General features: G+C 43.5%; 2 protein-coding genes and 1 long non-coding RNA gene across 5 annotated transcripts in view; 2 read left to right on the top strand and 1 right to left on the bottom strand.

Moving 5' to 3' along the window:
• The window catches only part of LOC307019603, a 3,956-nt gene extending 2,324 nt beyond the window's left edge, over positions 1-1,632 (top strand). Inside the window, exon 4 of the long non-coding RNA XR_013802708.1 lies at positions 61-1,632. This is a non-coding gene — a long non-coding RNA (uncharacterized lncRNA). The remainder of the gene's footprint in view (positions 1-60) is intronic.
• An 18,110-nt stretch (positions 1,633-19,742) lies between these two features.
• On the bottom strand, positions 19,743-67,851 carry LOC307018569 (uncharacterized protein). 2 transcript variants are annotated; one of them, XM_079648873.1, is made up of 6 exons: positions 66,309-67,851; positions 33,776-33,825; positions 32,974-33,100; positions 27,796-32,499; positions 27,548-27,656; positions 19,743-20,142 (listed from the first exon to the last, which is right to left on the bottom strand). In XM_079648873.1, exons 1-2 carry the CDS (start codon positions 66,871-66,873, stop codon positions 33,797-33,799), a joined length of 594 nt encoding a protein of 197 aa, XP_079504999.1. In that variant the 5' UTR covers positions 66,874-67,851; the 3' UTR covers positions 19,743-20,142; positions 27,548-27,656; positions 27,796-32,499; positions 32,974-33,100; positions 33,776-33,796. The 2 variants fall into 2 exon arrangements, with proteins under 2 accessions (XP_079504999.1, XP_079505000.1); XM_079648874.1 differs by lacking the exons at positions 32,974-33,100; positions 33,776-33,825; positions 66,309-67,851 and adding an exon at positions 64,873-65,275.
• LOC307020125 (zinc finger protein 862-like) lies at positions 56,773-61,209 on the top strand. 2 transcript variants are annotated; one of them, XM_079651282.1, is made up of 6 exons: positions 56,773-58,280; positions 58,425-58,651; positions 58,774-59,138; positions 59,277-59,673; positions 59,779-60,087; positions 60,201-61,209. In XM_079651282.1, the coding sequence occupies exons 1-6, from the start codon at positions 58,117-58,119 to the stop codon at positions 60,539-60,541; spliced, it is 1,803 nt and encodes a 600-aa protein (XP_079507408.1). In that variant the 5' UTR covers positions 56,773-58,116; the 3' UTR covers positions 60,542-61,209. The 2 variants fall into 2 exon arrangements, with proteins under 2 accessions (XP_079507408.1, XP_079507407.1); XM_079651281.1 differs by having other exon boundaries at positions 56,773-58,651.
• Positions 67,852-72,089: the final 4,238 nt, after the last annotated feature.

Genomic DNA, 72,089 nt, shown 5'->3' with positions numbered 1-72,089 from the left:
GCAGTTATATATTATCCTTATTTGGTAAATAATAATTGCTTATCTGCTTTCTACATGCAGGACACTGATCCGGAAGAAAAGCAGAATGCCGGTGTTAAGATGGGAGTCCTCATTCTTCTCGTAGATGATGGTGGACCTACCCAGTCTCAAATGGTCAACAGTATTGCTGTTGTTTTGGAAGAGACCATTGTACTCTCGGATCTACCAGACATCACAACTGCATTTGTATACCTTTTTGGTCTACTCTATGCCCTGAACATTGAGTTTCCAAAAGAACATAAGTCAGGGTTCATACACTTTTTCACCAATGATCTTCAATGACATTTCCATGACTTCTCCATGACCTCTACCTGATTTTCCATGACCAAAGAAATGACTCTTTCTTTCATGTGGCTAGCAAGCGCTGCCTTGCCCATATTTGAAATAGCGAATATTTTAAAACACATTTTGCATTTAGCACGTCTTGGTTCAATTTAGAAGCCATACATTGTTGAAACTGCACTTCCTTGGCATCTTGGCAGCATTATACCCAGGGGTGTAGTGCCGGGGCCCACCTATGACTCGCGCATGCATGTTGTGGCACGACCACCAAAACAGAAGCATATGGACATAGTTTACGGTATAAAAAGTGTGCAAATGTGTTAAGTAAATTATCCATTTGAACATGTTTAAGTGGGGGGTGGACCTAACATCTTCTAGGGGTGTCCGGGGCCATGTTCCTAAATCTATGGATACAGCTCCCAACACCCATGTGAAACAGAACTGTACACAGATTTATTTTCCTTTATGCATATTTTACTAATCACTCCCCTTTGAAATTATATTATTGTGTTACTGTCCTATAGTATGAAATATACTTATCTCATGCCTGTTTTTATTCTCTTATTTTATTTTATTTTTTTAAACATTATTTTCCTTTTTCTTAAACAACACATACAGTTTCAGTTTCAGTGACAAAAAATTGCAGGTTGTACATTTTTTTTACTTCCCCACCCCCCTACACAATAAGATAAGATTAATTGTACAAAGATATTTTTTGAAATAATAAACAACAGATGGTTGAAAACATAGCACACGTAAAAAAATGAAAAAATAAATAAATATATGACAAGGTCGAGATACATGTTAATCATGGTTGACTATAGAAAATCTGTGTTCTAATTCAGTTTTTTTAATTTTTTTATTAATAAAAATCAGTTAGGGAAGAGTAGGCAGTTTCAAACTTTCCATGTATGTTAAAAATGGTTGCCAGGTCCTATAGCATTTACAAGTGGAGCCACCCAAAGTACACTTTATTTTCTCCATGTGTAGAAACATCATACGTTTTGTCACCCAGTGGACATGAGTGGGAGACGCCTCCTGCTTTCACCTCATAAGTATAAGTCACCTCGCAATTAGGGAAGCAAAAGCAACAGCGTTTGAATAATGTCTGGAAAGGACAATGTCGTCCGGGACGACTCCAAAAATTGCAGTAAGAGGAGAAGGGGTACATTTTACTTTAAAGATCTTAGAAAACGTATCAAATATGGATGTCCAATAATTATGAAGATTTGGACATGTCCAGAAAGTATGGATGAGGGACCCTGCTACTGACTTACATCGGTTGTATAAGGGATCTACCCCTGGATAAATCTTTGCTATTTTTTTTTTTTGTATTATATGTACAGCACTTTGGCTCGACCAAAAATCGTTTATAAATGTGCTATATAAATAAAACTTCATTTGATTTGATTAGTTTTTCCTTTGATAAATGAAGGCGGTGTAATACCTTGAATTGGAGAAGGCCATGTCTGGCACAAATTGAGGAAGAGTGAACTCTTTGAAGGATGGAATGCCAATTATCATCTGTTATTTCAAATGCGAGATCATCTTCCCACTGAGATCTGATTTTCGAAAGAGAGGGAGAATGCATAGAGGAAAGTACATTATACAATACCCTAATTACTCCTCTATTCTGCACATTTATTTCAAGAATTCTATCTAAGGTTGTTTCCGTTGGTTTATTTGGAAACTGCGGGTATTTGCTAAGTGTGAAATTTCGAATTTGGAAATATCTGAAAAGATGGCTGGGTGGAATACAAAATGTTTCTTTCAACTGACTAAATGAGGCAAATACCTTGTTTATATACAGACCTTCAAAAACGACGTGTTCCCCCATTATTCCAGATCTTAAAAGCAGAATCCATCACAGAGGGTGGGAACATTTGGTTCGAGTAAATCGGTGATCGTATAGAAATCATATGTGACCTGCTCTATCGAAATCAGTCGCATTGACCCGAAGACACATTTTGAGTTGTATTCACTGCTGGAAAGAAGATATTCCTAGCTTTCTAATGATATCAGGATTGTTGTTGTCCTCCAAATATTAAGTGAAATATGTCACATTATATAATGACTGTCACTGAGTCATCATTTTGAGAAAAAGGCCTTCAAAGTTTTCTCTTCTCTGGAATCCATCGATCTGATTGATTATTAGTGGAGCAAATTATCAAAATACTACGCAGGGAACATATTTTCTTTTGGATTACTGGTCTGGGAGAAGCTCGCGAGTGTGTGTGTGTATACGTGTGTGTGTGTTTGTGTAATTTTGCGTTTGTGTGTATTGCGTTTGTTTCCCGGGGAAAACCCTCACGAGAAACACCGGCTGTTGTTATGAGTTTGGAAATAAAAGTTTCATATTCTGAAAGCCAAGACTTTGTTTGTTTAAAATCAAACAAAACACCCGAACCCCGAAAAAATTGTTTTTTACGCAAATCCACGTTTATTTTGAAATGAGCCGTTGCGATTTCCGACTGATTTCGATAGAGCGGGTCACATATGTAATCCAAACCGTTTCCTACACTGTACCCAGATTTTAAGAGAATGACATACTAATGGATTACTCTTGTAGGTATACAATTCCAATGGAAGAGCTGATCCAAGCAAAGCCGGCAATTAAGTTTTACCGCAGTAGGCCGATTCAATGAGAATCCAAGCTGGTGTCTCTGTAGAAGGAGCACTTAGCCAATAGAGCATACTCCGTACATTCGCCGCCCAATAATAGAATTGGAAATTGGGTAGGGCTAGCCCTCCTGATTGTTTTGTTCTCTGAAGGAAATCTTTACGAATCCTAGGGGTTTTATTATTCCAAATAAATGCAGAAATATATTTGTCCAGAGTATTAAAATACTTTTTTGGTAAACAAGTTGGAATACATTGAAACAAATATAAGAATTTAGGTAGGGTGTTCCTTTTCACGACATTAATCTGTTTAGCCCTGAGCCTGTTTTTCAGGTCTCAGGCTAGAAAATGACATTCCCAGAACAAATTACCATATCTTCCCTTCTAAAAGGGTTAAATTAATAATCTTTTTTCTCAAAGTAATTATAAACCTGTGAGTTGGATGTAGAAAAGTCAGAATCAATATAGATGTTTTTTACTTTAAAGAAAATTCAGATTGAACATAGTAAAAAACTGTAAATTATAGTGTCCGTCCAAAGATTATTTTTTATTTATAGTGAAAACTACCCTTGGATGATGGTAAGGTAGACTAAAAGCTTTATGAATCCAAATTACAACATATAATAAGTACCCTGTATCAATATTGATGCAAAACAAGTGACATGTTAGCGTGTTTAGCTACCTAGCGCCACATGTTTTGATGTCTGTTCTTATTATCTCCACAAGTTTGTATCATTGAGTGATAATGTCTGCACCCATCGATTCTGTGTCACCTCACGATGTGAAGGGATGTGTTGGATGTGCAGCAAAGATAAATATTAAGGTTTCGTGAGTGAATTTTGGTGCAGTAATCTCTTAACATTTTTCGCTCGTTGCTAATTCAGAGGCTCAGCGTTAGCATTGTGGTCTGTTTTTTTAAAACAAAATTAAAATGATCAGTTAGATGAGTTTCTTCCCGTTACATGGATATAAAACATTCATAGTTTATTAAATGAACATATCCTCAGACACTGTTTCCTGCAAGATGTTGCGGGAGGACCCCGGTACCGGGGTCTATCGGGCTTAACAGGTTAATGCGTCCAATTAGCGATAATGGGAGATTCCCCCACCTCTGAAAATCTTTCTTAGTACGTTCAAGAAGGGGGGTAACATTTTCCTCAAATAACTTTCTATACAGATTAGTAACCTTGATGCCCTTGACGTCATGTGATCAGTTTTTACCTTAAATTGAAATGTTTCAAATGAAATTCCTCTGGCTTTAGAGTTTATGGCAAGTAGTTCACTTTTGTTTACATTTAATTTATAACCTGAGATACTACCAACATCTTGAATAATTGCAAGTGCATGGGGAAGAGAGCTTATAGGGTCAGAAATGGAGAGTAAAAGATCATCGACATATAATGACACTTTATGCTCCTTGCTTGTCCGTTGGATTCCTTTAACTCTGTTGTCAGTTCGTAGTTTAATTGCTAATGGTTCAATAAATATTGTGAATATAAGTGGAGATAAGGGGCATCCTTGTCTGGTCTCACGATTGAGAGGGAAATACTGGGAGTACGTGGCATTTGTCCTAACCCGAGCCATGGGTGAGTTATATCCATGAAATAAAATTCTGGCCCAGTCCAAATGTATCGAGGGTGTAATATTGTGCAATAAGTGCGCTCTCATTCACAGGTTTAATGTTGCTCACATGGAAAGTAGGATGTACTTTCATGGACCTGGGGAATCGTAGGCGCACAGACACCGGATTGATGATTTTAGACACCGGAAAAGGTCCCACAAAACTTGGAGCCAACTTCTTGGAAGCCACCTGAAGTGGTAAGTCCTTGGTAGAAAGCCACAACTTTTGACCTGGACTGTAGAGTGGAGCGGCCCTGCGGTGGACGTCTGCTACAGCCTTTATCCGAACCGAACTTCGGAGAAGAGATTGGCGAGCTCCAGCCCAAACTTGGCGACATCAAGGCATGAGCCGATGGCACCGTAACTTCCCCTTCGTTGGTTGAGAACAGCGGACATTGGCACAATGGAAAGGAGAGAGACCTGTGGCCGCTGTGGGAAGAGTATTGTGAGCAAACTCAACCCATGTGAGGTGGTCGCTGGTTCTGGAAAACAAGACAGCGTAGTGTAGTCTCTAGTTCCTGATTCAGGCGCTCCGACTGTCCATTCGATTGAGGGTGGTAACCTGAAGACAAGCTGACAGTAGCGCCTATGAGTCTGCAAAGCTCCTTCCAGAAAGCTGAAATGAATTGTGGACCTCTGTCGGAAACAATGTCATTTGGGAATCCGTGGATCCTGAATATATGGGTCATCATGACCTCTGCGGTACCCTTGGCAGAGGGAATCTTAGTTAGAGGAATGAAATTAACCATTTTGGTGAACCGGTCCACCACTGTCAGGACCGTAGTTTTGCCTCTGGAAGAGGGGAGACCTGTCACAAAGTCCATAGATATGTGTGAACAGGGACGTTGAGGAATCGGCAGCGGTTGGAGCAAACCCATCTTGACCTGGGACGAGGTTTTATTGCAAGCACACACCGGACCAGCCGCTACGTACTCCTGCACATCCTTCTTCATGGCTGGCCACCAAAAACGCTGCTTAATCCTGCACATAGTCCTTTTAACTCCAGGGTGGCACGAGAGCACAGACGTGTGGGCCCAGTGGATGACCTTAGAGTGGAGAGACACAGGAACAAAGAGCAGGTTGTTTGGGCACTCGCTAGGTGCCGGGTTCAATATATTAGCCTGCTTAACATCCGGCTCTATTTGCCAGGAAAAGGCTCCGACCATACGGTTTAAAGGAAGGATGGTCTTGGGCTCTACAGCAAGGAGTTCTGGTTCGAAAAGGCGAGACAAGGCATCAGGCTTTTGATTCTGGGAACCGGGGCGAAAAGAGAGGGTAAAATTTAACCTACTGAAAAATAGAGTCCATCTGGCCTGGCGGGAGTTGAGGCGTTTAGTCTTTCTAATGTACTCCAGGTTCTTATGGTCTGTCCAGACTAAGAAAGGCTGTTCTGTCCCCTCCAGCCAGTGTCTCCATTCCTCAAGAGCAGCTTTCACAGCTAACAGTTCTTTATTCCCCACATCATAATTCTTCTCTGCCTTCGTCAACTTACGCGACAGGAAGGCACTTGGGTGCATCTTGTTGTTTTCACTGGATATTAGAGACAACACCCCTCCAATACCATCATTGGAAGCATCGACCTCGACCACAAATTGGTGCTGGGGATCCGGAATGGTGAGTATGGGAGCTGTGGTGAACCTTTCCCTGAGGCGCTGGAAGGCGATGTCAGCCTGGGGAGTCCACTTGAAAGGAACCTTAGGAGAAGTCAGAACATGCAGAGGGGCAGCAACAGAACTGAAGTTTCTAATAAACTTCCTGTAGAAGTTTGCAAACCCAAGCAACTGCTGAACCTTTTTCCTGGAGTCTGGTGTTGGCCAATCGGAAACTGCACTGACTTTGGCAGGATCCATTTGCATCTGGTTAGGAGATATTATGCATCCTAAGAAAGACACAGTTTCTGCATGGAACTCACATTTTTCTGCCTTGACATATAATTGATTTTCAAGCAGTTTCTGCAGAACCTGACGGACATGATTAACATGGGACTTAGTGTCTGGTGAGAAAATCAAAATGTCATCGAGATATACAAACACAGAAACATTCAAAAACTCCCGCAAAACCTCATTCACAAAACCCTGAAACACAGCCGGTGCATTACACAGTCCAAAAGGCATTACAAGATATTCATAGTGGCCACTCTGAGTGTTGAATCCTCTCTTCCACTCATCCCCCTTCCTTATTCGAACCAAGTGATATGCATTTCTTAAATCCAACTTGATGAATACCTTGGCAGTCTGAAGTAGTTTGAAAGCAGAGGACATGAGTGGCAGAGGATAGCGGTTCTTTACCGTAATGTCATTAAGAGGACTGTAGTCTATGCAGGGTCTCAGAGAACCATCTTTCTTTCCTACAAAGAAAAACCCCGCTCCAGCTGGGGAAGATGAAGGATGGATAATCCCTGATTTGAGAGAAGAGGAAATGTACTCATCCATTGCCGCTCTCTCGGGCCTTGAGATTGAATACAGTCTTCCTTTGGGAATGGTAGTAGGAGATCAATGGGGCAATCAAAAGATCGGTGAGGGGGTAGTGACATGGTTTTCGATTTGTTAAAGGCTTCCTTTAAATCGTGGTAACAAGGAGGTATTTTCTGTAGATCAGGATAGTCAGGGTGATCTATAATGATCCTATCAGGGTCTGTTGGTGCATTAACAGAGCCTGAATGTTTACACCTGTTAATACAATCCTCTCCCCACTCCTTAATTTTCCCTGAGCGCCAGTCAATGTGTGGGTTGTGAAATTCTAACCACGGAAAACCCAAAATAATCGGGTGCTGAGCAGATTCGAAAATGTGAAACTGCATAACTTCTGTATGATCTTTATTGACAGTGGTCCGAATAGGCTCAGTGCAGTGGGTAACAGTGAACAAAAGACGACCGTCTAAAGCACTGGCGTTAATAGGGCGAGATAGCGGAACAGTATTTATTTTTAGCTGTTTGACTATGCCCCAGTCCATAAGACTTTCGTCAGCCCCTGAGTCTATGAGCACTCCCTGGTCAATGGCCTGATTGTTAATAAAAATGTTTACCTGAGTAACAGGTCGAGGAGGAAAGTCTGTGGGAAGCTTGCTCACCAGCGCCCTCCTCTTGGCTGGTGAGCTCGTTCTTTTCCCGGACATGAGGAGAGTTGGTGATCCGACTGGCCACAGTAGAAACAGCAACCCTCCCGAAGGTGGCGCTGCCTCTCCTCCAAAGAAAGCCTGGTCCTACCCAATTGCATGGGTTCGACTGAGTCAGGCGGAGGCGCGGTCCTCTGACGGTCCGAAGCCACGGGCAGGAAAACTTCCCCCGGCGGAGCGGCTCTCCGGGGAAAGCCCTGGAAACTGGGATGTCCGTCACGGGTGCGCCGGCGTTCTCTCTCCCTTCCCGAAGTCGGTTGTCGATCCGGATGGATACAGCGATGAGAGACTCCAGGTCTCGTGGCACATCCAGAGGAGCCAGCTGGTCCTTTATTGGATCCGAAAGTCCAGTCAGGAAAGCGTCACAAAGAGCCGGAACATTCCACCCGCTGTCTGCTGCTGCTGTGCGAAACTCGATGGCATAATCAATCACCTGACGGTTGTGCTGGCACATCTGAAGAAGCCTTCTGCTGGCCTCTGTAGCAGGTGACGAGTGGTCAAAAATGCGACTCATAGTGTCTGTGAAGTTGGTTGATGAATAGCAAAGCATAGAGTCTCTGGACCATACTGCAGTAGCCCAGGCGGCTGCTCTTCCCGTTAAATGGGACACAATAAACGCCACTTTACCGTGGTCTGATGAGAAAGCCCCTGGGGTGTGCTGGAAATGCAGATCGCACTGAACCAGGAAAGCTCTGCAGTTCATGGAATCCCCGGAGAACCTCTCCGGAAGAGCCAGCCGTAGTGAGGAAGGAACAGCCTGACTTGGTAAATTCTCAGCTGTGTATGACGTCACCGGAGGAGCAGTCTGTAGGTGAGTAACCCAATGATTCGTCTGTGTAGTCAGTTGTTGCATCTGTGTTGAGATGTTTCCGTGAAAATCTGCCTGACGTCCTTCCAGCTCTTTTCGTTCATGGGCAGCTATGCCCAGCTGTTCCTTGTGGTGAAAAATTCTCACGCCTTGTGCTGACAGAGCGGTGTGAAGCGTTCTTGGGTCGGCTGGGTCCATAATGGTCAGTTCATTCTGTTATGAACTCAGACACTTAGGAGATAGGACCCAATTGCACGACCCGGGAGACAGAGGTAAAGTATTTGTAAGATACTTTATTTTTCCAAGAACAGCAAAAAATGGAGAACAAAATGAAAACGCTGACGCAGTGAGGACCAAAACTTTCACAAGAGAGCATAGACCTGACTGTGGCAAAACACAAGAGCAAGGATCTGAACATGGAAATAGATACAAACGAACTGACAAAGAACACGGGGAAACAGGGGAATTTAAACACAAGACAATCAGACACAGGTGGGAACAATCAGGGCCGATGATGAGCACAGGAGACACAGAAGGGGTGACAGGTGAACACAATCAGGGCCGGGGTTGGTGTTGATGAGTCTGGAATGATAGGTAAACGGTAAGTGACAACACAAAACAGGAAGTGGAAAACAATACAACCAAAAAACAACATAAATCTCAACATTTCTGTCGGTGCACAACAAATATAAGTAATCCCATTCCACCCGGTCAAATGCCTTTTCAGCATCGAGCGATAAGGCTATCTCAGGTAGTGGGGACCATGGGGTATACATAATATTAAAAAGCCTACGTAAATTGAAAAAGCCCTGTCTAACCTTCACAAATCCTGTTTGGTCTGAAGAGATGATCGAGGGCAGATACTGTTCAAGTCTGAGAGCAAGTGTTTTTGACAATATTTAAGAGCAATATTGGGCGGTAGGAGGAACATTCTAGTGGGTCTTTATTTGATTTCAAAAGAAGTGAGATTGTTGCTTGCTCAAGTGTAGGGGGGAGACATTTTGAGTTAAAGCATTCTATATACATTTCTCCTAAAAGGGGAGAGTTTTGGGGGCATCTTGTCCATATAATGTTCCAAAATAAAACGTTAAATACTTTGTTGACTCTCCAAATACTAAATTAACTAACACTCAATAAAAATGTAAAGCCAATTATAGCTTAATTTGTTAAAAGTCGGACCTCATGTTTCACACGTCTAGTCCAGGGCGTGACCTCTCTCGTCTCTCACTCTTATTTCTTTTTAACTATAAAGATCATATACAGGTGTGCCTTGGAAATACTTGTTTACATAAATAGTGACCTAAACATTTGAGACCCATTGAGATAACTAAAGTTAACTATCTAAACACTCGAGAGTCCTTTACCTCAATGAGCTGTAGTTATCTCTCTCAGTCTGACAGCAGAGAACTCTTCTCCACCTTGTAGTTGAAACATCCCTTAGCACAGGTAACCAGATGCTAACAACAACAATAATCTACGATACCGGTGAGCTCTCTCTCTCTCGCACAAAATGCGCTCGTGACACACATACACATGCACGCACGCACACACTTGTACTGTATCATATTATTTCAGGAGGCGTTATTGTATGATCATATGACAGATGAACAGATCGCCACTGGGCTTTCAACTAAAGACACAGCCACGCAAAAACTGTGGCATGTCTACTGCAATTTTTGAAGTGCCGGAGCGGCGTTCCGGTGCTCTCTCGCAGCACTACGCCCCTAATTATATCAAATAGTAGGCTTACTAGCTCCTACAGACTAAAGCCACTGTCGACTGTAAACATCTCTCACCAGCGAAATACCGCAACAGTTAAATGCCATTTTGCGTTTCATTACTACAGTATGTATTATCATTATAGTATTACTATGTTGGCAATTAGATAAAATATAAATTATATTTGATGCAACTTTAGTTATATTGACCTTACTATATGACTTTTCCAAAATGTTGGGAAAAATATTGTTTTCCATAACTTTTCCAGGGCCTGGAATTTGCATTTTGAATTTCCATGACTTTTCCAGGTTTTCAATGACCGTAAGAACCCTGACAAGTACACTTTTGAGACTGTTCAGCACATCTTCATGGGACTTTCCACCGGTTGCTCACAGCGGGTCTGGAGTTTGAAAACAAAGCTCTTAATCTAAGTGAGCATTGGCAAATTGTCCTAACAGATTTACAAGATATCCCCATTTAATTTGCCTGCCTTCACCGCTGTTTGTGACTTGAACATTGAGTTCCCAAAACAACAAGTACTCTTGTGAAGCTGATACAAAATGTTACAGAAACTTGAAAACCAAGTTCTCTCTCTAAGTCACAAGCTAATATTTTCTTTATTTTTATTTCTTAAGCTGGCTGGGTTACTTTGCGCATTTCAAGGACTAAGTACTTTCTCCTATTCACTTTCTAGGCTGTGACCTTTGTTAATACACGATATATTGAAAACAAGGGACATTTGAAAGGTGAATTCCCCCTAAAACATGTTGTTTGACTTAGAACAATGACAGTTTACTTTGGAAACTGCTGAAAAGTGAGTCTCAAGTTTAGAAAATGCTTTATCTTTACAGTTAAAATGTTATCTAGTGACATGAACATCTTGCAACATTTTGAAAGACATGTTCTCACTCTTAGGGCACACGCATATTTTTCACATTTTTCTTAAGCTGGCTTGCCTACTCGTTGTAAGATTTCAAGGACTAGTTACTGCCTCAATTGTTGTCTTGCAGCTTTTTTAAAGATGGAGCTGTTTTTTTTGTATAAAGAGCCATATGAGCTTTTACTAAGTAGTGGAAGAGTTGGAAATGGTGTTTTCCCTCACAGAGTTGTGTTGGGAGAAATCACTGGCTGTTTACATGCCTTTTGTCTTGCAAGATCTTTGGAAGCCTCTGTGATATGGACAAACTTTAAAAAATATATACGTTTTACAGATTGTTCCTTTTACAATATCGTTGTTGATGTTGTGGTTTGGTAACTGTTAGTGAAGATGGTTTTATAACTTGGATAACTTTGCCATTTGTTATTCCATAGCTGCTATTGTTTTGACAGCAGGCTTATTCAAAGGGTGGTTTGCACATTTATGGATTTCATCCACATTTGTTATGAACCCTAGCCTCATGGAAGAGTTTTAGTAATGGTGTATTTTCAATGTCTAGTTAATGTTACACGTTAGTATATTCAGTATCATTCAAGTAGTAATCATTTCAATCAGAACATAAAACTTTTGGCAGGAATTTCCAGATAATGTACTTGTACATCTATTTAGAAGTTTAGAAGTCTCACAAAGATGACCTCGAAAATTACTTTATCTGAAATATATTTATTAAATGTATTATATATATATTATTATATTATATTTATACAAATTATATTATTAAATATATTAATTTTCTGTCGTTTCTACACAATGCAAGCAAATTGAACACTTTCGAACTGGAAATAATTTCAACTTGAATGATACACAAAATAGTTTACAGTTTTAAGAATGTCTAATATTTGAATAAGAATTTCAACACACTTAGTATTTGTTTTTTACAGTATTTTTATAACAGATAATTTGTTGGCAATTCTAAGTTTGTAATACAAATCTGAAGTTTCTATACATTTGATACATTTTCTGAAACAAAAATATTAACTTTGCACAACTTTCACTTAATGGAATTATTAGTATGTAGAACTCAAAATAAGAAGTTTCTATACATATGAAAGGTACATTTTCTAGACCAAAAATAATAACTTGGCACAACTTTAACTTATTGGAATTCTTTGTATGTGGAACTCAAAGTTAGACGTTTTTAAACATATGAAAGATACATTTTCCAAACCAAAGATAATAAGTTAGTACAACCTTTACTTATTTAAAATGTTTAGTATGCAGAACTCCAAAGTTGTACAAAATTTGAATGAGTTATCTCGACAAAATATAATTAGTTGACTCAATTGAAAACAGAAACTTACACATTTTAGTTGGCCTCAAAACTTAAAAATCTTGTGCAGCCAGTTGCATTGAAATGTTGAGTTGTCCTAACTTTTTTTTTTTTTACAGTGTGTTAGCTCTGAGTGTTAGCGATTCTTGCTAATGTAAACAAATACCATATTACGTCCAAAACATGTCGGGCATTGTTTCTGATAGCAACTTTCTGATAGTGCCTTGGGTCCACATTTGATCCAGATTTGCGTCCGATATGACGTAAATGACATCATATCGGACGCAAATCTGGATCAGCTCCGTTGAATCTCCTTTTTAGAGATTTGGGTACGGAGGAAAGGAGAGACGGTTTTGTTTTCTGACACTTTGTGAGATCCCTGACACACTGGGGACACATTTATGTATAAAAGACATAAACAAGTGCATTTTGCAAAGTTAAGTTATATCAAAATAGTTTTCTGATGTCTATTCAAAATCCAAACCTAGAAGAACTCCAGAACATGTGGCAAAGTGTAACGCACACAAACTTGCTTGCTTGTTCTGAGCAGTGATTGATGTGGACTAATCACCAATCACCAATAGCCTATGATAATTGTGAAGAACATTTTATTCGGGTGAGGGCAAGGATGTCAAATGGGGACCTGACCCTCCTCAGACACCATGCTTGTGCAATATACAGTTTTGTTCCTTGTTTGATCTCAGATCATGAAATGCACCAAATGGCTTCAAGATAGAACAGTTAGCAGATTGTTTCAGGTCAGTCTTACAGCTGAGACACACTATGCAACACAATCTAATGTTGATGAAGGGGTTCGTGTCTTTTGCAGTGTTCTTTTTGTTAGTACCACACTTATCTAAGATGAAGGTACAAGAAAGCGCATAATTGGCCATTCAACACAATCACATGTTCTGTTTGACTAACCTTATATGACATGACCAGAAATATACATGTTAGGAAACAGGAAGGAAACACAATCATTGCACATAAAACATATCTGCCATGGTTAGAAGCTACCAAAGGCTTTCACCCACGTTACACCCACACCCAGCCATAAACGTCCTGAGGAAATCTGCATTTTGTGTCACACATTGAAACAAAATGATGTCACAGAGCAAGGGCAAACAATATGTTGTCATTTCAATGTGCAAGGAAAGGCTTTTGAAAGAAGCATACATAATGTATTCATAAACATTGCAAGCAGGAAATGCTATTTGCCAGTTATTCCTACCTCTGAATGAGATAATTTGTCAGGATATAAATAAATATGGGTTAGAAAACGGGGCACACGTTGAGCCTAAAGCTAAGTAACTGTGTGAGGCTTTGCAAAATAATTGATGAGGAGAGGGATTCAAAATGTAAACAGCAAGATGGTAATTCTAGTGAGGAAATAAGTCGCTTACACTCAAAGCAGGTGAAGGTCTGTAATTCAGGGCCATCATTCTTTTCAATGTTCCACTTCTGCATCACCACCTTCCCAGAGATACTTCATAGCTAAACTGACCATTTGATACGTGGCGTATCCAAATATCATTATTTCATAACTTATCACATGACCAGATAAACCACTCAACAGAACAAAGGCTCTGTTAGTTTATGATCACATTATGTCTTGTGAATAAAAGAAGTGAGTAGTCAATCAATCAGGTCTTCCTGTTGGCTTCTTGGTGACGTGGCATTTTAGATTGTGATTAACACAGAATCAATCAAAGGATTTAGACGTTGTGTGTTTAAAGTTTCCGGCACTTATATATTATTTGTATTCCTTACACCATCAGTTGTGTTGTGCAGAGGTAGGGTTAGTGCACAGTGGAAAGCCCTATTTGATTACTGTTGTAATGCATATTATGGCAAGAACCACTCAACTCAGCAAAGAGAAACGACCGTCTATCATCACTTTAAGAAATGAAGGCCAGTCGATCCAGAAAATGTCAAGAACTTTGAATTTATCCTCAAGTGCGGTCGCAAAAACCATCGAACACTATGATGAAACTGGCTCTCATGAGATCAGTGTAAACTGTACTTTGGTCTGATTAGTCCAAATCTGAGATTTTTGGTTCCAACCGCCATGTCTTTGTGAGAAGCAGAGAAGGTGAGCGGATGGTTTCTGCATGAGTGGTTCCCACCGTGAAGCAAGGAGGAGGAAGTGTGATGGCGGGGGGGCTTTTCTAGTGTCACTGTTGGAGATTTATTTAGCATTCAAGGCACACTCAAACAGCATGGCTACCACAGCATTCTGCGGTAGTCAGCTTAATATAAATCATATTCTGGATTTTTTAACACTTTTTTGTTTACAAGATAATTCCATATGTGTTCTTTTATAGTTTTGATGTCTTCAGTATGAATCTACAATGTAGAAAACATTTAAATAAATAAAAAACTTTGAATGAGAAGGTGTCCAAACTTGTAGATGTGTTTTGTCTTTTAATGTTTCTCTACAATACATGAACTCTCCAATTTCCATTTAAATATATGATGTTTAAGTTTTGTCCATTTCAGATGTTTTCATTATTGTCTTACGATTATATCGATAAATTGATGTTGATGATGATGACACGGAAGTTGCAATATCACGGTTTGGCCACTTAAAAATCTGCTTCAACACGTGGCGCTCTTCTTAATGGCTTGATTAGATTAGACTTGGAGATGGACAAACCAACCAACCACAGCTCTTCAAGAACTTATTAAGTTATTTGTCTCATTTGATTGGCAGACTATTCATGTCAAAGTCAATACTAGAGCCTAGAGTCTGTTTGTTCCGTAAGAAAGGCGACCCCTGCCTTGAGAGACAGCTCATTTTAGTCAGAAACACCTGTTAGGACCCCTGCCAGGGAAACAGCAGGGGTCTGCAGCTGGAGGGACTGTGAAACATTGTGGAAATATGAAACAACTACACTAATTAAATAAGAAATGTTGGGGGGGAGGGGAGGGATAGATTGTGACAACCAGAATTTACAACACCGGTATACACCAAGGTTAACCCCCAACATGTGAAGATTCCTTTTTGGTTTGCGCCTCGATTCATTTCAGTCAGTCTTTAACTTCTGTTAATGCTGTTTGTTTCATCCGCCACAAACTGTCATACACAGATCCGCCTCTCTCATCACTTCTGCTGAATCACTGACGCCAAAACTGTAAGAAACCAGGAAATACCAAAACCAAAACACAGTGTTTTAACTTTAAAAAGCTAATTGCAGCATGCAAAAGGCCACTTACAGTCAGTGCTGCAGCCATGCGGTTAACGTATGAATTACATTTAAAATATTTATTCAGTTAGACAATGCTTCCGGGCCATAAATAGTATACTATAAGACAGAAGCAGTGGGCCGTATTAAATATGATCGCAGACCGGGCTGGACTTGGACATGCGTGATGTAGACTGTAATGATAATAACATACAAAAACATAAAAAAGCCTTTTAAATGGTTTTGAAGCCTTCGTCCAAAATGTATGTTCTCTGTGACAACAATGGTTACTACATTCTCCATCTTTGCCACAGCACAGGGAGACATGACGGAGAGCTGATAAAGCTTTCAGCCGCAATAGAAGTCCAAAAAGAATCACAAAGACAAATAATAAATGTGACTTGTGTGTGATGAGTGAAGGGACGGAGAAAGACAGGCAGACGGACGTACAGTGTCTCAGATCAGATATATCCAGACATCTATCAACACACACCTGAGAAAAGCTGCAGGTCAACAGCAGCCTACACGCTCTGCAAACCATGTGATGCAGTCAGGACTCCAACTGCTGTATCCCTCTCTCGGAGATACGGGAAAGTAAAAATATACTAGCTTTCTTCACAGCTGCACCTCGGAGATAAGTCGCACACACAATCGTGACGGGAAGAAAAGAAGGCATTCATCTAAATTTGAAACGTGGAATTTTACAGGTGAAGAGAGGGAGGCTGAAAGCCCAGAGGCTCGACATGGCTTTCCGAGTCAATTTAAGGTGGCACTTAAAAAGAAAAATACATGAGTTGTCCTCATTTACCAGAGTGAGGGGTGGGAGGGTGTCATTACTTTGAACTGTGATTAACTGGAAACGTGTCTAAAACTGGAGGCATCATTTTCTTTCATACTTTCATTCTGTGTCTAAGTGTGGATTTAATCTGCAATCCTCTCAAATATATCATACTCAGAACACAATTGTCATGTTATAAACTTGATTTAAATTATTTATATTCTCTAATACGTTCCCTTCACAGAATTTACAAAATGTCACCAAAATTAAGTTCAGACTATGAGCGTTTAAGATTGAAATGTACTAACCAAATAGTGTAGATTGGACTTTTCTTTACGGATGTATCTATGAGTGCATTCAGTAATAGAATTGTTGAAATGAACACTAAGAAGTGGCAATAATAGACTTTGTAATAATTCCTGAATACATTTATAAAGGGAATGGATTGTGTTTCTAACTTAATTTGAAAAGGGTAGAATAACCTTCAATTGAGTGGTTCAGTAATGAATGTATTTTGTAAATCAACCCAAAAGTTAGCAACGCAAAGAGCCCCCTAAATAAAAAGCAATAGGATTTCCTCATTGGATGTTGATATACTGCAAAAAAATGTACGCTGCCAGAATGAATTTGCGTTTATCTGCGTCTGTATATTGACTTCCCATGTAATCTCGGCGCGCCCAAAAATCGCATCGCGTACGGTGTGAATGCACCATAACTCATTACTTTATGTTATGTTAGGGAAGTGAATTATTACCTTGAATTATTCCCTTTTGGGTAAATTGTTAGCAAACAGTTTCCAATTTACACTTCCAGCAGACATTAGCACTCAAGTTGGATTTTTGTTTTGATTAAATATAAATGTAATTAATTGTTGGCCAGCATGTGCCTCATTTGCCACCTTCTGCACTATGTTTATTTTCTACCAATTTACTTAGCTGTCAAAACAGAGTCTAAAACATATGGACTATTCAGTGTCTTTTATATTCCAGCAAATTGAAGATATTGATGTCTACAGCAATACCAGTGGTTAAGTGAGAACATTTTGTGTGACTAAGATAATTAAAGACAGTTTAGTCTGTGTTCATCAGACAAATAAATATATATCAAAGTGTCAAACTTGTTTTTGTCCCTGAATATTCGTACACATGCCATAGAGAGGGCAACCAGTCCGGACATCTATATGTTTTCTCTCCCTCTTTAGGATGGAGCATTTGCACTAATGAATCTACATTTGCTCCATCAGTAAGAAAGACACAGATTAGCCCCGATTTATTTGTATTATCAGATCAGATCTGATGGAAGAGATAGGCTTGGAAATTGAATCTCAAGCTGTTTTTTTTTCCTCCCTTCCAAGCCGACCCAGTGTAATAAATAGCTCTATAATAAATTAAACCCTGCCTATTGTTGGAAGCCACTCAATATGTATGTGGTGTGACAGGCTCTGATCATATATCTGCTGAGATGATGGCAGAATATATCACAGCTTTTGCAGGAGTAAAATGCCCAAGGCTGAAGAGGCGTCACCATTTAGTTCTCTCTTCTAAGACTTGGACTTTTTCCTTTTTGATTCTCAATTTCAGAAATGACATATTTTTAGGTGTATAGCCCCTCTTTTCTGCTGCAGCATGCTAATTGCACTTTGGAGCACTTTGAAATTGAAGACTGTCAGATAAATGTTTTCTATACCTTCACACATCAGTCTGAATGGTCCGTATGTCACTCAGTGCCGCTTAATGGCTGCTCTCTGCTACAGAATTGGCAGTGCCTGACTAATTATTATCTTATTTATGGTCTAATAGACATTATACCTATTACTACTAGTTCAGCAGTCAAGAAAAAACTGTAATAACATACTGTATATGTTTTTGGATGATTTAACAAACCAATCCAGCGTTTTTGAGCATTGAAATTGACAAAATACATTTAATTAAAGTCAACGGTTCAGTTTTTCATTCAGAATACTGCAGCTTCTAGTGTGGATTCTGTTTTAGCTGTAAACCATTTAATATCAACCAAGTGATATGTGACCTGGTGTGACGTAGGTCAGCCCACGTCACCATCAGAAATGTCTCTATTATCTTCTCGCAGGTGGTGAATGCTGGTTGATACAAGGCTTGGGAATAACTTCTTCGTTGGTAGCCCTGTAACCAGGGGTGAAAGTGGTTTGAATTTATTGCAGGTACTATAATGTTTCATATTGTCTGCCACTGCTCGGATGAACTGAGCAGAGTCAATGATGGGAGACCTGCCAACTCTTAAATCCTCTCCCTTGAATTCCATCACTTCCTCTGCCTGACTGGCATCAACTGCATGTTGTCCTGGGTAGCGATTGAAACTTTCTATGTGTTTCACATACGTCGTCATGATGTCATGGGCCTTTGGGAGTGTGGTCTTCCTGTTCTGAAGAATTTCTGACAAGTTCTTAAGTTCAATCAGAATATCTGCCATCAGTGCAAGACTTTTCAGGAAGTTGATGGAGCACAACTTAGAAAGCAGACCTTTGAATTTGGCCCTCTCTCTGCTGTCCCTTGTATCATCCTCCGATGCCTCACGGAAATGTTGTGCCAAGGCTGGATAAGACTGCTAAACTGCAGAGACTGCCCTCCATGAAGAAGCTACCCAGCGAACACTGAACACTTTTCCAATCCTCCTGAGGGCGATGTCCAGGTTGTGAGCAAATTCACTCAGCTGCCGCATCTTTTTTGGTGACTGGTTATATAATGAATATAGGCTGTCCATGAATGCTTGGAAGTCATTTGTTCCCCCTGTCACATCCAGTGCCTGGTCAACAACAAGCTCCAGTCTGTGATTAAGGCAGTGCCATGGTATGATGCCTGGGAAGTCATCCTGGAGCAACTTCCCAACACCTGACTTCACTCCCAGCATGACACTGGCCCCATTACTGCAAAATCCAATGACGATTTCTCTCAGCAACTCAACAGTGAAGCCATTTTTAAGCAAGCAACCCATAATCTGTTCCTTGATATGAGCAGCAGACATACTATCCAGCTCAACCAGGTCCAACGGAAAGGCAATGGGCTCCATGTCTCCATCAACACTAGCCTTCAGGAAGACAATTAGTGTTGATTTGTGCCCAACACTGGTTGACTCGTCAGCCAATACTGTGATTTTGCTCTTGGTCTCTATTATGTTTTTTAGAAGTTCCTTTTTCATCTGTGATGACACATGCTCAATTATGTCAACACAGACAGTTTTGCTATGCAAAACACGTCCCAAATCAGCAGAATTTGCATGCTGCAGGTCAATCGGAATCTCAAAGTCTGTGAAAGGCTTGTTGTTCTTGGCCACATAATAGGCTGTCATGAATACCTTGGCAGTAGACTCAAACACAGACTCCTGACTACTCGCGTTCATGTTCAGAAGAATATCTTTATTTGCTGTCTGAATAATCTTGACTGCTTCATTATGTGCTGCAGAGTTCTTGTGTTCACAGATTTTTTTGCGCAGTGATGAAAGCTGCACATCCCTTGATTGACCAGCTGGGATTATCTTTCCATCAGCCCACTGAATAGTAATATTAACACCACGGGATGCCATGACACCCAGATCCTTCACATCATGGCATGGGGTACAGCCTAGCCTTCCATTGTGAGCATACATCCATTCATCTTTCTGTTTGAACTGTTCATATTGTTCTTCTTTCAGTATAGAAGGGTATGCAGTAGGGCTAGCATCACCTATGGTGGCTTCTGAGGGACCTGCTGCCACTTCTTCTGGCTGAGTCTCCTCTTCCTCCCTCTGGGCCTCAACTGTTATAAATTAGAATAAAAACGTATAACTAAATTCAGCAGACAGTCAAAAATGTACAAGTCTCTGTCTTTCTTTGAATTTTCAGAATATTGGTTACATAAATTAAAATACTAATAAAATAAAATGTATGCCACAATGTGCAGATTAAAATAGAAGATATCAAAGCAAAATATTTAATGTTAAAATAGTATGCTGTGTACATGTTGTGTTCTGAGTAAGATAGCCATTGACTATATAGAGCAAGGGTGCCCAACCTTTTTTGAACCAAGACGGCGGCGATCGTTGACGGGGGGGGGGGGTTATTAACTATAGTTATTTGACCACAATATTTGAACACAATTACAGTTTATTTTATTTTCAACTATATTCTTCTTCTTCTTCATATTACTACTACTATTATTATTATTATTATTATTGTTATTGTATATGTAATATTTTTCACTCCCTTCTCTTTTTCAAGTGAGGGTGCATAACATTCAACTGGGACCCTTATGCACCCCCGTAGAACCGAGCCTGGAGGTGGCCAAACTACGGCCCGCGGGCCACATGCAGCCCGTTGATGTGTTTAATGCGGCCCGTCCAATATTGGTATAAATGAGCCAGGGTTCCCGCGCTGATCTTAAAAAGCCTTAAAAATACAACGATCCAATTTTTATTTATGTTATCCCCCACTGTCCACACGCGCCGCGAAAAGTCCCTTCCTCCCTGGTCGTCGCAGCTGCGCGTGGACGTCGCCCCGCGCGCGGGAGAATGAGAACAATGCCCCCCGGCCCGGCTGTCACATTGATACATCATTGTGGCCCCTGAGCCAAAAAGTTTGGCCACCCCTGTTGTAAGACATTAACGATAAAACAGAATATTGTTGTTCTACTTTTAGACATCTCGAGATCGACTGGGGATCGACTGGTTGGGCACCCCATATAGAGATATACAGTTTGCTAGTTAGCTAACTTATTATATTCATCATGGCCATGTTCATGTCCATTCTCTGGGCTAAATAAGCATCATCACCTGTGTCATCTGTGGGCGTTGTTTTTCAAATTTTAAGCACATTCTGAGTTTCTTCATCTCTCTCCTTTCTCTTAAACATCTGAAGAATCGTCGTTTGCATTTTTGCTTTAATTACCACGTAGCCTAATTTTCTAGCTGTCATTCAGTCACTCCGTTCTTTTCTCCTCCCACTGTTCTGATCAAGTGGGAAAAAGCTAATATGTGACCCGCTCTATCGAAATCAGTCGGAAGTCGCAACGGCTCATTTCAAAATAAACGTGGATTTGCGTAAAAAAATAGTTTTTCGGGGTTCGGGTGTTTTGTTTGATTTTAAATAAACAAAGTCTTGGCTTTCAGAATATGAAACTTTTTTCGGCAAATTCAGATGATAAATACAATTTAGAAGCTTGTAACGGCATAATTACAAGCGGAGAACGGAGTAACTTGAGGTCACAGCAGGCATAACAGCAGCCGGTGTTTCTCGTTAGTGTTTTCCCCGGGAAACAAACACAATACGCACAAACGCAAAAATACACACACACACACACACACACACACACACACACACACACACACACACACACACACACACACACACACACACACACACACACACACACACACACACACACACACACACACACACACACACACACACACACACACACACACACACACACACACACACACACACACACACACACACACACACACACACACACACACACACACACACACACACACACACACACACACACACACACACTTCCCCCAGACCAGTAATCCAAACCAAAATATCTGCCCTTCGTAGTATAAATTCCACGGGTGGAGCTGTCAATTCTTCCTGGTCCTCCGGACCGCCTGGAAATCTCTTACCGGTACTAAGGACCGGGTAGGACCGGGGCACACTTTCAACACTGCCTGTAACCGTAGTGTTGCAGTTTCGGTTTAGTCCTCCAAGGGCTACTATGAGTCACAGACGGCTGAACATATTACTCTGGCCGGTGTTTTCGCCGGATATAGTCGAAAAACTGCAGATGCCGCTAGGCTAACGGTGTGTCTTCCCAGCTGAGAGACTAAAGAAGTAGGGAGACCGGGGCATGTTGTCACACGGGTAAGTTGTCACAGTGCCAATATTTTCAGCACTAGAGGTCACTGCTTAAAAGTGAAATACTAGTTTTGTGCAGCTGCATTTTCCATGGGAGCCTGCCTGCATGCGCCAGGCTGAGGTCGAATAGTCAAATCTAGCTTAGAACCTTCCTAACGGAGTGAAATGACCCGGAAGTCCCTCAGTGGCAGCCATGATAAGTGCCGTTCGAATTCTCTAGATCAGTGGCTCTAAAACTTTTTACACCAAGTACCACCTGAGAAAATAGTTGGCTCTCCAAGTACCACCATATGACCAATGTTAAAATACAGTCCATGCACAGTTCATGTATTCATAATAACATTATTTATTGTGCTCTCTCTCTCTCTCACTCACTCACACACCACAAGTGAGAATATAAAGAACAAAATAAGAACTTATTCTCACACAACAAATGTCAACTGTACACACATGTCATTTCCTGGACCTATACCAAAGTGTGAATGTAGGCCTCCTGCAACAACCCACATTGTAACAGAAAATGTCCTATTGGGAATTCAGTTCCACAATAATAATGAAGCCTCCAGGAGCAGATGAGACTAAGGGCTAATAGCTCATCTTCAGTCTGCTGATGTTTGCTATTGCCATTTCTGTGGTGGCAAAGTAAAAAAGATAAGAAAAAAGATAACAATTAAGGACAAGTGTGTGCTTTTTCAGCTTTTGACCTCGGTCACAGCCTTCTCTCCATCCTTTGAGCAAATGCCTTATTCCTGAGTCATTTCTCTCCTCCATCACAGTGTTGTGACTGTGCATATTACTTTTGCGTTGCTGGCGGAGCCTGCGCTTATGCTCGGTTGATGACTGTCCTCCTTCTCATTCACTTGTTCACTTTCGCTGGTAATATTCTCCTCTGTACCTCTCTTCCGAATACCTCCCGTTTTGAGCCACGTTTTCAGCTTTCTTCATTCTTTAGCTTCACTAATCGTTCGCGGGTAGTAAGGTCGTAATTAGCAACGCCAGAAATAAATAAAAAAAATATTTCGTTTCTATATCTAAAAACAACAATAGCCTATTAGAACTAATTTAAACCACATTTTCAATTATCTCAAGCTTATCTTCATTCGTTGTAGTATTTTGATAGTATTATTTATTTTTTAATTAATGTTATTCAATCAAGCCTCAAACTGATGGCACTTGTCCCTATAGCCTGTTTTAAATGGAAGTTGTCTGAGGTTAGTGCCTACTGTTAACATATTGTCCAACCATCAGCTGCTGTTGCAGTAATAAGTAGTGTACCTTAATGTCCCAAATGTGCACAATGTAGAGACTGCTTTTGGTGTTTTTGTTTACTTAGTTGTGTTTCCTGTATTTTATATGTCTGTGTTATTTGTAAAGGTTAAAGGTGGGGTAGGTAAGTTTGAGAAACCGGCTCGAGATAAACTTGTTGTTATATTCCATGGAATGCTCTTAACATCCCGATAGCAATGAATATCTTAAGTGCTTTGACACAAAATCCATAAAAAAATGTCATCTGTGGAAACCGTAATACTGTAAAAAGCACGACCAATCATTTTAGCTTCCCGGCTAAAATAACTGGATGGCCTACCTGTCAGCCTTCCATCTGTGCACAAACTTATCTCGTGCCCTCATTGGTCATGTGCGCGTTTGTGTGTGTTGGAGGATGAGCTCTGTAAGGAAGTGGCAGATTTTTTCCGGTTGTGTATTTTCAAATTCTAGCGCACTCGAGCTGGTTTCTCCAAAATGACCTACCCCACCTTTAAATAAAATAAAAAAAATTAAAAAAAATTATTTTAAAAGATATATATTTTAAATATTTGTTATATGTCAGATTCCTCCACGTACCACTAGCGGGAGCTGGCGTACCACCAGTGGTACGTGTACAACAGGTTGAAAACCACTGCTTTCGATGATAGGAAAGGAGGTTTCAAACTTCCTTTATAACCTCCTTTAGTTTAGTAACCACTGGACCTCCCTTGACGAAAGGAGAGGAGAAAATGCTGCCCCACAATGCCTTGCAGCCGCAGCATTTGCCGTCACACAACAGTCGGCCGTTCACGGAAAAAAAAACGATTATGACCGAGAAATTATATCATGAAAGTTAAGGTGCTTATTAAGCATTTTAAAACGTATGTGGTAAGTTGCCAAAATACTTTGTTTTGAACGTTCATCAGTATTATAATCAAAAAGAGAAATTTGAACGTTAGTTTTTACTGAAATTATCAAATAAAGTCAACATTTCACAGTGTTTACTGAGCTGTGTGGGGTGGTGATATACACAGTGATAGATGTTAAAGACTAACGTTTATAATAAATATATTTGTATTGATTTTAAGATATTTTCATAGTTCATACAATCATACGTATTGGGATCATTTGTATTAATGTGGACCGGAGGGAGAGGGTGACGAGCATAAGTTTCACTTTCCTTTTTTATTTCAATTCCAACTTTGGTCATGAAGAATATGTTTCTCTGTTGTCCCCGTTCATAAAGCATAAAGCAAAAGCATCAGAGCACGGTGCAGAGTCTCGAGATGAGTTTACAGTAGTCCCTCGTTCTTATTGTACATCCATGTTGTAGTCCGCTGTATAGAAAACTGTAGTTTCCATAGTTTCCCCACAGCAGCAGACGCACATTTATGAAGTCCGCTGGTGCATCATAAACACGTTGGATAGTGAAAGTGCAGTGCGGATTCTCTAAAGTACAGCAGTCTCTTCTCCTAAGTCCTTTTGAATTCTCCTATCCACTATCCCTTAACCCCATAACGTTTCACTCAGAGGTCAAGGAATAGACGACAGGGTTAGACGTTAGGAGCTGATTTTTGGATTATCCGACCGCAACCCCACTCTCAGGACAGGAAGTTCATGCACGCTAAGAATGACAAAATAAAATCGCCACTATCAGTACAGCGCCACTTTTCAGGAAATACAAATACACAATAAAATCGTACTGACACTTATTATATACATATATATATATATATATATATATATATATATATATATATATATATAGAAATAGGGACATCTTGTATTGTTTACTCTCAGTACAGCACCACTTTCCTTACAGGAAATGCACGCTAATATAAAATAAAATCGCACTGACACTTATTATATTTATATATACAGTATATAAATAACGACATCTTGTATTTTAGTTTCACCCGCTAGACAACACTGGAGGGTTCGAGAAACAACGGTGTTTGCTGGGTGCACCGCGGCGGAGGTGGGGAGGTTCCAGCCGGGAACCTACACCCCGCTGCGGGACCCGTGGTGCGACCCCTCAGACGGTGCGTCTTGGTCACGCTTCATATCGGCCGGCCCGGGAAGGAAGAGACACGCAGAGTGGGGGAAGTCCCCCACCCCAACGCAGCACACCCTCCCGGCCATCAGAGTCGAACCCGCAGTTCGGAGGAACCGACCGCCAGAGCACCGGCTCTAGGCCGGTGGAGGCCCTCCGATGGTGGGTCGCGTTTGCTATTCGATCAGTGAGAGGAGAAAAATGCAACAAAAATGGTCAAAATCCGTTAATATATGGATGAGTGGGGGGTGGGGGGACGGCTGGACAGGCTGTGGGGGGACACCCGAGACCGGGCAGTGTCACCGGTAGAAGGAACCGGGTGAAATAGCCACAAAATTATAAAACCGGGGAAAATAGGGGGAAAAGTGAAAAAAAGGGTCCAAAAATAGGCAGGCACTCGTGAGGCGGGCAGAGTCCCCTGTCAACTCCCGTTACATTCCTCCATGGTGTCATTTGAGCGAAAAATGGCTAAGTCAACTTTTACGAGAAGCAGGCTGGGGGGGTCAAAAGGGCTTGACAAAGGCCGACCCAAAGTGCATGGTGAGCGGACTCATCACCTCCGTGATGAGTCTCCATTGTGATTTGAAAACTTCCATCAGACGAGTCCTTTCGGGGACGGGGAAAAAAACGTGTTCGTCAGAATCGTCACCTCCTGTCCTGAGAGTGGAGGCCTTCAGCAGACCCCTCTCACATTTTCTGAGGTTCATATCCTGTCTGGGAACAGCAGGGTACATGATAACTGAGGTGAGCGCTGATTAACCTGTTAAACCCGAGAGTAACCTAATCCGTGTCCGGCGGGTAGTTTTTTCACGGAACTGTGCCTCAGGGCTTCTTAATATTTAAAAACCTATTAATGTTTCATACCCGATTAACGGGAAGAAACTCAGCTAACTGACAATACGAACCATTTTTACCAAAACAAAACACAAGTCTCATAAGAAGCGTCTAAATTACCCCTGAGCGAAAAAAGATTATATAGGTATTAGTATCATCACTGAGCAATCAGAACTCGCGACAGCAGAAGCAAACATCACAACACGTAGCATTACGGAGCAAACACGGGAGATTGTCTCACCTTAGCTGTTATTCTGATCAAAAGTCGTGTTCAATGGCATTAAAACAGTAAAAACGCGGCTGAAGGTTAATCCATAGGTTAATCCAATGTGTCTGTCACTTTGGAAAAATGATTGATAATTTAATTTTTATGTAAAAATCGGAGATTTTATATTAGCTGCTAATGGTAGCCACCAGAGTGTATCGCAGCTTCCGGTTCCGGGGCATTCTGGCTGCGCAGCAGTCATTCACCAATGGTGTTTAGATGGATTTTAGGAACTTCCGCTCGATTCTATTGGCTCTAATGGTTACAAAGAGATGTCAATCATCAAAATCGAATGAGGGGGGCCAGAGATATGGAAGATGCACCCAAGTGACCCCAGAAGTGTTTTTTTTTTCTAGACTTCACTTGTTTTGCATCAATCTTGATACAGGGTACTTATTATATGTTATAGTTTGGATTCCTAAAGCTTTTAGTCTTCTATCCGATCATTCAAGTGTGGTTTTCACCAGTGCTTGAATTGGAATAAAAAAGGTGCCAGTAGGCCTACTCTAAATCAGCAACTGTTTCAAGTCAATTTATTTATACAGCCCAAAAACAAGTATTTGGCTCAAAATCATTGTATATCCTATAATGCTGGTGGGTTTGTCTCTTTACTGTATATTTTAGAAAGGCTCACTGTACTTAAACAAAATGACTCAGGGTGCCAAAAAAAGAACTGCTATTTTTATAACATTTTATAACATTTATAACATTTTTTTAAAATATTGAAGTTAGATGCATCAATCTGGTGCACTTTGAGAGCAAAATGAAGAGATATATGGATACCTCTCAACATCCATATGAAACAGAACTGTAAGCAGATTAACTTTTTCTTTATGGATATAAAATAAACTAAAGCCTGACTCCTACTGGCGGCTGGTTAAATGACCCCTCGTCCCTGAGTACACTCACCATCTTTCAGCAGGAAAGGAGAGAGGGAATCAATGGAGCTGCCAGGGAGGACACAGGGGAATCCAGACGTTGGTCTATGGGATGTAGACGTAGCACTTTGTATGGAGACCTGAGAGAGAGAGAGAGAGAGAGAGAGAGAGAGAGAGAGAGAGAGAGAGACAGAGAGAGAGAGAGAGAGAAACATTATATACTGTATGTGTTCATTATATCTACTATTTCAATATTATTATGTATTGTTTCATACTCACATTGTTAAAAAAAGGCTCCAGAAGGCCTTGGGGACAGCAGTATCAGGGGCTGGAGCTGGACAGGCTCTTTCATCAGCACTTCTCCTTCCCTTTGCCAGCCACAACCTCACATACTTTTCTGGATTGAACTGTCCTAGCGGTGGTCCATTGCATTTGATAAAAACCAGACTGGACAGTCGGCTGACAGAGAGAGCATTCCTTTTTGCAGTAAGGATATCATTCATGCTGCTGAATGCCCGCTCACACTCACTAGTGGAGACAGCGATGGTTCGGACTGCTTTTAGTAGAGGCTCCATGGCAGCAGGCGTACGGGATGCCCTGATTTCCTTGTATTCACGAAAGCCCTGAACAGTCTCTCTTCTGTCCACTTTCAGCACTTCGCACAAACGTAGCACCTCTGCGTCCCCATACTGTATGTCTAACTCCTCTTCAGGCCAACTACCAGGATGGAGAACTTTTATGTCATGTATTAGCTGATTGTCCCGGGCCTCCCGTTCATGTAATGGGCTTTCTCTTGTGCTGACATGAGAGGAGGTTGTGGAAGTCATTCTGTGTCTCAGATTCTCTACCATACTGCGGAAAAACTGACCTGCATGAATCTGTACAAGCCTGCCATTCTCATGCAGGGCAACACCCTTGAAAGATTTCTCAGCTAGAGCTCTATGAACTGTAGTCATATGTGGGCCAGGCATGGAGACCATGGATTCAAAAACTCGTATTTCTTGAGTTAGGAGCCTATCTGCTGTAGGCAGTGTCATCTCTCTTTTTTGGAGTTGCCGAGAGAGGTCGCTGAGCTCTGTGAGCGCATCATACATCAGTCCCAGATTGCTGACAAACGGTGCAGATGTGAGCACATCATCAAGGCCCTTGTACTTTGCTCTGTCTCTGGAATCCCTGCTCATGTCGTTTGCAGCATTTGAAAAGTGATCATGAAGCACTCTGTAGTTTTCCCAGACTGCTCTGACGCTCCTTTCACTTGAAGCTACCCAGCGGATGGACAAAACACGCCCGATCACCAGGAGACGCTGTCCGACTGCTTGTGCACACTACGCTAACTGCCTCTGATTTTTGGGGGAGGCATGAAACAAAGAGTAGAGTTTATCAAAAAAGATTTGAAAATGATTGACCCCTGAGACCTCCTTGACCACATCCCCAACTGCCAGCTCTAGTCGATGATTTGAGCAGTGCCACACAAACAGGATTGGGAATTTACTATACAACTGGGTAGCAACGCCTGTTCTCTTCCCTAGCATTACTGAAGCCCCATCACATGCAAAAGAAACTAAACACTGACCTAAAAAGTCCTCGCTAAAATGTCTTCCAAGACACTCCATTAAAGCCTTTGTGATGTCATCAGCAGTTGTTCCATCCAACTCGGTCAGCTCCCAAAAAAACGTTTCGGCCTCAGCATCAGCTAATGCTGAGCGTAGACACACAACAAGCACAGTTTTACCACTAATAGTGGTAGATTCATCGACCAAAACGCAGAGTTTTCTTTTGTTTTCTATAATGTCTTTGGCCATTTTTTTCTTCTGCTCATCTGCTATGTGGTCGATGATTTCACCGCAGGTTTTATTAGAGTGCAAAACCCTGCCCACGTTCAGCCCGTTCAGTTTCTGCAAGTTCAAATCAATTGGCATGTCCGTGAATGGCCGGTTATGCTTTCCAATTTTATATGCCGTTCGAAAAACTCTGATAGTGGTCTCGTATTCTGATCTATGCATAGACTGCACTTGCTTTTGAATTGCTTCACGTGAAGCAGACTGAAGTATGTCAGCAGCTTTTACATGGGCTTGTGATTCTTTGTGTTCTTTGATTTTTTTTCTCAGGCTAGCTTGTTGTTTGCACTTCTCACTACCAAAATGAGACACTGCACACTCACCCCATTCAATCGAGAGTTTCAGTCCTTGTCCAGTGTGTTTTCCCAAATATTTCACCTCTTTACATATCCGACATCCCAGCTTTTTGTCTTTAACAATGAGCCATTCATTGGTCTTGCAAAAATAGTCCACCTGGTCCCTTGTCCAGCAGTCAGGTGCATCGCTTTGCCTGGTGTTGTTGGTGGTAGTTACGCCAGCAGCAGCTAACGTTAGCGGGAGAGAAGGCTCTGTTGGAGCTAGTGCTACTGAACTAGAGCTAGTGCTACTGAACTTGGAGCAGGAGGGTCGACGAGAGAAGGCACAATTTCAGACACAGGCACAGCATTTTCTGTATTTGCAGTCGGGTCCTTGTCCGGCGACAACCGCTGTCTTTTCGCACTATTAAGCCACGTTAACATTTTTGAAATGCTAACGTCGTCGTTATGTGATGTATTTTCTGCTCTAGTCTATCGCGGCGGTGCGTCAGAGATGCGTCATGAGATGTCGCCGGCATATTTGTTGACATGCGTCATGACGTGCCGCCGGCTGCCGGCGGCTGAGTACCGGCATTTTACTGAGTACCGTAAGAAGTGCCGGTACTACAAGGGTAAAAATCAGAAGTGCCGGTACTGCGTACCGGTGAGTACCGGCCCAATTCAAGCACTGGTTTTCACTGTAAGTAATTTTGTTGTTGTTGGACGGACACTATAATTTAATTGTTTTTACTATGTTCAATCTGAATTTGCTTTAAAATAAAAACATCTATATTCATTCTGACACTTCTACATCCAACTCACAGATTTAACCTTGCTTTGAGAAAAAAGATTATTAACTAGTTAAGCACCGGGGGCATGGCGCAACATCTTGCAAGAAACAGCGTCTGAGGGCTTCTTAAGATTTAACAAACTATGAATGTGTCATATACCCACTTAACGGGAAGAAACTCAGCTAGCAGACAATATTAACAATTTTTTGCTAAACGAAACACAAGGGTAATAACAAAGGCTCAGAATTAGCCCTGAGCAAAAAAATGCTAACGCACTTAGCACAGAACTCACGTTAAAATACCCTTATTACTTATCGGATCTGCAGAAACAAGATATTGATTAGCAAGCTGAGATTCCACAGATTTCAGGAATATAAGTATCATTACTGAGCGACCAGAACTCGCGGCATGGGAAACAAAACCAGACATCAAACAACGTAGCTTTAGGTAGCAAACACGGGACATTGTCTTACCTTTTGCTGTTTCAGAACAAACGTTGTGTTCAATGGCATTAAAACAATAACACGACTATGAAAAATACGCAATGTTGGAGCACCACCCAATGGTGGTGGTGGAAGGTTCACCTCTGCTCCGTGCCGTCCGTTGATGAGTAGTCTGTTACAAGGAAAAAGGACTCGTACACCAAGTTAGGAGATAAGCAATAAGCTGAGTTTAATGGTAAAAGCAACAATACATAATACAGAGCACTCTGCAACAGTACAAAATACAGAGTGCTCCGGACTCAAGTTCTACCACCGTGTGATATACGTACCACGACAGCCAGTCAGAACAAGAGTGCAAAGCATGAATATTGGACAGTTTATATACTGTTTCTGGGGGAGGAGTTGTGTCGGTTGCTCCTCCCTTCATATTTCTAATTGGTTGCTTCACTCCTGGGCGGGCCCCTAGACAGTGAGTTGGTAGTTCTCCATTGGCCGGTTTCACTTCTGGGCGAGCCCTAGGCAGCGAATCAGAGTGAGTCAGCCATTGCTGCCCGGGAACAGAGTGTTCCACTCCTGTACAGAGCGTGATAAGCGCTGATAAGTCCAAGGCCGTTTTCATGGGCCGTTTTCATGGAGTCAGCATTATTGGGTGAACATAACAATCTTTATCTCTGCACCTGGCGCTACTCCCTCTTTTTCCCAAGCATACATTTTACACAGACTCCCTCCTTTCCCAAGACTATTGGCTCCTAAGATATGTCAGGCCGAGGTTATAGTTGTTGAAGCAGTTTATAATAAAACAGGTTATACAGGTTACTTTAATATAGTTTATCCAGAAACAGGTTATACAGGTTACTTTAATATAGTTTATCCAGAAACAATTTATAAAGGTTACTTTAATCCCCCCTTTTGATCTCACCTCAAGAGATCAACTTACACAAGGCATTCGAAACATAACTACTGTCATTCTTTTCTACTGTGTCCGTCCCCCAACATTGTATAGATCTATCAGAAACTGAGACCTAGAGTACTTGAAACCTTCATGTGGACAGAACACAACTTTCCATGGCAGTGAAGGAACTATCAGAGGGGTAACCTGAGTGCTAGAAAGCATTATCCTTGTGTGGTGAATCATCAGGGTCCTCCTCCCCCTCAGAGGAATACACCAACCAGGGCATCTGATAGGGAGGAGGAGACGCGGCTTTCCCTTCAATTGAGGAACTGATCAGAGGGAAGTAGATTCCTCTGCTTCTTCGACAAGTCCTGTGTCGTTGTCCCCCAGCCCGCTGACCGCGACTTCTGGGCCATCTGCTGGATGGATGTCCTCAGGATCCTGCTCCTCCGTTCCACTGATGGCGGCTTCCGGGTCGAGTCCTTGATGAGAGCCAGGTCCGTCCTGATGTCGTCCAAGGTCCTAGCCGGAGGTTTCCCCGCCGCACACTGGCTCCAGTGGTACCAGTTGTCCCCCTTTCCTCCTAGGTGAACAGCATAAGATGTCCTCTGGGTCACCCGGTGGGGGCCGGAGAGCCTGGGGTTGAGCCACTTAGGCCTGATGACCTTCAGCCAGACGAACTCCGCTGTGTTGGCCTCGTGCTTCTCGGGCATAGCCGTGGGAACATGTTTCAAATGGGGGGTGCTGTGGGGGGAAGATTTTTTTTCAACATTATAAAGTAAAATGCTTCAATCTGGTGCACTTTGAGCTGAATTGCCAGAGACTAGATCTAAGGGGTACAACTCTAAACACCCATATTGAAAAGATCGGTTTACATTGTAATAATCAAATAAGTATGTGGACATAACCAATAACCTAACATAGCCAATAACAAGTAAATGTAATTTATTTTATTTTTGTTGTTCATTTATTTCTTATTTGACCAGTTAACATTTATTTATTTATGCATATTCTTTAATCTCTCCAGATTTAAACAATATTTCTGGTTTACTGTCCTATAGTATGCACTGGAATGATTTCAAACCTGTTTTTATTTATCCCAATAATTATAAAGCTGTGCCTTGGAAATATTTGTTTACATAAATTGTTAACAAGCCGTTTGAGACCCTCTGAGATAACTTAGACTAAAGTGAACTATCTAAACAGTCAGTCCTTTACCTCACTGAGCCTCTCAGTCTGCCTGGCTATCAGTCCTGTCCAGACAGCTGATATCTGTCCTGTGTGTGAGCTGCGGGCGCCTGATAAGCCAACATCCCCCACTTTCATCATACAGGGCAAATGGAAACTGTAACCGGGGTGAAAAGGGTGTTATCTTTACTTAATTATGAATGTTGTTACATCAGGGCTGAAAATTCGTTTTTTTGTATTATATTTCCATTTAATCTTGTGGACGTGCAGATTCCCTATCCTCCATTAGGGGGTGCTGCAGCACCCTCAGCACCCCTACTTCCCACGGCCCTGTTCTCGGGTCCCCCTTTGGCGTCAGCAACCTGTGTGGAGAAGTCTGAGACCAACCCCTTAAGTTGCTGGAAATAAGGTTTCGAACTCATGACCTCTACTTCCTTTCCTACACTCAGGGCTCCTGGGCCCGGGAACTGATGGCCATGGGTCAGCTCAAATGGGGTGAAACCTGTCCCTCGGTTGATAGAGCTCCTGATTGACATAAGGGCCAGAGGCAAGGCGTCTAACCATTTCATGCCTGTCTCCTCACATGCTTTGCTGAGTTTCTGTTTGATGTTCTGGTTCATCCTTTCTACCTTTCCCTGAGATTGGGGGTGATAGACGGCTCCGAAACCGTGTCTTAGTCTTAGGGACTGTTCTACTGTCCGTAGGTCATGGTTCTTAAAATGAAATGACTAAATTGAACAATAAACCCATTATACCCCTCCTGGAAACATTGTCCTCCAAACTATAGAGACCAGGTTTCCCAAATAAGATACTTCAGAGTACTCATCCTCACATCCAAAGTTATTTCAAAGTCCTATGACTCATCCTCAGGAAAACTTTCACCTGTCAAAAAGAATCAGCAATGTTAAAAATCAAGTTACATAGTCATCAAGCCATGCAGGGATCATGCAGAGTCATACAAAGTTCATGGGTCATGTCTCACAATGGTCCAACTAATATGGCATAGTCAAAAATCCAAATAAAATCCTCTTTTGTCGGTGGGTCAGTGTTACTGTAACAGTCAGGAATTGACAACTCATGTCCTATAGTAGTGCACTTTGATATTCTACCAGCTGGAGTTTTTACTAGTGACATCATTGTGTTGATGTCAAACAATGCAACAAAGTTTTCCCCATGTTCGCAGCACAATTTTCTTCAGATGTTTAAACAAACAATTTATCAATAAACTTTATTAATATACTGCCCCTAGGAAACACAAAGCCTGACAAATAAGTGAACCTGCGGATAACGGCCTTTTGAATTAATATTCCAAATTAATCAATAATAATAATAATAATCAATTTTTATCAATTTGTTTACCCTTAGAAGTGAACATACCTCATGTTACATCAGGATGTTAAACTAAGCTTTAGCCAAATCAATCATTACAACTGTATCAGAGTTAACTGGTTGTTGAACAAACAAAACCTTTTTTGTTTACATCATGCAAACCACTGACTCATTTTTTCAATTTCAGCATCAGCCTTGTTACTCTAAAATTACTTTTTAAATGGGAATATTAGAAATGGAACAAATATTCAATCTTCAGAAATGTTCTAAACAAATGGAGAGAAATGCCATCTCTCCATTTAGTGAATAGCCAACATATTTAAAAAATGTCAGATATACAAAAATAAGCCTAGATAATCCTTTACTTTCAAAGTCTAAAGCTAGACCTAAGGTGAACAGTTTTTGTAATGGACAATTTAATCTAAAAACAAAACAAAACTGGACTCCTGTTCTTGTCATTTGTTCTTCAAAATACATTAGTAAATACCTTGTGAAGTATTCACAATATAACTAACCCTCTCTAGGATATAAAATCCATTCATCTTTAACCAGATACTATTTCCCTATTTATGTTTAGTTCATGATAATAATGGTATAACGACCACACGTTTTACCCATAGCTAGTTTCTATGTCAAGATTATTATGTGTGACCTAATAATCAGATGTCTTGTTTGCCAAACAAGGGTATTCAACTTTAATCTTTTCAGTATTCCAAACCATCGTTTAAACAATCAGCCTCTTTTCTTAAATACTAAGCATCTGTTCTACACCACACTCTGGAAAACTCTTGCACAGTTATGCTGTAAAATCATTGCATCATTTCTTCAGAGTCTGACCAGTCTGAGACAAGCCTGTCTCAAGATCTTGTCATAATGAGAACAGTCAGTGATGCGTTTTCCTCTGCAGTTGTAGTCAGTGGGATCAAGGAAACTCTTGTGGCACTGGGATGTCCTGAGGGGGAAGGAACCTCTGGATCAATGTGGTACAATCAGCAGACACATGTTGTCCTCTGCACAGTAGGAATCCCCAAAAACTGTAGTTCCTCTTCACAACACTGTAGCCTTGAAAACGAGGCACAAACAAAATGTCAAAACCTCCTCAGAGATGCGTTCTTTGCACACTTCTTCTATTTCTGTAGTGAGCAACAGTTCACCAACACACTGATTCAGAGTACAATCCAAAGGTGGTGCAGAACTATCCAGTGCTGCTGTAATCACAGCAAATCAGCAACTAGAGAAAAACTCAATTTAAATCTCTCCCCCAGCGGGTTACAAAATAAAATGGCTGAGTGTCTATATGGTCAGGAATGCTGAAACATGTGAATGTTAAAACAAACTAATGCTAGTAGTCTACCTATTCTTCATTACAAAACAAAGACACCCTCCCTAACCACTATCGAGTAATCTTTTATCTACTTGCTTATTCTATTCATTTTCAAATTGTTTATCTAAGTTGTGTTACAAGCATGGTTAGATTTGTAACAGAATACAAAACTAACTGTATTCAGCGCTATATTTTTTGAAAAACAAGTAATCTGATTACAGTTAATGAATATATTTTTGGAACACTTAAAGGAATTATTATAAAATGTAATCTTCATTATTACTAAAGTTAAAACCTAAAGAAATCATCACGGAACATTTTTCTGCCCTTATTACTTAATTGTTTCAATAAAAACTAAAAAGCATTGTGAAACATTGAGAACATCTCAACACTTTATTCAATCTGAGAACGAATGTTTATGACAGACACGCCCTATTTAATCCAAAACGGTCTTTAGTGGTATCAATTGTGAACTTTCTTAATATTAATTGTAAATGCAACGTATGTTCTCTTTAGAACAAAGATAGGATTGTTGCAGCTGAAACTGGTTAATAGCAATGTTCTGTTAACCTAGTTGTTCTTATATCTAGTAATGTATTTTTTCTTGTGATCCTGCACGTGGATGATGTAGCCCTCAGCAGTGCCCCTTCTGTCCGCCTCAAAGACCTCTGTGTTGGTCATGTTTGCGTACACACCCGGACGGTGGCCATACAGGAGGCTCCAATGGAGGGTTAGATAGCCATATAGCAGGTACTGGGTGATTGAGGTCGGATTGCTAGCCATCAGGTCAAGGAGATCAGGGATGCGCTTCTCAGCGGCCGCCACGGCGGCGAGAAGCTCCGCCTGGCTCGGCAGACGATCCAGCTTGCTCCTCTTCATCTTAAACTGGTTGACAGTGACAGACTTTTTCAAATCATTCATGTTGGCTTTCACCTCTCTGATGATGTGGGTCATATCAGACTGGGTGAGCCTGCACCCCCGGAGCTTTGACGCAGACAAGTACCTCAGGAAATGGTTCACAGTCTTCAGGAACAACAGCGATGTTGTGACTGCCCGGCCCGACTTTGAAATATACTCGCTCCAGCCACGGACCCTCTTTGTGTCTTTTAGAAACAGCCAGTCTGACAGCCGGTCAACACCATGGGCCATGAATACTAGGAAGTTCTTTATCCGGCTGACATTGGACATACAATTCTCTTTCCGTTTTACTGTCGGTGCGACACCCTCACAATGACCTCTGTATGTCTGAATGTACGTCTCCATGCTTTTAGGCAACGTGATTTCACGCATGGTATTCCCCCGTCCCTTCCCAGTGGACCAGTGATTTGGGGGAGAGGGCCAGTCCTTAGCCAGATTAGCTTTCAGCTTATTGGAGACAGACGCACAGGTCTTCTGGCATACAGGGGTCTCACTACCGGAGGCTTCTACGGACCGCATGACAGTCTTCACCGGGGTCTTGCTTCCGGAGGCTTCTGGGGACCGCATCAAAGACTTGAGAGGGGTCTCACTACCGGAGGCTTCTAAGGATCGCATGACAGTCTTCACCGGGGTTTTGCTTCCGGAGGCTTCTGGGGATCGCATCACAGACTTGAGAGGGGTCTCACTACCGTAGGCTTCTACGGATCGCATGACAGTCTTCACCGGGGTCTTGCTTCCGGAGGCTTCTGGGGACCGCATCACAGACTTGAGAGGGGTCTCTCTACCGGAGGCTTCTACGGACCGCATGACAGTCTTCACTGGGGTCTCACTACCGGAGGCTTCTGGGGACCGCATCAAAGTCTTCACCAGGATCTTGAGAGGGGTATTGCTGCCGGAGGCTACTGTGTTCATGCCGGGGGTACTTGAGATTGCTAGGCCCTTAAATCGTATACATTCTTTGTCTTCCTCAAGCAGAGCAGCAGTGGTTTTCTGCTTCCTGGATTTTAGACCCTGTTTTAGCCTGTAGCACAAGGTCTTCACCTCATAAATGAGGGCATCCTTCTGAGCCCTCAATGCCACATTTTCCAGCCTCACCTGCCTGCAGTCCTCTTCGTCACACTCGGTACGTGGGGAGAAGGGTGGAGGGTGAACCGGGTATTCCTCCTCATTGTCTATATCCAATGATGTAGCCATTCCAATGATGGGATTAGTCTCTCGGAGGTCATGGAGCAACTGCATGGCCACACTATGCTTCAGCCTTGCCATGACCTGATGTGCCTCATCTCGGGAGAACTCAGGGTGGTCACGAGTTACATGACGGTGTAGTCTCTTCCCAGCATACGAACACCCTGTGATGGGACAGGGTTTAATCCGAACATTTATTCTGCCACTGGCCATTTTAAGAATGATGCCTCTTTCCTCCAGGTTCCGCACTGCATGTTTGTGCTTAAGGTGCTTATTCAAAGCCAGATAGCGGAGACTGCACACCGGGCATTCGGACAACATCCTTCCTAAAACACACACAATGAATTATATTTAAATGGTTTTCTGTTTCTCCGTTTATATGCGTTAGCTAACTGGTGATTGCAACCATGGGTCCGATGCTTCAATGCAGGGAACACGGACCAAGGGGAGGACTTGGGTTACCACCTGGTTAAAATGGTCCCACCTCCGCACCAACGCGGGGCTGGTGATGGGTCCGATACATTGATTGTTTTTTGTTTCATGGTTCTGCCACGAGCTCACAAGACAGTTTTGGGTACGAAAACGTGGGGATAACAGGACCTCCGGGCGCTCCATCCCGCTCCGGCCTTCGCCGCAGCGGGGGGAGGAGGCATTGAACCCCTCGCGCCTGCCCCCGGAGGAGGCAGGGGAGTCAGGTACCCGGAGGCGCACGGTGGACGGCCAGGGCGAGGCCGCCACACCGCACTGGAGTCAGGGTTCCGAGTTTTTCGAGCCAGGTCCCGGTGAAACGCAGTACGGAGCACCCGGCAGGAGCCTCCAGCAGACCCCCCCGCGCGGTTCCCTCTTCCCTCGGAAGAGGCAGAGAGGTGGGTGTTTTTCATCTGCTGGCGGACTGCCGGGGAGAACGTGCTGCTCGGGAGCCAGGCTCAGAGTTAGTGGCAGTGAGAGCCCTTGCACCTGCCTTTTACAGCAGGCACGCGCTGGTATCGGGGTGGGGAGAGAAGGTAGAATCAGAGGCTGCAGAAATAGCCAGAGCCTTCCCCTCTAACACACCCCTCATTCGGTTCATAAGCACTGGGCAGAGTCCCCTGTCAACTCTCCTTATATTCCTCCGGAGACCAGTTGGGACATGGCAGCATCCCACTTCTCCTGGTACACCATATCGTTAAATGAGCTCAGTAATGTACTGCACAACATCTCATGGGTAAATGAGCTACGTAATGCCCTGCAATATCACATTTGGTTTATTTCCAAAAAGCCTGGCAAAAACACATATCGGTCATGTCCTGTAAAATATCATTCTTTGTTTATTTCCATCCTTCAGGCAAATACACATATCTTTGTCCGCTCCAGGAGCAGAGTCGAACCCACATTTTGGATGAACCGACCGCCAAGCACCGGAACCTGGACCCCGGGAGGAGGCAGGAGCCTCCAGCAGGTGTAAGCTGCTGGAGGACTGTCGGGGAGAACGCGAGGTGCACCCGGCAGGAGCCTCCAGGTTTGATGGCGGACTGTCGGGGAGCACGGTACGGTACACCCGGCAGGAGCCTCCAGGTATGCTGGCGGCGGACTGTCGGGGAGCACGGTACGGAGCACCCGGCAGGAGCCTCCAGGTCTGCTGGCGGACTGTCGGGGAGCACCTCACGTTCTGAGAACGCTTGATGCACCCGGCAGGAGCCTCCAGGTCTGCTGGCGGACTGTCGGGGAGAACGCTTGATGCTCCCGGCAGGAGCCTCCAGGTCTGCTGGCGGAAAATTAAAAAATTAAAAAATGTCATTCCTCCAGACTCAGAAAAAGTCTAAGTCAACTTTTTGGAGAACCATAGAAAATGGGTGAAAATGAAAAAATGTATCCCAAAATAGTGCCTCATAATGCGGGTAGAGTCCCCTGCCAACTCCCCTTGCATTCCTCCAGACTCAGAAAAAGTCTTATTCAACTTTTTGGAGAACCATGAAAAAGGGCTAAAAGTATCAAAATGTATCCCAAAATAGTGCCTCATAAGGCAGGTAGAGTCCCATCAAACTCCCCTTGCATTCCTCCAGAGGTCATTTAAAAAACGTAAAGTTTGTTAAGAACCATGCTGGGGGGGTCTCCGAGGCAACAAATGTGTCCGGGAAACTCAAAGTTTGCAACCATGACAGAGTGTGGTTGCTCCACAAGTGGTATTCAAGCCAGAATGCAGTTGGGGTGTATGTACAAAAATAATGTGTCCGAAAAGGCTTCTCTTAATGCGGCTACAGTTTCCTGAAAACTCGCCTTGCATTCCTCCACTCTCACAAAGTAACACTTTACTTTTTGGAGAACTGTACAAAATGGCTAAAAGTGCTGAAATGTATCCGAAAATTGTGTCTCATAATTCCTTGACAATGCCTGCATTCCTCCAGAGACCAGTTTCCCAAACTCAAAGTTTTGCAACCATGACAGAGTGTGGTTGCTCCACAAGTGGTATTCAAGCCGTGTCCGAAAAGGCTTCTCTTAATGCAGCTACAGTTTCCTGAAAACTCGCCTTGCATTCCTCCACTCTCACAAAGTAACACTTTACTTTTTGGAGAACCGTACAAAACGGCTAAAAGTGTTGAAATGTATCCAAAAATTGTGTCTCATAATTCCTTGACAACGCCTGCATTCCTCCAGAGACCAGTTTGGGAAGAACCATGCTGGGGGGTCTCCGGGCAACAAAATGTATCCGAGCCAGAGTGCACATACAGCGGATGAATTCCTCCATGAAGTTACACAGCCGATTTTTTCTGAGTCCTCTCAAAAACCGGGTTTCCGATTTCGTGCAGACAGTAGCTTGAAAAACATGAACGGTTTTTTCGGACGGAGAAGGGGAAGTTTGGATTCCCCTCTCCGTTGTAAATTGCAACGGGGGGGTGGAAAAGTGTTCGGGGCTTCGGTCCGAAGCGCCGAAGGGTTGAGCATCTCGGAGCCCCTTCTCCGTTGGCACGGAGCCCCTTCTCTGTTGTAATTTTTCAAAACTTCATTTTTTATTATTTTAACATATAATTGACCGTTTCTTTCATTTTTTTTTTCTTTCCACGGGTGGGGGCCTATAGCAGGCCGCCTACGAGCTCCCAAATTAGGCCCGGAACCTCCGGGATTTGTGGGATAAGCTCCATAAACTGACAAAGTCATCCAAATATGTCACTTTTATAGCCCAAAGATATATAATGCAAATACATTAAAATAGTAAAAGGGACAATTGTGCTCCGCATTACCCGGAATTTGATTTATATAGCCCCGAAAAAATGATTAAAAATCATTTTCGTGGGAAAAAGTGTTAAAACGCCTGATTAAAGCATATGCAGGACCCCAGTGAGCTCCAGACTATGTGCATTGTGTTAAGGGACCATGTGAGTGATAGCACCCATCATTTAAACGCAAAGGCCACGATTAAAAGTCACTTTTAGGGGGAAAACGCCGGCTCTGTCCGTTTCGTTAACAAACTGATAGGCAAATGGACAAGCGGGTGAAAACGGCCGCGCCGCTGCCAAGGCCGCCTTAATGCACGGGCTGACCTGGGCTGAAGCCCAGGGGCCTACGGAGATCAGGGGCCTATCATGAGCCAATACAATTTTATTTTAATTTTAAATAAACAAAGTATTGGCTTTCAGAATATGAAACTTTTATTTCCAAAATCCCACGATAAATACATGTTTGAAGCTTGTAAAGGGAAGATGACAGCTCTCACTCGCAATCTGCTGTTCCGCAGCGCTGCTTCCCCTCCCTCCGCTGAAATTATGAATGTAAGGTGTATAGTAATCATAGATAACACGGCAGGGTCCGTTAAAGTTTGTTTTTATCTGATTTCAAATAAACAAAGTCTTGGCTTTCAGAATATTAAACTTGTTTCGGCAAATTCAGATGATAAATACAACTTTGAAGCTTGTAACGGCATAATTACAAGCGGAGAACTGAGTAACTTGACGTCACAGCAGGCATAACAACAGCCGGTGTTTCTCGTGAGTGTTTTCCCCGGGAAACAAACACAGTACACACAAACGCAAACATACACAAACACACACGTATACACACACACACACTCGCGAGCTTCCCCCAGACCAGTAATCCAAAATGTCGGAGAAGAAAAAGTTTGAGAGTGGCGCTTGGAAAAGGAAATTGTTGAGGGAAAAGGAGTTTCGAGACAAGCAGCTATTAAAAGAAATGCCGAAGCTTACAGGTTATTTTAAACCTGTAGGCCAGGATGAGGAGGAAGGACAGATTAGTTCTGTAGCGAGCGGTGCTGGCGGTGCCGGCCGCGGCGCCTCGGAGCCAAGTAGGCCGTCTGGTTCTGATAGCGATGGAGTAGCGGGAGAGGAAAAACCGACGGGAGGGACGTTATCTGTTGGAGGAGATGGAGAGGACGACGAGGACTTGCTACGTGGAGGGGAGCCAACGGCAACCGGACAAATACATGAGGGAGGCCCGATACGTCACTCATCTGGAGGAGAAGACCAGGCGCGCGTAGAGCAGAGTGGAGAAGACAAGCGGGAAAACGAGGATACAGGAGAACTAGACGACCCCTACAGCACTGACCCAGGTCTCTGGGGCAACAACATGGACGAACAGGTGCTTCTCCACTGGGCGAAAATGGGTCCGGAATTGTGTCAAAACAGAGAAGCTGACCTCTCTGCCTCAGAGCGGCAGTACAAGCATCAGAAGAGATACTTCTCCAGAAGCTTATTCAAGCGCAAGCTGGGTAACGGGGAGTGTATGCTCAGGGAGTGGCTATGTTACTCACCATCCCGAGGTAGTGTCTTCTGCTTTGCATGCAAACTATTTGGCGATAAGAGAGACACATCATTTGGCAGCGTGGGATACTCTAATTGGAAGCACGCAAATGAACGGATAGCCGAACATGAAAGCTGTGACATGCACAGGAAAGCCATGGTATCCTTCATCAATCAGACAGCTGACTGTGGAACAGTGGATTCAGAACTAAAACAACTGTTTAATGAGGAGTGTGAGTATTGGACACAGGTGCTGCAGAGGGTTGTCACTGTAGTCAAGTATCTGGCAGAGCGGGGACTTGCTTTTAGGGGTGACAGCCACAGGTTTGGGGACACCAACAATGGCAACTATTTGGGTAGCATGGAGCTGATCAGTCAGTTTGATCCTTTTTTAAAAGCCCATATTCAGAAATACGGAAATGCCGGCAGAGGAAATCCATCCTACCTCTCACTAAATGTGTGTGAGGAATTCATACAGCTGATGGGACAGAGATTGCTGGATGAAGTCATCAGCAGAGTAAAACTTGCCAAGTATTTCTCTATCAGTGTGGACTCCACGCCAGATATCACACATGTGGACCAGCTGACTTTCATCCTGCGGTACGTATCACCAGAGGGCTGTATAGAGGAGCGTTTTGTCAAATTCCTCCCCATTTCCAGCCACACCGGAGAAGCGCTGTTCAATTCAGTAATTGGTGTTTTAGGAGACATGGGCATTGACATGAATAACTGTAGAGGACAGTGTTATGACAATGCTAGCAACATGTCAGGCACATACAAAGGCGTGCAGGCCCGCATCAAACAGATTAACCCACTGGCAGAGTGGGTTCCCTGCGCAGCGCACACCTTAAATCTGGTGGGGATTAACAGCGTTAACTGTTGTGGAGAGACTGAACAGTTTTTCAGTTTTGTGCAAGCGTTGTTTAACTTTGCATCAAAGAGCACTTCACGGTGGCAGATGATCAAGGCGGGTTTGCAGCCTAATGAAAATCACAGAATTGAAACTTTAAAAACACTTTCCGATACAAGATGGTCAGCGCATGCTGTTGCAACCAAAGCCCTGTGTCTGAATTACGCCTGTATCCAGCTATCTCTGCTCAACATCGTGGATGATGAGCACCATAACCTGAGCACAAGAGAGGAGGCCAGGGTATTGCATAAAAATATGAATAAACTGGAAATTGCACTAATGTGCAACATGTGGAATGCCATTCTCCAACGTTTCCAGGGCGTGAGCGCTGCACTACAGGCAGTGGAATTGGACCTCTGCAATGCTGTGGATCTAGTTAGGTCATTACGTGAATATGTAGCAGGCCTACGGGATCAGTTTGAAAACTTTGAGACAGCAGCAAAGAACATGTCCCCCACCGTGTCCGAAGAGTACAGAGCAGACACTCAACGAAAGAGAAAAAGAAAGAGCCAGGCTGATGATTCATCTGAGCCTGAGTGCGAGCTGTCAGGCCGTAGTCGCTTCCGTACATCAGTCTTTATCCGTGTGATTGACCGGCTAGTGTCAGAGCTGGACCGAAGATACCAGTCCTATAAGGACGTGTGTGAAAACTTTGGCTTTTTAAACAGATTTCACTCGATTTCCCCCCAAGACCTGCGCTCAGCAGCGCGGAGCCTGCAACAAAAATACTCCAGTGACTTGGAAGAGGAATTTGTGGAGGAAGCTGTACACTTCAGGGAGTTGGTACAAAATGAGAAGTTGAGCGGCACGTCTGCAGTGGAGTTACAGAAAATGTTAAGAAGGAGAAAACTACATACAGTGTTTCCCAACACAGACATAGCTCTACGGCTCTTCCTAACTTTGCCAGTGACCAACGCGAGCGGAGAGTGTTCATTCTCAAAACTGGCCTTGGTGAAAAACCGACTGCGCTCAAGCATGCAGCAAGAACGAGTCAGTAACCTCACACTGATGTCAATTGAGCATGACATTCTTCGTGAGATGGATTTTAAGAACATCATAAAGGCTTTTTCTTCAAAGAAAACCAGACGGAAGCACTTCTAAAGAGGTAAGGCAATGCTGCACTATTCATTGATTCCCAGTAGCCTGCAGGTTTAAATGTGTTGTGCATCGATTTACATAACTAGGTTTGTGTTAATCCACCGGAGATAATGATCATTCTCATCTACTGATACCTGGCATTGAGGCCATATGTTGCTGTTCATGGTGCTGAATTAGTGGTGTGTTTGTGTGTGTGTGTGTGTGTGTGTGTGTGTGTGTGTGTGTGTGTGTGTGTGTGTGTGTGTGTGTGTGTGTGTGTGTGTGTGTGTGTGTGTGTGTGTGTGTGTGTGTGTGTGTGTGTGTGTGTGTGTGTGTGTGTGTGTGTGTGTGTGTGTGTGTGTGTGTGTTAAAGGAACCTGCATAACCTGTTAAATATAATTATAACTTTGGCCGCACATATCATCTGTGTAAAATGTATGCTTATGAAACTAGACCAAATGTTCTCCTGATGTTCTTATTTTCCTTTGTTTGCTGTGCTCAATTGTGTGTGCGTTGACTTAGGAATGTAGTGGATCCAGTCGCCCCCCCCGGGGTACTGTTGTTTTCTACCATTAAATCAGCTTATTGTTAATCTCATATCTCTGTGTCTGAGCCCTTCCTTTCATAGCAGACCACTCATCAAACGAACGGCGCGGAGCGGGCTTGAACCTTCAACCACTCAGAGGGGTGGTGCTCCAAAATCCAACAGTGTGTGTGTGTGTGTGTGTGTGTGTGTGTGTGTGTGTGTGTGTGTGTGTGTGTGTGTGTGTGTGTGTGTGTGTGTGTGTGTGTGTGTGTGTGTGTGTGTGTGTGTGTGTGTGTGCAATCACAGAGCCTGCAGAGGCTATAAATGACTTTGATTTGTTGTTTAAATAGGGGGCCTACAAAACCATCAGCCCCAGGGCCTGGTGGCAGGTTAAGGCGGCCCTGGCCGCTGCTACACTGCTCCAGGCTGTGTGCATTGTGTCAGGGGGCCTTGTGAATGATAGCACCCATCATTTAAACGCAAAGGCCATGATTAAAAGTCACTTTTAGGGGGAAAACGCCGGCTCTGTCCATTTCGTTAACAAACTGATAGGCAAATGGACAAGCGGGTGAAAACTGCCGCGCCGCTGCTCCACTGCTCCAGGCTGTGTGCATTGTGTCAGGGGGCCTTGTGAATGATAGCACCCATCATTTAAACGCAAAGGCCACGATTAAAAGTCACTTTTAGGGGGAAAACGCCGGCTCTGTCCATTTCGTTAACAAACTGATAGGCAAATGGACAAGCGGGTGAAAACGGCCGCGCCGCTGCTCCACTGCTCCAGGCTGTGTGCATTGTGTCAGGGGGCCTTGTGAATGATAGCACCCATCATTTAAACGCAAAGGCCACGATTACAAGTCACTTTTAGGGGGAAAACGCCGGCTCTGTCCAATTCGTTAACAAACTGATAGGCAAATGGACAAGCCTGATTAATGCATCATGCAGGACCCCAGTGAGCTCCAGACTATGTGCATTGTGTCAGGGGGCAATGTGAATGATAGCACCCATCATTTAAACGCAAAAGCCACGATTAAAAGTCACTTTTAGGGGGAAAACGCCGGCTCTGTCCAATTCGTTAACAAAGTGATAGGCAAAGGGACAAAAGCGTGAAAACGGCCAAGCCGCTGCTCCACTGCTCCAGGCTGTTTGCATTGTGTCGGGGGGCCTTGTGAATGATAGCACCCATAATTTAAACGCAAAGGCCACGATTAAAAGTCACTTTTAGGGGGAAAACGCCTGATAGGAAAATGGGCAAGCGGGTGAAAACGGCCGAGTCGCTGCTCCAGGCTGTAAATTAAAAAATAAATTGGGTCGATGTTGTATTCAATCTGGCCATTAATATTCCAGTGAGACGAAGTACGTACATTGACCGGAGTGATCCCATGTTAATTTTGTCCAAAAACTGGAGCATTCCCTAGCCCATAACAGGGTGTTCGTATGCTGGGAAGAGACTACACCGTCATGTAACTCGTGATCACCCTGAGTTCTCCCGAGATGAGGCACATCAGGTCATGGAAAGGCTGAAGCATAGTGTGGCCCTGCAGTTGCTCCATGACCCCCGAAAGACTAATCCCATCATTGGAATGGCTACATTATTGGATATAGACAATGAGGAGGAATACCCAGTGCACCCTCCACCCTTCTCCCCACATACCGAGTGTGACGAAGAGGACTGCAGGCAGGTGAGGCTGGAAAATGTGGCATTGAGGGCTCAGAAGGATGCCCTCATTAATGAGGTGAAGACCCTGCGCTCCAGGCTGAAAGAGGGGCTAAAACCTAGGAAGCAGAATGCCACTGCTGCTGTGCTTGAGGAAGACGAAGAATGTATACGATTCAAGGGCCTGGCTATCTCAAGTACCCCCGGCACAGTAGCCTCCGGCAGCAATACCCCTCTCAAGACCCCGGTGAAGACTGTCATGCGGTCCGCAGAAGCCTCCGGTAGTGAGACCCCTCTCAAGGCCCCGGCCAAGTCTGTGATGCGGTCCCCAGAAGCCTCCGGCAGCAATACCCCTCTCAAGACCCCGGTGAAGACTGTCATGCTGTCCGCAGAAGCCTCCGGTAGTGAGACCCCTCTCAAGGCCCCGGCCAAGTCTGTGATGCGGTCCCCAGAAGCCTCCGGCAGCAATACCCCTCTCAAGACCCCGGTGAAGACTGTCATGCGGTCCGCAGAAGCCTCCGGTAGTGAGACCCCTCTCAAGGCCCCGGCCAAGTCTGTGATGCGGTCCCCAGAAGCCTCCGGCAGCAATACCCCTCTCAAGACCCCGGTGAAGACTGTCATGCGGTCCGCAGAAGCCTCCGGTTGTGAGACCCCTGTATGCCAGAAGACCCGTGCGTCTGTCTCCAATAAGCTGAAAGCTAATCTGGCTAAGGACTGGCCCTCTCCCCCAAATCACTGGTCCACTGGGAAGGGACGGGGGAATACCATGCGTGAAATCACATTGCCTAAAAGCATGGAGACGTACATTCAGACATACAGAGGTCATTGTGAGGGTGTCGCACCGACAGTAAAACGGAAAGAGAATTGTATGTCCAATGTCAGCCGGATAAAGAACTTCCTAGTATTCATGGCCCATGGTGTTGACCGGCTGTCAGACTGGCTGTTTCTAAAAGACACAAAGAGGGTCTGTGGCTGGAGCGAGTATATTTCAAAGTCGGGCCGGGCACTCACAACATTGCTGTTGTTCCTGGAGACTGTTAACCATTTCCTGATGTACCTGTCTGCGTCAAAGCTCCGGGGGTGCAGGCTCACCCAGTCTGATATGACCAACATCATCACAGAGGTGACAAACATAAACGACTTGAACAATTCTGTCACTGTCCACCAGTTTAAGGTGAAGAGGAACAAGCTGGATCGTCTGCCGAGCCAGGCGGAGCTTCTCGCCGACATGGCGGCCGCTGAGAAGCACATCCCTGATCTCCTTGACCTGATGGCTAGCAATCCGACCTCAATCACCCAGTACCTGCTATATGGCTTTCTAACCCTCCATTGGAGCCTCCTGTATGGCCACCTTCCGGGTGTGTACGCAAACATGACCAACACGGAGGTCTTTGAGGCGGACAGAAGGGGCACTGCTAAGGGCTACATCATCCACGTGCAGGATCACAAGACTGCCAAGACATTTGGCGAAGCACAGCTGGTGCTTACAGTAAAGGATTTTAGCTGGGTCATGCGGTGGATGGGGATAAAAGAGGGCTTGTCGGGTCCTCAGAGTGAATTATTCCTTTTGGAAGCACGCCTCCAAGAACCTGAACGCTCATTTGAAGAGGGCTTGGGCTGATGCTGGGCTAGAAACAGCCGTCACCTTCACCATCTTGCGCACTGCCCTGGCTGACAATATCAAGCATCACCAAGATCCAGAAAGCAGGTCGATTCTCGCTAGGTTTATGTGTCACGACGTAAGCACTGCAGACCGGTTCTACGCGAATACGCCTGGAATAAAGGAGGAATTGAAGATCCGCTCCATGTTCAGGGCGGCAGCAGCTTTCAGCAGCATCATCAGAAGGAGGTCTACCACCGTCAGCTACCTCCAAAGAGGGCTCAGGGGCGGAGAGCAGCGATACCTCTTCTTCAGGGCCGGTTGATACTCCTGATGAGGGGACAGGGGCCGTGGACTCAACCTTTTTTCCCCGGTGCACCGTACAAGTTAGACGGCTAATATGGCCCCCAGGCCCCTGCTAATCATGTTTTTATTATGTTTATTATGTATATTTTGTATACTGTTTTTGTAAAAATTGTGTGATAATTAAATAAATAAAAAGTGCATTTCCAGGAGAGGTTACATGTTAAATTATATTGTGCAAAATGACAGACTACAACTCTCTTCCAGACGTATAAAAACACTTTCGCCGACCACTTAAACATTATTTCTGGCTTGTAAAGTGCGATGATGAGCCCTGGTAGTATCAGACTATTTAAAGGGTTACCAGGAGCATGAGAATATCCTCCACAGGGGGGGGGGGGGCAGAATATGGATGCCGATATGCGGACGGTAAAGCACCGCAAAATCCGCCCCCTTTAGGGTTACCAGGGGCATGAGGTTCTGTAGGGTGTGATCATCTGGGTTTAGTCCGTGGGGGAGTGCTTAAGTCCGAGGAGGTGTGAAAAAACCAGTTTGCCCGTGTTAGGAAGCCGAGCTGGAGCTGTTCGGGGGTCTGTGAGCAGCCACAGAGAGAGCTTTTCCCGGTCTATTTCATGGAAGTCTGACATGAGCAGAGTGTGCATGCTTTGAAACTAATACACCCACGCTTAGCATGCTATTTTAGGGTATACATCTTATCTTATCACCATGGATATACCTGTATATAAAAAAAGCTTACAGCGCCGGGTATTCCCAGGCGGTCTCCCATCCAAGTACTGACCCGGCCCGACCCTGCTTAGCTTCCGAGATCGGGCGCGATTTTTTTAAAAATATTTTATTATAAAAAGTGAACACTTTTACAATAATTTCACATTTTCACTTTCTTCAACATATTAACCCCTCTATTTCCCTTACTTCACATAATCCCCATCATTGTCTCCAATAGATATTTCACCCTTTTACCATTTGCATACAACAAAATAAAATAACCCACACTCAAAACAGCCCACCCTACTCAAAATTAAACACCAGCTTCCCCTCTTTTATGTCCAAAAGCAAACACCCCTCCACAAAACACTCAACAAATTCCTCCTTCCCCATGTGTAAAAACAACATACCCACATCCCTTCTGATGTCTATTTTCATTATATCCCACACCCTAACCACTCTCCCCTCATAGTGTGCCATGTTTCTCCGTTGTTTAACAGCGAATTGTGCATGACTTATACAAAAGTTCAACATCCCCACATTGCAACCCACCACTTTCCCATTCATGCCAAACAACCACAACTCCTTCCATACCATACACCTCACCAGCCCTTCATTCCAACACCTCAAAATCAACTCATGCATACAACTTTCCACCTCTGTCCCACATACATCACATTTTCTCGTCACCTCATTGTCAAATTTACTGATCACCAGGTTATTAAAAACCCTGTTGTATCTAAAAATAAAATCAAAATGCTCACATTCCACACTGTTCCCTTTCACTCTCTGATTCATCCATATCTTCGTTACATCCAAACCCACCACCACCTTTCCCCACACTTTATCTGCCGCAGGCCTTCTTGCCTTCTCTTTCAGCAGTACTTTTTGTATTGTTTTGTTATTGATTCCCTGTATATTCTTTCTGTACTCCCCCTCACCCACATACATCACAACATCACTCTCCCCACTTCCAACATTCTCACTCTCAATCATCCTTCTCCATTCACTCGACATACCCTCCTTTATGCTGTCTAAAATATTCCCCGCCGTCACCACCCCCATTATCAAATCTCTCCCTCTTACCTCATCCACTATCACCTGTGCCCTCATAAACCCCGGTACATACTCATAAACTAAATCCTTTAACACCCTGAAACCCGCCCTCCACATTGGCAAATTAAAAAGCACTTTCCACTTTTTCACAATATTTCTATTCAAAAAAATCGGTTGAATCCACACCTGCCTAATATTAACACATTCATACCAAACCTTCTCCAAAAACTCTCCCCATGCATTCATCACCTGCTTCTGAAATTCACTCAATTCATTCATCCTGCCTTTTTTTAAACTCATAAATACCCCACTATCACCACACCCACCACACCTGCTAATTCCCTCCCTCAGAAACACCTTCCACACATGGTCTTCCTTATTACTTCGATACTTCAACATAGATTGCTGATTGCCTTGATCTTCCTTTCTAAATTAATTAACTTTAAACCCCCATCCCTATACTCATTCTCTAACACCTCCCTCGCTATCCTGATCCCTTTTCCATCCCACAAAAACTCACTCACTATACAATTTATCTCCTTTACAACCCTATCTGGCACATCTAGCACCTTCATAACATAAATCACTTTGCTCATAATTAAACTATTCACCACCACCCCTTTCCCCCTTAACTTCAGTTCCCTCACCCTCCAGAATCCCAACACCTTTTTAATATTGTTAATAATCCCCTCATGTTGTACATCCCTCCCCTCTATATCAATTATACCTAAATTAACCCCTAGCACCCTGAAAAACCCTTTATTTTCCTTTAACCCTATCTCAACACCCCCTACTGTCACCCTTCCTAACACCATGAACTCAGACTTCCCTATATTCACCTTTGCCCCTGAAGCCCTCCCATATAGCCCTACACTCTCTAACACCTCTTTAACACACCCAATATCCCTCACCGTCACTGTCGTGTCATCCGTGTATTGATATATTAAGCTCTGCCCTCCCCACCGGTAATTCCACACCCTTGACATCTACATTATTCCTCAGTAGAGCCGCAAGTGGCTCTGCTTCGAGTGAATAAAGCATAGCTGAGAGAGGGAACTCCTGCCGGACTGACTTCTCAAGCCTAAATACATGAGAAATCACCCCGTGATCGACTTCCGGAAATGAAGAGTGAGGAGTAGACGTCCTTTCCTCCGCTCCCTCGCCTCCAACTTTTTTTATTGTGTAAAAACCTCGTTATTCACTTCACACTTGCACTAGTCGATGCATAACGACTGAGCAACTTTATTCCTCAAGGAGACATGCCATCTAAGCCCGCAAAGCAAGCCAAGAAAGACTCCATGCCTATGGAGGATGTCGCCGCTGGCGACGTTAGCATGGCGGCGCTAACTAGTTTGTTGGAGAGCCATAAAGTGTCTCTCTCAGCGGAATTCAAAACAGTCATCGCCGCACTCGAGTCCAAAGTTGATCTGATTAATGCGACTATCTCCGATCACGGGCAGTGTATTTCCTCTTTGGAGTCGAATGCGGATTTGGTCGACGGGCGCCTGTCGACTTTGGAAGCTACGTGCGCGGAGCTAGCCGCTAGCAATGCTAAACTGCGGGCGAAAACGGCAGACCTCGAGGCCCGCAGCCGCCGCAAGAATATCCGCATCATTGGTCTCCCTGAGTCGATTGAAGGCCCGAGACCAACCGCTTTCTTTTCCGACCTACTACCTCTGCTTCTGGGGGACCGAATCCTGCCTTCTTCTCCTGAACTGGTCCGGGCTCACAGGTCGTTTGACGCAAAGCCAAAGCCTGGGGAAAGACCGAGGCCGGTCATCATCCGATTCCACAACTTCCGGAAAAAGTAATCCGTGAAGCCCGGAAAATTAGAGCGGATCTATGGTACGAGGGGAAACCGATTGCCTTCTACGAAGATTATATTCCAGAGGTTGTGATGCAGCGTGTTCTGTACCGGGAGGTAATGGCGCAGCTGTATACACTCGGACTCAGACCTGCTCTCCAGTACCCGGCCAAGCTGATTATTACGGCGGAGAATGGAGACAAAGTTCGGCTGTCATATGTCGAGGAAGCTAAGAAGTATATTGCCGCTAAAGAGAGGTAGCTTGCACTGCTATAAAACACAGTAGCTATGGCCCATTTGCTAGCTTGCCACATTATATACTGAGTGGTCTAACGTAGCTGCTCGTTAGCTTAGCCCGGGCTGCACTATTGCTACACTGAACTGTACAGCAACTAATCATACTACTCTACGAAGGACTCCCTGTAAGCTAATGTTTACGTAGACTGGTCATTGTTTCTAAATATTGCACTTTAAGTTGAATGTCAGTCTCACTGTTTACATATGTTTGAGACTAGCAGGTTGTGCTCAGATAATTTATGTTATTCTGCCAGGTTGATGTAGGTTGTGCCGGCTAAATCAGTTTTTTTTTAATGGAGAATGTGTTCACTGTTCAATGTAGAGGGAACTGAGGTTAAGTAGGGGAATGATAGGACGGACCCACGTCAGGAAGGTTTGTATCCTAGGAGATACACATGTTGGATGCTCCCAATGGGATTGGGGTTTGCTGTGTGTTTGTGTGTGTGTGTGTGTGTGTCTGTCTGTCTGTCTCCCCCCCCCCTTTTTTTTTTTTTTTCTTTTTCTCTTTCTTTTCTTTTTCTTTTTTCTCTCTCATCCTCCCCTTTTATTTTACTCTCTGCTCAGGTTATGCCACGACTTAAAGGACTATGTCAGTGAGTGGTAGAAATATCCCGTTTGTTTCCTGGAACGTTAAAGGGCTGAACAATATAACTAAAGCCAACAAGGTAATTTCACATTTGCAACACCTTAGAGGAGACATCTGCTTCTTACAAGAGACATACCTCCGTACGGCGGAAATGTCTCGTGTCAAAAGTTCATGAATGGGTCACTTGTTTCATTCGAGGTTTTCCGAGAGGGCTAGAGGGGCAGCTATTATTATACACAGGGATATTGCCTTTGACCTAAATATTACTATATCTGATCTGAACGGCCGGTACGTTATAGTATCTGGCAAATTACAGAATACTCCTGTGGTCCTGGCCTCCCTATATGCTCCGAATTGGGACGATGACAAATTCATATCCAAATTCTTTACTTCTATATCTAATCTCAATGAGCATCAAATTATAATTGGAGGTGACTTTAACCTGGTCCAGGATATATAGCTTGATAGATCGTCCACTAAGCAGTCTACTATATCTAAATCGACCAAAGTCCTAAAATGTCATACCGACCAGCTGGGATTGAGGGACCCGTGGAGGACTAACTTTCCCTCCAGTAAAGTTTTCTCTTTCTTTTCACATGTCCACCACACTTACTCACGGATAGACTTCTTCTTACTTGACGATAAACTATTACATAACGTTCTTTCCTGTGAATACCATATCATAGTTATCTCCGACCATGCACCCACTTCTGTAGAAATCAATTTTCCCCATGGTAAACCACCCTCTAGATTCTGGAGATTTAGCCCTCAGTTGCTGTCCGAACCCAAATTTAAGGCTTTTCTGGCAACACAAATCACATTTTTCTTTGAGATAAACGACACTCCGAATATTGGTAGTGATATACTCTGGGAGTCCTTTAAGGTTTATCTTCGTGGGCAGATCATTTATTGTGTCTCACATTTCAGGAAATCGGAACAATCCAAATCGACAGAAATTTCAGTTGATATCCAAAATTTAGACAGCCAATACTCGGTTAATCCCACCTCTATTTTGTATAAAAAACGGCTCCAGCTTCAATCTCAATATGATCTTTTATCAACTGGTAAGATCGAGAGGCAACTTCTACAAACCAGGCAACAATTTTTTGAGCAGGGAGATAAGGCAGGCAAACTGCTTGCATATCAATCGCGAGTGGCCGGTGCCTCCAGGCTGATCCCTAGAGTGAAGTCGCCAACAGGTGATATTAAAACAAACCCTGCTGAAATCAGTAATATCTTCTCAGACTACTATTCTGAATTATACACCTCAGAATCTTCTCCACAGGATTGGGACAGCCCTAACCCCTTAGACACGTTAGCTTATCCCCAAGTTGATGGAAGAGGTTTTGGTGATCTGGGAGCTCCGTTAACCGTCTCTGAAGTAACAGAGGCTATCAAATCTTTACAGAGCGGTAAATCGCCTGATACTGATGGCTACTCCACAGAGTTTTTTTTAACTTTTTGTTCTGTACTTGCTCCGATCCTGGTGAGAGTATTCAATGATGCCTTTCTGAAAGGCCAGTTACCGCCTACTTTGTCTGAGGCATCAATAACTCTTTTGTTGAAGAAAGATAAGGACCCACTCTTGTGTGGCAGTTACAGGCCGATATCCCTTTTAAACGTAGACTTTAAGATCATGGCTAAGGTTCTTTCTAGCCGTCTCCAGAGGGTGATGACGGGCCTGATCGACCCCGACCAGACAGGCTTTATCTCAGGACGACAGTCTTTTTTTAATACCAGGAGGTTGTTTAACATTATTTATTCTCCCTTGACTCGTACCCCTGAAGTAGTTCTCTCTTTGGATGCGGAAAAGGCATTCGATAGAGTAGAGTGGTGATATCTGTTCTATGTACTTAACACATTTGGTTTCAGCAGGGACTTTGTCTCATGGATTCAACTCCTCTATACATCTCCGGTAGCTTCAGTTAACGTCAACGGTGTTAAGTCTGGTCTGTTCTCGCTCTCTCGCGAGAAATAGGCAGGGTTGCCCTCTATCTCCGTCATTATTTGCGCTCGCCGTCGAGCCTCTAGCGTTATGGCTTCGTAGTGAGGAAGGATTTAGGGGCATCACGCGCTTCGGTTTTTTGCATAAGCTCTCATGCAGATGACCTTTTAATAGGGATGTAACGATATACTGAATATCGCGGTATCGCGGTAAATAAACTTCCCAATACCGTCGTGAGACTGACAAAATCTACCGCGATTTAAAAAAAAAACTTTTTAAAACTTTTTTCTTTTTTTTTTTAAACACTTTTTTTTTTTTAAACCTTTATTTAACCAGGTGGTCCCTTTGAGATCATCGATCTCTTTTCAAGAAAGACCTGTCCAACATGGCAGCAAGTAGGTTACAACATGAAAATAAAACAACAGATAACACAAAAGGACATCGTATTTACAGGGCTACATTTACACACCTAGAGACATTGACAAGTACCAACCATATATTTATATCTCGCCCTGTCAATAAGCCTGGCGTTAGACTTTTTCGCTGTCCGTCATTTTGATAGACAGGATCGTAAAATATCCGTCATAATCCCTTATTACCCGTCGGGTCTGAACAGTTCACGATAGAGCATGCTCGTTAACTGTCAACGGGGGGGGGCGGTGTTATGCCGTGTGTGCATGCACCTCGCGGGACGCGCACAGCGTGAAGCAAAACCTCCCAGACATGTATTGATCTGTTCGGCAAAGTACGGTTTGGGAACTATATCATTTCCTTTTGGACGGCATGCATAACACGGCATAACATCAGAGCCTGGCTCTGGGGAAACGTTGGCGCTGTTCCGAGTTTGTTCTAATCTGTCAAAATGACAGACTGCTTTCAGATTTTTCCGTCATTGTTAAATAAAATATTCGGTTAACGCGACCACTGGTGTCCCAGCAACATCAGTACCAAGCGAGAGAGTTGTTTCCAGAGCAGGGGATATTGTAAATGCCCAAACACCCCAGCTTATAAATACCTGGAAATGTGGACATTCTCATATTCCTAAAAACCTGTCTGATGATGCTGAGTGAGTGACTAGTGAGTTTGAGTTGAGTTACTTGAAAAACTAAAGTGAAACTTGATTTATTTTATTGCAGGGTCTGATTATTAAATGTCCTTGTTTATTTGTGAGATGCAGTGGCATAAAGAAAATGTTTACTTTGTTTGGTAGTACCAGTAGGTACAAAAACACTGGTTTTCTTGTTACAGTCTGTTACTGTCACTTTGTTTTTGACACTTTAAAATACTGCTATCCTACAAAAAGGCTGTAAAACTCAGATTTATTATGTATTAAAGAAACATTTTCCGAGTAAAACATTTTTTTATTGACATTTTTTTTTTTATATGGATTTTTCTTTTTCTTCCCTTTATTATTCAATATCGCGATAAATACCGTACCGTGGACTTGTTATCGCGATATTATCGTACCGTGAGTTTTTGGTATCGTTACATCCCTACCTTTTACTGTACATTTCCAGCCCATCGTCCTCCCTTCCTATAATTCTAAGCATTTTAGAGCAATTCCAGAAGCTATCTGCCTACAAACTCAACCTCCAGAAAAGCGAATATTTCCCTGTTAACACCCTCGCTGAAAAACTTCCCCAAGCTCTCTTTCCTTTTAAGAAGGTCTCAGAGGGATTCAAATACCTGGGTATCCATATCACTAAATCGTATACGGAGCTTTTTGCCAAGAACCTTAGTCCATTAGTAGAGCGCTTTAAAGCAGACTTCGCTAAATGGTCCTCCTTGCCTTTCTCCTTAATGGGACGTATTAATTAAAAATGAAATTAAATAAAAATATAAATGGTGGTGCTACCTTGCAGGGCTTGACATTAAGGCTTGTCCGATTGTCCGGGACAAGTAAAAAAAATGGTCGGACAAGCATAATACAGTTTAACTTGTCCGAACGGACAAGTGCATTTTTGGGGGGGGGGGGGAAATCACCCAAACGAAATAGTAACGTTATTCCATCTGAAGTGCCTGTCTCGCAGTGTCGCAATCTCCGTACCTGTACGTCAATATTATGACTGCAGTGATTGGTAGAAATATTTGACCCGCGGGAAATTGGTGTGAACACGAACCCGCGAGTGCCTGCTTGCGCGGCTGGTGTGTATGCGCTGTCACGCTCGCGACTCATCTATCCTCGATATCCAGTCAGTGAGTAATGAGTTCAAGATGTCCTGGCTGCAGGCGCCAAAAGCAAACCAAGCCCCAGGAAAGCGACCTAGGCGAGATCCTGAAAAATCGGCTGCCTCCAAATTAGATTATGAAACAAAACGCAAAAGAAACTTCCTTCCATCATGGACCGAGAAGTTTCCTTGGCTCCGGTACACCGAAGAAGCAGGAGAAGAGCATATCATGTACTGTTCAACCTGCCGCAGTTTGCCCGACATTGCAGACACGTAAGTGACAACTTTTATTTTTGCTAACGTTAGATAATTGACTATTTATCTGATGTGTGAAGATGATGAGATTCGAAATAAACTGAACTGTGTAGTCTAGCTAGTTATCCTGACTGACGTTCACAGTTGACAAACGTTGTGTAAAATGCTATATAACATTATCTAGATAACGTAAGCTATTTAATGTGTTCTATGATATTATTGATGTCGACGTTATTATTAGGTGGTCGTTTGTTGTGTTATTGGAGTGGACAGAGGAAGGAGTGGTTATGTTGATGATCAGATATCAAGTCTTTCGTGATTTGATTTGACTATAGTGTAAAACGTATAGGCAGACTATTCCTAACGTTCTCACAAGCTAACGGTCACGACTCGAGACATTAATAACTGTGCTAGAGCAAGCTGCTGCTATGCAAAAATGGTTATCGTTGTGTGTAAAACATTAGATCATCAATCCGACTGACGCTGGAAATGATTGGCCGTTTGTGTAGCCAATGAAATTCAGATAATAATGACTGTAACGGATCCCCGTATTATTATCCCCGTATTATAGTCCAGTAGGGTGTGTTCAATTATGTTAATTCATTTCCATTTTTCAAATCCAGGTCCTCGTCCTTGTTTAAAGGAACCGGGTCATTCCGATATGACACCTTGTCAACTCATGCTCTAAGTAAGCGACACCAGCTTACTGAAGCTGCAGACAGAGCCAGACAGAGGGGACCTGATGCTCCACTGCCACCTGTCCTCACAGGGCTCCACAGGATGGAGGAGACAATGTTGGTTAAAATGACCAACATAATGCATGCTGCTTATTATGTAGCCAGAACAGAACAGCCCTTCACCCACTTCACAACCCTACATGGGTTAATAAACAGGACGGGAGGACAACTTCCCAACTGCTATGCGTCCAACAAGGCTTGTGAACGGTATGATATTCACAAAATGTTCATTTATAGGCAGTCAAAAAGAACAAGCAAAGATGCATTATTTCAGTGTTTTTCGTCTTGCTTTGATTCTGACTTTCCAAAACAACACCATAACAATTTGTATTGCTGTCTCTCCCCCATCAGGTTTGTTGTTATTATTTATGAAATGGAGCTGGAGAAACTACTGCAGAAGCTGAAATTGGCTAAATACTTCTCAGTTATGATTGATGGAGCCACCGATACAGCCACCCTAGAGAACGAGTTGGTGTACGTTCGATACATGGACACGGAGGGTCCCATCAATTCATATTTGAAAATTGAGGACGTTAAGCATGCAAATGCAGCTGGTGTGCTGGAAGCTGTTTATGCAGGTGAGAAATGTTTTTTTATCAAACCTTTTTTACGGTACTGTAGCATATAAGTTCATTATTGCTTCTGTATTGGGAGTTATTGCTTCTGTGTTCTCTATGCTGATGTCTTTTCTTTTGTTCAGCTTTTAGTGTGGCTGGCTTGGTGGATTGGAGGGAGCGTCTGGTGGGCTTTGGGAGTGATGGTGCAGCAGTCAATGTTGGATGCAGGACAGGTGTTGCTACTCGCCTCAAAGAGCAAGTCCCGCATCTCATACCCATCCATTGCATCGCTCATCGTCTGGAGTTGGGCGTGGTCATTGCGATCAAAGAAAACCCCAAGATGCAACAGCTTCAGGCGACCCTATGCAGCATCTATGAGCAGTACCATTATGCTCCAAAAGCACTTCGTGAGCTCCGGATGATTGCGGAGGCCATGGAGGAGAAGGTACTGAAGCCCACCACGCTACATGGGGCCCGCTGGGTGCCCTATGTTCACCGTGCAGCCAAGGTAGATGCAGTGGTTACATGTGCAGTATTGTGGCATATTTAATATTATAGATTTTATTTATTTAATTGTTTTCACAAACCGTGTTGTCAGTATAACTTTAAAACTATATATATATATATATATTTTTAACCATTTCAGGTATTGTGTGATAGCTTTCCTGTGATCCTGGCACACTTTGAGGACATGGCAAGCCTCGAACGTCGGCCCAAACCATCGGCTGCTGTGACAGGAAGGGCCAAGAAGGTGTCCAGCTATTTGAAGGACTACGGCAGTGTCCTCTTCCTCCACTTCCTCTGTGATGTCCTTGACCACCTTGCCACCCTTTCCAAGGTTTTTCAAAAGGATAGTGTGACAGTGTGTGAGGCGGTGGAGAGCCAGGAGAGGTGTTTCTGGAACCTGTCCTCCCTTAAGACCAGAATGGGGCTGTACATGGAGACCTTTGTGGAGCAGAGCAATGGATCCGGATGCTACAAGGGTGTCCAACTGAACAGGGCTTCTTCCTCCACGCTTGAGCCACAAAGGGCAGCAGTGATAGGTATGACACCTTTTAAATAAAAAAAAATATATATATATATATAGTGTCTGGTGTATTAAAAGGTGTCAAAGTCAGTGTAGTGATTGTGCATTTATTCTCATACAGATGCAGTCATCAGTCACTTGGATGAGCGTCTGAAGGACTTGCATCAAGACAGCATAGTAGCTAAGTTCAGGGCACTAGATCCCTCTTGCTGGCCCAAGTATGACCACACTGATGCTGTGGCAACAGAGACCTTCACTCAGCATGGTCAGGAAGAAATGAAGAGCCTATCTGGATTTTACAAGGAGCTCTTGGCCAAGGCAGGGATTACACCAGAGGAGGTTATAGCCGAGTATGCCCAGTATAAGAGCTTCGCTCTCAGGCGGTCAGCTGTTCCAATGAGGGACATTTTTCTCAGTGTCCTGCAATCAGGTGTGTGTCAGTATAATGTTAAGTGTGTATTTTAAAAGTTACCAAAAAAAAGCAGAAAGTAGAATTTCTTGAAGGAAATTAATTCATATATTTTTGTCTCATTGTATTCCCAGAGGAGAGGAGAGCCATGTTCCGCTGCTTATGTCATCTGATGGAGATCTATATGGTTCTCCCGGTCTCCACTGCAGTGTGCGAACGTGGCTTCTCTACAATGAAGCGAGTCAAGACCGACTGGAGGTCAAGCCTTACCACCGCTCAACTCCAGAGGCTCATGTTCATCTCCATCCAAGGTCCCGCTCTGGAAGACTTTGATGCAGCCTCAGCTGCCCAGCGATGGTGGACATCAAGCCTGCGCAGGCGTAGACCAGGGTTTAACCCCTGGTCGTCAAGAGAGAGGGGAGATGAGGAGGATGAGCTGGTGTTGATGGGGAGTGAAGATGAGCTGGAGGAGTGATCAATCAGTATTATGGCACAAGACTTATTTTCAACACAGGGCAGCAGCGTGAGCACTTTGCCCGGCTCCGGACTGCATTTTTTGCCGTGCAACCAATACATTTTTGAAGAACGTTTATTTTTCATTTCGTTTTGTAAACTCATTTGGAGGCAGCCGAAATTTGCCGCCTTTCAATCGTTCTGAATGAATGGCAGCGGAAGGCCATTTTGGAATTATTGCGGTACACACATTACAAAATACACAAATTTTCCATGGGATTTTTATAGACTTTGGACCTGTATGATTAAGTTTTCAGGCTATGGAACCGTTATGTTTTCCAGCTCCTACCTCTCAGAACACAAAAGTAAGGAGCAACTATTTTATTTCAGTGTGTTCAAACCTGTTTCTCTTTTACATTAGCACTCAAAGTGATATTTTTAAACATAAATGTTTAACATGATTACATAGCATGATATTTTTTATAAGCACCCAAAGTGATTTTTCTTTATTGTGTAAGAAACTTCAGAATGTTACCTTTCAAAAGAGACCATCTTATGCATGTGCTATAAGTATAAAGTATTATAAATAGCTAATTACTTTGGGTATGCAATCGAATGGCGTTTTATGCCAGACTGTTTATGTTATAAAATGTGCCTGATTAAGTTATTAAATCATATTAATTGTCCAAATCTCTTGTCGGTTTTATTCATTTTTTTTAATAGGCTTTTATTTTCACAAGTAAATTTCGGACAAGTGGGTTTAGCCTTCGGACAAGTAAAATGGCTGACAAGCCCTGCCTTGATTCTTATATTCCTTCCAACACATTCCAATATTTATTAATAAATCCTTTTTCTCGGCACTCGACCAGCAGATAAAACATTTTTTATGGTGCAACAAGAGGGCTCGTATTAGAAGAGTAGTTCTTCAACTCCCCAAGTCGGAAGGTGGCCTGGCGCTGCCTAATCTCCGCCATTATTATTGGGCATGTAATATTAATAAGCTTCTTTTTTGGAACACTAATTTGGCACAGGGCAAACACCCTCGATGGGCTCAGATGGAGGCTTCCTCTTCGGTACTCCCACTTTGGTCGGTGGTATGTTCTCAATTGCCCTTTCCAGTTAAACAAGTTGCTCACAATCCGATTGTAACTAACACTTTAAAGATCTGGGGTCAGTTTAGGAAGCAGTTTGGCTTACAAGCGTCATCAGGTCTAGCCCCGGTCTATCGCAATCACCTTTTCCTCCCGTCGTGCTCGGATCCTGTCTTCCGGACTTGGTCAGACAAAGGCCTGCGGTCTATTAATGACCTTTATGCTGGTGGTGTTTTCTCTTCGTTTGCAGATTTAGCCAACAAATTTGACCTTCCAAGTTCTCACTTGTTCCGATTCTTTCAGATCAGGCACTTTGTGGAAAAGAAATACCCCCAATTTCCAGGTCGGCTTCCTGATTCGATAATTGATTCTTTCCTATCACTTAAGACTGATTCAAAGAAGTTCACCTCCATTATATATAACAACATTTTAAAGATATATCCTACTTGCTTAAATTCCCTTAGAGTTGTATGGGACCAGGACCTTGGGATTAACATGTCAGATGATCAGTGGGGACGTATATTAAACCTGTTACACTCCTCTTCCATATGTGCAAGGCATAGTTTACTGCAGTGCAAGATTCTGCACAGAGTACACTACACAAACGCTAAACTGGCCAGGATATACCCTGACAGGTCTGACAAATGTAACAGATGTAAACAATCTCCGGCTGACTACATGCACATGTTTTGGTCATGCCCTAAACTATCAGAGTTCTGGTCTGCAATATTGGACTCACTTAGGGATGTCTTGGGTGAGACAGTGGACCCTAGCCCCCTCACTGCCCTTTTCGGAATTCCTCTGATGCCCAATGCACCCATTACCACACAACGAGTTATCGCATTTACCACTCTGCTTGCCAGGAGGCTTATTCTCCTTAAATGGATACATGTCTCCCCTCCCACCCATAATAGATGGATTCACGAAATCCTGAGTTGCGTCAGGCTTGAGAGGATTAGGTTCTCCCTTAGGGCCTCCCTGACGACGTTTCACAATACCTGGCAGCCTTTTCTGGACCACATTGACACCCTTACTATTGATGAAGAACTCAAAACTTAATTCTCAGCAGAGCATCCCCCCCCTCCCCCCTTTTTTCTTTGCAATACTATTTAATATTCATCCTTTATTTATTTTTGTTTTTATTTCCTTGTCGTCGCCCCCCCCCCCCCCCCCCCCCCTTGTAGATGTGTGTGAATGAGAGTGCGGGGTAAAGGGGTTTGTGTTTATATGTCACTCTACGAAGAAAACACAGTACTTTACATATCATTTTTTGCAAATGTCTGTTTGATATCTGTGCGGAAACTAATAAAAAGATTTATAAAAAAAAAAAAAAATCACCCCGTTCACCTTAACACAACTCCACGCACTCTTATATATTCTTTTAATCCATCCCACTAATCTAACCCCAAAACCCACCTTCTCTAACACTTTAAACAAATACCCGTGATCCACCCTATCAAAAGCTTTCTCCAGATCTAAACACACCACTACCCCCCCATCTCCCCCCTTCATATAATTTATCACCTCCCTCACACTACTTATTGTATCAGAGATGTCCCTCCCCGGTATGCTATACGCCTGAGTGCTCTCCACCACCGTACCAATTACCCTCTTTATTCTATTTGCGAACACCGGTGCTAAAATCTTATAATCAGTGTTTAAAATCGTGAGTGGCCTATAGTTACCTAATTTTTCCCTCTTACCCTTCTTAAATAAAATGCTTATCACCCCAGTTGAGAGGCCAGCCGGCAGTTCCTCCCTCTCCTCCAGCTTGCAAAACAATGTTGTTAAAATCGGCACTAACACATCTTTAAAAGCCACATAAAACTCTGTCGTTAAACCATCAATCCCTGGACTTTTATTCACCCCCATACCTACTATTGCTAAATCCACCTCCCCTCTTCCTATCTCCCCTTCACATAGCTCCCTACCTTCCTCACTCAATCTATTCTCCAAACTCCCAACTACCTCCTCTAAACTTACCTTTTCCCCCCTTTCCTCTTTAAATAACTCCCTATAAAACCCTTCCACTCTCACCACTATTCCTACTAAATCTTTTATCATCTCCCCTCCCTTACCCTCTATTTCCCTAATATAACTGTTCCCCTGTTTCCTCTTTTCTAACCCTAAAAAAAACCCTGTACACTTTTCTGCCTCAACTAAATATTTTTGCCCTACTTCTAACTATAGCCCACATAAACTTCTCCTTCTCTATTATCCCCAACTCAGTCAACAACCCATTATACTTCCCTAAATCCCTACCTTCTTCCTCATCAACTCTCACTGCCTCCTTATCTAGTTCCTCCCTAACCTTCCTCTCCCTCTCTCTACCTTTCCTATTTCTTTTCCTACTGTAATCTATACTAATCCTCTTAATTTCCTCTTTTAACCCTTCCCACCATTCACCCACATCCTCCACATCCATACTCGCTTTACTCGTTATACATTCAATCACTTCCCTTCTATACTCATCCTCTTTCAACAACATCCCATTCAAACACCACACACCCCCTCCCTTTCCCCTACATTCACTCCTCAACCTATAATGAAAAGCCCCGTGATCACTCAAAGCAGTAGTCTTATAACCCATTTGCCCTATTTTCCCACCCGTTCTTGCATTACATAACATAACATCAATCCAACTGTGTTTTAACACCCCCCTCACCACCTGCTTTCTTGAAAAAACCGTCCCATACATATTTCTTTGTCTCCATTCATTCTCATCAATTTTTTCAGTGCTCCCCTAGAAGAGTCACTCCTAAAAACCATCTCTTTTGCTACATCAATCCTCCCATACCACACATTGAAATCACCCACCACCATACAATTCCCCCCACATTTCCCATCCAGACTCTCAAAAAATACCCTCCTCTCTCTCTCTTCATTTGGCGCATACACATTAACTAATTTAAACACATCACCCTAATATTCAAACACTATCCCAATCATCCTCCCTTAACCATCATTCTCAACCTCTCTTACATTATCCACCACCCCACTTTTCACTAAAATTGCCACCCCTCTTGCATTAAACCCACCATTATTTACAAACACATCACCCAACCATTCCTTCCTTACATCCCCCACACACCATTCGTCCCAGTGGGTTTGTTACAAACATATAATGTCACTGGCACAAAACAAAAATGTCTGATCTCTTTTGTCCTTAGTTTTAAGGCCACAGCCGTTCAGAGATACAATTGTCACCATTGTCTTTACAAAGGATCAGCATTGAGGAATGTTTCAATTCTCCTTTGCTTACCTTCTCTTGTCCTTTTGAGTCTTATCCACTCCTTTCACCTATCTCTCCGGCTGCACTCTTGTTCTGGCTCTTCCTCTCCCATCTATCGATCTGCTTGTCCTTCTCCCGAGAACTGACCCCTCTCTGCTCGGTGTCGCCGGACTCCTGCTAGGACTCCTGTCCCTCGTCACCAGGTCCTGATTCTTTGGTGCCCACACCATCTCCACCTCATCCTCTCCCACCGCCACTTCTCGTATTTTGTCATCCAGCGGAACAGCCACCGCCTCTTCCCCTCTCCACTCCTCCACCGCTGTCGCCGTCTCCCTCTTCTCCTCCACACCATCATCCTCCAAGCTTCTCCGTTTCACTTTTTCTCCTTTTCTTTTCTTTTTTCCCATCTCTACAGGCCTTTTCCCCCGGCCCACTGCTTTCCACCACCACCACCACCTTCCCACCCTCTTCAACCCCGCCCCCCCCCCTCCTCAAATAGTCTTTTCTTCCCCGATTCCCTCTGCTCCACTTCAGTTTCCTCCTGCACCACCACCACCTCGTCATCATCCCTTATTTCTAACACCTCTTCCTCCACCACCACCACACCCTCAGAACTCGCGTCCCCCTGATCCATCCCCTCATTAGACCCCCCTCCCTCTTCCTCCTCCTCCACATCCTGCCCCTCTTCTTCTTCTTCCTCCTCCTCCACATCTTGCCCCTCTTCTTCCTGTTCCTCCTCAGGCCTGTCCCTCTCTCTCCTTCCCTCCCTCTGTTCCCTACATTCCCTTGCAAAGTGCCCAACACCCTTGCACCTATAACATTCAATTTCAGGACACTCTCTAAATATATGCCCCGGTCTCAAACAGTTTCTGCACACCGCCACCTGACAATCGTGTATCATCCTTACATACTCACTCCCCCCCTCCACCCGAAACTGTGTGGAATATGACAGTGATGTGACCCTCTCATTGAACCTTACTTTGAGGAATCGAGTCCCATCCGCCATCTGTGTCCCCGTCCTTGTCCCCCTGATATATCTTCTCTTTATTGGTGACATTGCCTCCGCCCCCCACGCTAACAGCTTCATTAAGATAGCATTATCCTCTATATACACCGGCATGTACATAAATGACACCATCACCTCCCTCGCTGTAAGCTCTTCCGCTGTGACCACACTTTGTACTTTGCATCCTTTACCCTACACCCCAATACCTCAACGCACCCATCTTGAATCCCCACAAAAAGATCCAACATCGTTAATTTGTTCAGCCCCCCCTCTACCGTCACCCCCAGAGTCAGTTCCACACAGTATTCCACATCTCCCGCACCCCCCTCTCTCCTCCCCCCTCTCGCACCCGCATTCTGTCAATCTCCCCCTCCCCCATCCTTCCCCTGACCAGTCCCGCTTCTTTTTCCTCCACCATTGTCTTTTCTCTGTCCAGACTCCTTCTCTCCTCCCGCCTCACCTCCATGTTTCTTCTCCCCGTCCTTTCCAGCATTCTCTGTAGCACTTTTCCTCTGCTCACTTCCATCAGCCGATCTCTCCACCTCCTCCACTTCCTTATTCCCGTTTGCAGCACTCCGCGTCTTTTCCGCTTCCTCCTCCGCCGTTTTCAATATTTTACCCGCACTTCCTCCCGGAACACTCTCCATAGCAGTGTTCGCCTTGTCCTCCTCTACCATCCTGCTCCATTTCCTGTCCTTTTTCATGCTTTCTTCATGCTTTCGCTGTACTTTAAGCTCCCGCAACTTCACCTCTGTATTCTTTGCTGCGTCACTCCGCGGCACCACCGCCTTCTCTGATTCCTTCCCTTGTCCTCCAACTTCCTTTTTTTGCAATTCCCCCTCCACAGGAATCTTCAGCGCACCTTCCTTAGTTTTACACAAACTTTTCCCAACCACATTCGCCACTTTTATTCCACTCTTGCCCGCAGCTTCGTTGCATTTTCCCACTTCCGCATTCCCGCTGCTGGCTGCCTGCATTCCAGACTGCACGTCCCTCCGTCCCGTTTTCTTTATGTTATTCTCCATTTCCTCCTCTCCCGAATAGTCTCCCCAGACAGCGGAGCTGTTTGGGGAACTTACCTTGAATAAAGCATCCCAAGTAAGTGTCCTTTTTCTTTCACAATAATCTTTTTCCCGTGACCAAACAACTTTCTGTGTTCACCTCGTACGTCCTCTCACCTTGCAAATCTAGCGGATCAGGGTGGTATGGCCGTAAGCAAAGAGTTTGGAGGGATAGTGGCTTCTTGTAGCTGGGTTCAGAGAGGGTCTGTAGGTCCCAGGGCCGAGTGTGGGTGCTGAAAGGCGGACTGCCCACCTCCAATGTCGATGCCCAGCAGCTGTGGGCTCTGCAGGGGTCCCCAGGCCTGCCTGCGTGCCACATGTCTCCCCTTCTCCAGCCCCTGGGAGCTCCCCGGGGTCCTGGAGAGGCATTTTCAGGCTTCTCTCTGCACTTTTCCCCCTACACATGCATTTTAAATGTATCATTTTGGATGTAAATGGTCCATCGTATCCTTACTATGGGTCTCTGAAACAATCAGACTTTTACCACACTGTTAGCAGAGTTTAATCCGATTTTTAGCACTCTTTTCCCAGCATAAACTAGTTTAAATCACCGTGGACACCATGGTGGGGATTTAGGAATGTACCTGTGTGTGGTGCGGAGCTTCCCTGCACTTTAAATCCATTGATTTGCCCTGTTTTTGTTGTATTTTTTTACTGTTAATGCCCTGTGCTCCCTGGGATGATGTGCCATCCTGCACTCAAATGACTTTGTGCTTTTTAAACAGTTTAACATCGTTTTTTCCACATTTAAAAAACGCTTTCTGCCCTGGAAATCATTTCTAATCATTATTACCGTGATGGAGGGGCTGCATGAACACTTTTCCCGCCTTGCAAACACTTATTCCTGGGTAAAATAATCAATTTGTTTCCGCCTGCTTTCTGTCAGCACCTGCGGCTGTCGGATTAAAACAGTTTAATGCACTTTTAACACTCACGTACCCAGGTTTCCTGCTCCTGGACCTCTTGCATGTGTGTGTGCCTGTGAGCCTGGGGCCCTGAGAGCAGCGACTCTGCCATTTTTACCTGCTTGTCCATTTGGCTATCAGAATGTTAACGAAACCGACAGACTTCCGTGCGCATCAGCGGCTGTCAGATTAAAACAGTTTAATGCGCTTTTAACACTCACGCAGCCAGGATTCCTGCTACTTTCCTGGGTTACAAAGTGAGGTGACGCAGCCTGTCCTCTAGGTGGGCTCTGTGGGGGGGGGTATCGCAGCCTGCTCCTCTCGTCCTGCTGCTGCTGCGGCGCTCTGCCGCTGCGCTCTGCCGCTGCGCTCTGCCTCTATCCACACAACTTTCCCCCGCCTCTCAGAGACTTATTGCTGGGTAAAAAAGCCATGTGCACCGCCCTGGTTCTCTGCACGTGTGTGTGCCTGTGAGTCTGAGGCCCTGACCGCAGCGACTCGGCTGTTTTTACCTGCTTGTCCATTTGGCTATCAGAATGTTAACGAAGCGGACGGATTTCCGTCCATTTGGCTATCAGAATGTTAACGAAACAGACAGATCCACCGTTTTCCCCCTAAAAATGATTTTTAATCGTTATCTTTGCATTTAAATGATTGATGTTATCATTAATATGGTTATTTAACACAATGCACATAGTCTGGAGCTCACTGGGGTCCTGCATATGCTTTAATCAGGCTTGTCCATTTGGCCATTCAAATGTTAACGAAACGGACAGATTTCCGTCCATTTGGCTATCCGAATGTTAACGAAACGGACAGACTTCCGTGCACATCAGCAGCTGTCGGATTAAAACAGTTTAATGTGCTTTTAACACTCACGCAGCCAGGATTCCTGCTCCTTTCCTGGGTTACAAAGTGATGTGACGCAGCCTGTCCTCTGGGGCAGCCTGCTCCTCTCTGGCTACTGTCCACATGCAAGCATTCTTCCAGGTAATGTCTGAGAGTAATTTCAAATGGTTTCAAACTGCTCTGGGTGTGCGCCATCCGTAGAGTCTCCCCGTCTTTCAGAGACCTATTGCTGGGTAAAAAAAGCCATGTGCACCGCCCTGGATCTCTGCATGTGTGTGTGCCTGTGAGTCTCTGGCTATTGTCCACATGCCCGCATTATGAGGCACTATTTTCGGATACATTTTCTCATTTTCACCACTTTTCCCTGGGTAAAATTAGGTCTGTCACTTTGGGTAACCGCACCACTCTCGGGAGTCTCCCGAGAGTGGACGTCCATTGCCTCTAAATAGGGACAAGTTTCTACCTGTTAAGTACTGTTTTGTTTTGGTGATTTTGGAGATAAGCATGTCTAGCAATACGGGAGAATAGTGAGACGTCGAACGGAGTTTTATGAATGAGAACTATAGGTTACTAACGTAACTCCAGTTCTCAGAGTTACATGAAGTGAGATGTCTCACCAGACGGCCCTTCTTGCTGAGGCGAAGCGAGAAGAGGTGCTTATTTTGAATGACGCTGCGACGTAGCGCAAGCTACTTAAAGGGTGGGTGGATTCCCTGACGTAGTCGTCAAGATCACCAGCCAATCAGGATTGGCGTAATGAGATTGATGCTTCTGATGCATACGCGTTGAGGCCATAGACTGTATATATAAATGGACGTAGGGTCCGTGACGTCACCCATAGGATTCTGCAGGGTTGCAGAGAAGCCCTTAGTAGGCGGAGTCGGCCACTAACGGCTCAACAGTGACGTCAGAGTTAAACTCCCGCCTTCTCCAGCCTGCTCCAAATAAGGACAAAGAGGTGGAGCCGAGGCGGGACCTGCTGCCACCGAGCTGAAAGTTCCAGAGCTAGCTGAAGCTACCAAGCTAAGCTAACATGCTCCCCATCTACACACTGCCGTGGCATTTTAGGTTTCTAAGGTACAGATGTAGCACTTCATTTCAGACTCCAGCTTACAGCTTCCTCCCTACGACCTGCCTAAGACCAGTATAGAGGAATGTTAAGCTCTCCCACTATTTTCCAAGAGGGCGTTGCCAGATTTTCAATTTCAGGTTTTAACCAGGAGATGGCGCTTCATTCAGAAATACAGAAAGACAAGTTTCATGGACTTTCAGTTGTGTTTTGAAGAGCATTTGAACACATGAATATTTTAGATACTATACTAAAGTATATCTAATCTTGTAATTCAATAATATACAGGACTGTCTCAGAAAATTAGAATATTGTGATAAAGTTCTTTATTTTCTGTAATGCAATCAAAAAAACAAAAATGTCATACATTCTGGATTCATTACAAATCAACTGAAATATTGCAAGCCTTTTATTATTTTAATATTGCTGATTATGGCATACAGCTTAAGAAAACTCAAAAATCCTATCTCAAAAAATTAGAATAGTTCCTCAGACCAAGTAAAAAAAAAAGATTTATAACAGCAAAACACAATCAAACATTTGAAAATGTCCATTAATGCACTCAGTACTTGGTTGGGAATCCTTTTGCACGGATTACTGCATCAATGCGGCGTGGCATGGAGGCAATCAGCCTGTGGAATTGCTGAGGTGTTATGGATGCCCAGGATGCTTCAATAGCGGCCTTTAGCTCATTAGCATTGTTGGGTCTGGTGTCTCTCAGCTTCTTCTTCACAATACCCCACATATTCTCTATGGGGTTCAGGTCAGGGGAATTTGCAGGCCAATCGAGGACAGTAATGCCATGGTCAGTACACCAGTTACTGGTGGTTTTGGCACTGTGGGCAGGTGCCAGATCATGCTGGAAAATGAATTCCTCATCTCCATAGAGCTTTTCAGCAGACGGAAGCATGTAGTGCTCTAAAATCTCTTGGTACACAGCTGCATTTACTCTGGGCTTGATGAAACACAGTGGACCAACACCAGCAGCTGACATGGCTCCCCAAACCATCGCTGACTGTGGGAACTTCACACTGGATTTCAAGCAACTTGGATTTTGCTCCTCTCCAGCCTTTCTCCAGACTCTGGCGCCTTGACTTCCAAATGAAATACAAAACTTGCTTTCGTCTGAAAAGAGGACTTTGGACCACTGTGCAACTGTCCAGTGCTTCTTTTCCTTAGCCCAAGTCAGACGCCTCTTCCGTTGTCTTGAGTTCAGAAGTGGCTTGACCATGGGAATACGGCTATTGTAGCCCATTTCCCAGACACGTCTGTGAACAGTGACTTTTGATACCTGGACTCCAGCTTCAGTCCACTGTCTTTGAAGCTCCCCCAAATTCTGGAAGCGACTCTTCTTCACAATGCTGTTAAGGCTGCGGTCATCTCTCTTGGTTGTGCAGCGTTTCCTGCCACATTTCCCCCTTCCAACAGACTTTTTGTGGATGTGCTTTGAAACTGCACTCTGTGAACAGCTTGCTCTTTGAGAAATTTCTTTTTGTGTCTTACCCTCCTGATGGAGGGTGTCACTGACGGTCCTCTGGACAGCAGTCAGATCAGCAGTCTTCCCCATACTTGTGATTTAGTTTACTGAACCAAGCTGAGTGTTTTTCAAGGCTCAGGAAACCCTTGCAGGTGTTTCGAGTTAATTAGACGATTCAAGTGATTCGTTGAACACCCTACTAGTATACTTTTTCATGATATTCTAATATTTAGAGATAGGATATTTGAGTTTTCTTAAGCTGTATGCCATAATCAGCAATATTAAAATAATAAAAGGCTTGCAATATTTCAGTTGATTTGTAATGAATCCAGAATGTATGACATTTTTGTTTTTTTAATTGCATTACAGAAAATAAAGAACTTTATCACAATATTCTAATTTTCTGAGACAGTCCTGTATAGTCTTTATTTATTAAATAATCATAATAATAATGTAAATGTTTACATTACACTTCTTTATTTGTTATGCTCATACTTTTACCTTTACAATCGTTTGCTTTAATATGCAATATATTTTTTGTATATTTTTGTGTTTGCTTCCTCCTGCTCCCTTTCGGACACATACTTTATGATTTATTATTATTATTAATATGAAGATATTATTAAGATAAGATAAGATGTTACTTTATTGTATTGATTGAACATTTTAGTTTAGAATGTGCTGTCTGTCCCACGGTAATTCAGAAGGCTCAGAGGTCACATTCCGACCATTATTTAAAACAATAGGTGCTTTCACACCGTCTACAGTTTGATTTGTATAGAGGGACCTCTGTGTCTGAATGGCAAGTGATTAGGTGTGGCACATTTATCATAGGTGATCAGAGCTAACTGCCTGCCGTCAGATTTCATTTAAAAAACAG

The sequence above is a fragment of the Notothenia rossii genome, assembly GCF_949606895.1.
Source record: "Notothenia rossii genome assembly, chromosome: 9".
Taxonomy (NCBI): domain Eukaryota; kingdom Metazoa; phylum Chordata; class Actinopteri; order Perciformes; family Nototheniidae; genus Notothenia; species Notothenia rossii.
Note: the sequence above shows the minus strand (reverse complement) of the source record. Positions and strands in the feature narration are given on the sequence as shown.

Bases quoted from the DNA above. Each gene is read 5' to 3' on its own strand.
- LOC307020125 (XM_079651281.1), top strand. From the start codon at position 58,117: ATGGAGGAGACAATGTTGGTTAAAATGACCAACATAATGCATGCTGCT. The intron at 58,652-58,773 runs GTGAGAAATGTT...TCTTTTGTTCAG, and splicing joins GCTGGAAGCTGTTTATGCAG to CTTTTAGTGTGGCTGGCTTG. The intron at 60,088-60,200 runs GTGTGTGTCAGT...TTGTATTCCCAG, and splicing joins TCTCAGTGTCCTGCAATCAG to AGGAGAGGAGAGCCATGTTC.
- LOC307018569 (XM_079648873.1), bottom strand. From the start codon at position 66,873: ATGGAGAATAACATAAAGAAAACGGGACGGAGGGACGTGCAGTCTGGA. The intron at 33,826-66,308 runs GTGAGGCGGGAG...TCTTTTTGACAG, and splicing joins CGGGGAGAAGAAACATGGAG to GTGAAAGTTTTCCTGAGGAT.